At 45.1% G+C, this 71,910-nt stretch overlaps 4 protein-coding genes and 1 pseudogene across 4 annotated transcripts in view; 3 read left to right on the top strand and 2 right to left on the bottom strand.

The window, feature by feature from the left end:
- The first annotated feature begins 17,116 nt into the window (after positions 1–17,116).
- On the top strand, positions 17,117–21,084 carry LOC125515115 (DEAD-box ATP-dependent RNA helicase 1-like). The gene is made up of 9 exons (XM_048680542.1): positions 17,117–17,448; positions 17,775–18,009; positions 18,220–18,474; positions 18,981–19,132; positions 19,233–19,410; positions 19,528–19,715; positions 19,984–20,188; positions 20,559–20,664; positions 20,787–21,084. Exons 1-9 carry the CDS (start codon positions 17,309–17,311, stop codon positions 20,912–20,914), a joined length of 1,587 nt encoding a protein of 528 aa, XP_048536499.1. The 5' UTR covers positions 17,117–17,308; the 3' UTR covers positions 20,915–21,084.
- A 718-nt stretch (positions 21,085–21,802) lies between these two features.
- Positions 21,803–25,597, bottom strand: LOC125515117 (transcription factor LRL3-like). The gene is made up of 6 exons (XM_048680544.1): positions 25,038–25,597; positions 24,828–24,938; positions 24,458–24,523; positions 23,424–23,489; positions 23,226–23,294; positions 21,803–22,380 (listed from the first exon to the last, which is right to left on the bottom strand). The coding sequence occupies exons 1-6, from the start codon at positions 25,452–25,454 to the stop codon at positions 22,036–22,038; spliced, it is 1,074 nt and encodes a 357-aa protein (XP_048536501.1). The 5' UTR covers positions 25,455–25,597; the 3' UTR covers positions 21,803–22,035.
- A 3,378-nt stretch (positions 25,598–28,975) lies between these two features.
- On the top strand, positions 28,976–52,805 carry LOC125516964 (annotated as a pseudogene).
- A 15,686-nt stretch (positions 52,806–68,491) lies between these two features.
- LOC125515116 lies at positions 68,492–70,818 on the top strand. The gene is made up of 3 exons (XM_048680543.1): positions 68,492–69,070; positions 69,153–70,019; positions 70,114–70,818. Exons 1-3 carry the CDS (start codon positions 69,038–69,040, stop codon positions 70,585–70,587), a joined length of 1,374 nt encoding a protein of 457 aa, XP_048536500.1. The 5' UTR covers positions 68,492–69,037; the 3' UTR covers positions 70,588–70,818.
- Positions 70,819–71,662: 844 nt separating this feature from the next.
- LOC125516963 (elongation factor 1-alpha) overlaps positions 71,663–71,910 on the bottom strand; it is a gene marked incomplete at its 5' end in the record, with an annotated part of 7,686 nt that continues 7,438 nt past the window's right edge. The window contains 1 exon segment of the mRNA XM_048682217.1: positions 71,663–71,891. Coding sequence (XP_048538174.1) covers positions 71,663–71,891 — 229 coding nt within the window.

The raw sequence follows: 71,910 nt of genomic DNA, 5'->3' as shown, positions 1-71,910 counted from the left end.
TGCATCGACGTAACCTTTTACAATGAACCTTTTGTCACCTCCATTATCGATAAACATATCCTTATTCCACTAAGGATAATTTTGACCGATGTCCAGTGATCTACTCCTAGATCACTATTGTACTTCCTTGCCAAAAACTGTGTAGGGTATACAATAGAGTTGGTACATAGCATGTCATATTTTATAGAACCTATGGCCAAGGCATAGGGAATGACTTTCATTCTCTTTCTATCTTCTGTTGTGGTCGGGCTTTGAGTCTTACTCAATTTCACACCTTGTAACACAGGTAAGAACTCTTTCTTTGATTATTCCATTTTGAACTACTTCAAAATCTTGTCAAGGTATGTACTCATTGAAAAACTTATCAAGCGTCTTGATCTATCTCTATAGATCTTGATGCTCAATATGTAAGCAGCTTCACAGAGGTCTTTCTTTGAAAAAATCCTTTCAAACATTCCTTTATGCTTTGCAGAATAATTCTACATTATCTCCGATCAACAATATGTCATTCACATATACTTATCAGAAATGTTGTAGTGCTCCCACTCACTTTCTTGTAAATACAGGCTTCACCGCAAGTCTGTATAAAACTATATGCTTTGATCAACTTATCAAAGCGTATATTCCAACTCCGAGATGCTTGCACCAGTCCATAGATGGATCGCTCGAGCTTGCATATTTTCTTAGCACCTTTAGGATTGACAAAACCTTCTGGTTGCATCATATACAACTCTTCTTTAATAAATCCATTAAGGAATGCAGTTTTGTTTATCCATTTGCCAGATTTCATAAAATGCGGCAATTGTAACATGATTCAGACAGACTTAAGCATAGATACGAGTGAGAAACTCTCATCGTAGTCAACACCTTGAACTTGTCAAAAAAACCTTTTTGCGACAATTCTAGCTTTGTAGATAGTAACACTACTATCAGCGTCCGTCTTCCTCTTGAAGATCCATTTAATCTCAATGGCTCGCCGATCATTGGGCAAGTCAATCAAAGTCCATACTTTTTTCTCATACATGGATCTCATCTCAGATTTCATGGCCTCAAGCCATTTTCTGGAATCTGGGCTCATCATCGCTTCCTCATAGTTCGTAGGTTCATCATGGTCAAGTAACATGACCTCCAGAACAGGATTACCGTACCACTTTGGTGCGGATCTCACTCTGGTTTACCTATGAGGTTCGGTAGTAACTTGATCTGAAATTACATGATCATCATCATTAGCTTCCTCATTAATTGGTGTTGTAGTCACAGGAACAGATTTCTATGATGAACTACTTTCCAATGAGGGAGTAGGTACAGTTACCTCATCAAGTTCTACTTTCCTCCCACTCACTTCTTTCGAGAGAAACTCCTTCTCTAGAAAGGATCCATTCTCAGCAATGGATATCTTGCCTTCGGGTCTGTGATAGAAGGTGTACCCAACATTTTCTTTTGGGTATACTATGAAGACGCACTTCTCCGATTTGGGTCTGAGCTTATCAGGTTGAAATTTTTTCACATAAGCATTGCAACCTCAAACTTTAAGAAATGACAGCTTAGGTTTCTTGCCAAACCATAGTTCATACGGTGTCGTCTCAACGGATTTAGATGGTGCCCTATTTAACGTGAATGTAGCTGTCTCTAATGCATAACCCCAAAACGATAGTGGAAATCGGTAAGAGACATCATAGATCGCACCATATCTAATAAAGTACGGTTACGACGTTCGGACACACCATTACACTGTGGTGTTCCAGGTGGCATGAGTAGTGAAACTATTTCACATTGTTTTAACTGAAGGCCAAACTCGTAACTCAAATATTTTACTTCTGCGATCATATCGTAGAAACTTTTATTTTTGTTATGATGATTCTCCACTTCACTCTGAAATTCTTTGAACTTTTCAAATGTTTCAGATTTGTGTTTCATCAAGTAGATATACTCATATCTACTCAAATCATCTGTGAAGATCAGAAAATAATGATACCTTCCGCGAGCCTCAATATTCATCGAACCACATACATCATTATGTATGATTTCCAACAAATCTGTTGCTCGCTCCATTGTTACAGAGAACGGAGTCTTAGTCATCTTGCCCATGAGGCATGGTTCACAAGCATCAACTGATTCATAATCAAGTGATTCCAAAAGCCCATCAGCATGAATTTTCTTCATGCGCTTTACACCAATATGACCTAAACGGCAGTGCCACAAATAAGTTGCACTAACATTATTAACTTTGCATCTTTTGGCTTCAATATTATGAAAATGTGTATCACCACGATCGAGATCCAACAAACCATTTTCATTGGGTGTATGACCATAGAAGGTTTTATTCATGTAGACAGAACAACAATTATTCTGTAACTTACATGAATAACCGTATTGCAATAAACATGATCCAATCATATTCATGCTCAACGCAAACACTAAATAATTTATTTTAGGTTTAACACTAATCCCGAAAGTATAGGGAGTGTGCGATAATGATCGTATCAATCTTGGAACCATTTCCAATACACATCATCACTTCACCCTTAACTAGTCTCTGTTCATTCTGCAACTCCTGTTTCGAGTTACTATTCTTAGTAACTGAACTAGTATCAAATACTGAGGGGTTGCTATAAACACTAGTAAAGTACACATCAATAACATGTATATCAAATATACCTATGTTCACTTTGCCATCCTTCTTATCCGCCAATTACTTGGGGTAGTTCCGCTTCTAGTGACCAGTCCCTTTGCAGTAGAAGCACTCAGTTTCAGGCTTAGGTCCAGACTTGGTTTTTTTTCACTTGAGCAGCAACTTGCTTGCCGTTCTTCTTGAAGTTCCCCTTTCTTCCCTTTGTCCCTTTACTTGAAACTAGTGGTTTTGTTTACCATCAACACTTGATGCTTTTCTTGATTTCTACCTTTGTCTATTTCAGCATCACGAAGAGCTTGGGAATCATTTCCGTTATCCCTTGCATATTATAGTTCATCACGAAGTTCTACTAACTTGGTGATGGTGACTAGAGAATTCTGTCAATCACTATTTTATTTGGAAGATTAACCCCCACTTGATTCAAGCAATTGTAGTACCCAGACAATCTGAACACATGCTCACTACTTGAGCTATTCTCCTCCATCTTTTAGCTATAGAACTTGTTGGAGACTTCATATCTCTCAACTCGGGTATTTTCTTGAAATATTAACTTCAACTCCTGGAACATCTCATATGATCCATGATGTTCAAAACGTCTTTGAAGTCCCGATTCTAAGCTGTTAAGCATGGTGCACTAAACTATCAAGTAGTCATCATATTGAGCTAGCCAAACGTTCATAACGTCTGCATCTGCTCCTGCAATAGGTCTGTCACCTAACGGTGCATCAAGGACATAATTCTTCTGTGCAGTAATGAGGATAATCCTCAGATCACGGATCCAATCCACATCATTGCTACTAACATCTTTCAACTTAGTTTTCTCTAGGAACATATCAAAAATAAAACATGAGAGCTAAACGCGAGCTATTGATCTACAACATAGATATGCTAATACTACCAGGACTAAGTTCATGATAAATTAAAGTTCATTTAATCATATTACTTAAGAACTCCCACTTAGATAGACATCCCTCTAATCTTCTAAGTGATCACGTGATCCATATCAACTAAACCATGTCTGATCATCACGTGAGATGGTAGTTTCAATGATGAACATCACTGTGTTGATCATATCTACTATATGATTCACGCTCGACCTTTTAGTCTCAGTGTTTCGAGGCCATATCTGTTATATGCTAGGCTCGTCAAGTTTAACCTGAGTATTCCGCGTGTGCAACTATTTTGCACCCGTTGTATTTGAACGTAGAGCCTATCACACCCGATCATCACGTGGTGTCTCAGCATGAAGAACTTTCGCAACGGTGCATACTCAGGGAGAACACTTGTACCTTGATAATTAGTGAGAGATCATCTTATAGTGCTACCGTCGAACTAAGCAAAATAAGATGTATAAAAGATAAACATCACATGCAATCAAAATAAGTGATATGATATGGCCATCATCATCTTGTGCTTGTGATCTCCATCTCCGAAGCACCATCATGATCACCATCGTCACCGGCGCGACACCTTGATCTCCATGCTACCTTCAAACAAAGCAGAATAAGATGCATAAAGGATAAACATCACATGCAATCAATATAAGTGATATGATATGGCCATCATCATCTTGTGCCTTTGATTTCCTTCTCTAAAGCACCTTCATGATCACCACCGGTGCGACACCTTGATCTCCATCGTAGCATCGTTGTCGTCTCGCCAACTTATGCTTCTACGACTATCGCTACCGCTTAGTGATAAAGTAAAGCATTTACAGGGCGATTGCATTGCATACAATAAAGCGACAACCATATGGCTCCTGCCAGTTGCCGATAACTCGGTTACAAAACATGATGATCTCATACAATACAATATATCATCATGTCTTGACCATATCACATCACAACATGCCCTGCAAAAACAAGTTAGACGTCCTCTACTTTGTTGTTGCAAGTTTTACGTGGCTGCTACAGGCTGAGACAAGAACCGTTCTTACCTACGCATCAAAACCACAACGATAGTTCGTCAAGTTAGTGATGTTTAACCTTCTCAAGGACCGGGCATAGCCACACTCGGTTCAACTAAAGTTGGAGAAACTGACACCCGCCAGCCACCTATGCGCAAAGCACGTCGGTAGAACCAATCTCGTGTAAGCGTACGCGTAATGTCGGTCCAGGCAGCTTCATCCAACAATACCGCCGAACCAAAGTATGACATGCTGGTAAGCAGTATGACTTGTATCGCCCACAACTCACTTGTGTTCTACTCGTGCATATAACATCTACGCATAAAACCATGCTCTGATACCATTGTTGGGGAACGTAGTAATTTCAAAAAAATTCCTACACACACGCAGAATCATGGTGATGCATAGCAACAAGAGGGGAGAGTGTTGTCTACGTACCCTCGTAGACCGTTCGTGGAAACGTTATATCAACGCGGTTGATGTAGTCGTACGTCTTCACGATCCGACCGATCCAAGTACCGAAAGCACGGCACCTCCGAGTTCTGCACACGTTCGGCTCGGTGACGTCGTCGCCTTCTCGATCCAGCAAGAGGGGCGAAGTAGTAGATGAGTTCCGGCAGCACGACGGCGTGGTGACGGTGTTGGTGAAGAACAATCTCCGCAGGGCTTCGCCTAAGCACTACGAAAACTATGACGGAGGATAAACTAGAGGGGACGGGGTAGCCGGCACACGGCTTGGTGTTTCTTGATGTGTCTTGGGTGCTAGCCCTACCCCTCTATTTATATGTTGAGCCTTGGGGTCGAAACTTGGAGTAAAAGCCTCCACAAAGTCGGTTTCACCCGAAAGGCAAGAGTCCTTCTCGGACTCCAGGGCCAGACGCCAGGGTTCCCGGCGTTTGGACCCAGACGCTAGGGACCCTGGCGTCTGGCCCCTGGACCCCGCAAAACTTCCTTTTGCGCTTTCCAAGAACCTCGTGGGCTTTCCCCTTTGGCCCAAATAAAGTGTTCTCGTACCCAAACATTTCGGGAAACACCCGGAACCCCTTCCGGTGAATTGCGGAACCCTTCCGGAGTCCAAACACTATTATCCCATATATCAATCTTTATCTTCGGACCATTTCGGAGTTCCTCGTCATGTCCGTGATCTTATCCGGAACTCCTAACAACATTCGGTCACCAACATACATAACTCATAGTACTATATCGTCAACGAACGTTAAGCGTGCGAACCCTACGGGTTCGAGAACTATGTAGACATGACCGAGACACCTCTCTGGTCAATAACCAATAGCGGAACCTGGATGCCCATATTGACTCCTACATATTCTACGAAGATCTTTATCGGTCAGACCGCATAACAACATACGTTGTTCCCTTTGTCATCAGTATGTTACTTGCCCGAGATTCGATCGTCGGTATCTCAATACCTAGTTCAATCTCGTTACTGGCAAGTCTCTTTACTCGTTCTGTAATACATCGTCCCGCGTGGGCCCAGAGATACCTCTCCAACAATCGGAGTGACAAATCCTAATCTCGAAATACGCCAACCCAACAAGTACCTTTGGAGACACCTGTAGAGCACCTTTATAATCACCCAATTACGTTGTGATATTTGGTAGCACACAAAGTGTTCCTTCGGTAAACGGGAGTTGCATAATCTCATAGTCATAGGAACATGTATAAGTCATGAAGAAAGCAATAGCAGAATACTAAACGATCGAGTGCTAAGCTAACGGAATGGGTCAAGTCAATCACATCATTCTCCTAATGATGTGATCCCATTAATCAAATGACAACTCATGTCAATGGCTAGGAAACATAACCATCTTTGATCAACGAGCTAGTCAAGTAGAGACATACTAGTGACACTCTATTTGTCTATGTATTCACACAAGCATTATGTTTCTGGTTAATACAATTCTAGCATGAATAATAAACATTTATCATGAATTAAGGAAATAAATAATAACTTTATTATTGCCTCTAGGGCATATTTCCTTCATATACAAGATCTTAAGAATTAAGATTGATTACTCATTTACATATTTACTGATAAGCTATACAAATTACTTACGTAGAAGACAAAAATCGTATGTTTATGAAATGGCGTAAGATTATTAACTAATTATCCCTTTTTATCATTGATTTTAGTTGCAATGACAAAGAGATCATGAGACTTTGACACTATTCATGTTATCTTCGTTTTTATTCTACTTCTTTAATTAAAAGACGTTGTACTCAGCACGATGTGCCTGCTATTTTAAAAATAATCTATATATCATGTCTCCTTTGCCCCCCCCCCCCCCATGTCAAATCTTGGCTAGGCTTTGGTGCGATTCTCCTATCATTGGGTTATAGATAGTTGCTAGAACAAAGATAGTTGCTTGAATGTATCTTTATGGGTAAATCTCAGACCATTTATGACTTATGGCTTTTGCATAACTAACAAGGTTATTGAGGGGGGGCAATTTTCCCATGTTGTTGCTTGTGTTTGGCCAAACGAATATTATCTTTTTGATTCTATGTTTATGCCCTTCCACCTGATTCATCTACACGTTCTACCGAATGGTCCTGCCAAAGACTCGGCTTAGCTCGGATCATTTTGCATTCACGATTTAGATACCAAGATTAGACCCTCTTTCCTGATTTGCTTCAACTTATTATATTCATAGTTTGTTTAAGTTTTTTGGGTTTGCCCTTTGTTTGTTGTCTATCACGTCATTCTCGAAGCTAATGCAATCATGGTGTTCTACTCGTGTGTCGATGTGTGCATGATTTCACTTGAAAAGTATGTAAACCAAAGTGAATCAACCATTCATGAACTCTATAGTTTGACTAGTTCAACAGGACCAACAATGCACGGACTCTTTGACAGTTGCAAAGCCAATCGCAACAATGAGCTAGGTTTTCAACTATGTAATGCTTGTGCAGTTGTAAGATGTGGAGCGTGGATGCTATGGATGACATTTATGTGACCAATATTTGTGGGGCATAAGTACTCACTATGTTTTATATAATATTTGATTATAAATTTCTATTCGACAAACTTCAGCATACCACAATTGCCAGAACCATCTACTACCATAAATTGGGTTGGATGCATAAAAGCCATTGCTAAGTGTTGATTACTGGATTAATCAGTAATTTTGGTGAATAATCAATAATCCATGGTGTCTTCTATGCCTATGCCTATCAAAATCTTACCCCATGTAGAGACATAAGAAATAATGCAAAGAGTTGGATTAGACAATTCCAAGGCATATAAGTACAATGGGAAATAAGTTGTTGATCCTTTGGGTGGAGAAGCCCAGCACCTTATATAAGACTTTGGTGGTAGACACTTATATAAGAATTTGGTGGTAGACACTGGCATGAAATCATTGGTTGTTTGGTAGGTGAATAGCTAATAACACTGTATCTATGAGGTTGGTCCTTGGGCGGGTCAACTGCTAAGAGAGATTTATCAATCCTTCAAATAAACCATGTATATCTTAGGCTTTTAAAAAGGAGTTGTATTGCCCCTTTGAACTTTGTACCGAGATCAACATGATGCACCTAGCCAACGTTGTTCATCATTACATAGTTTATGAAACAAAGTACAATAGTTGTCATTTCATCCTCGGATAGAATAAGCGCACTAACTAGAAACAACAATGCCAAGTTGTTGACCTCAAAGATACCGAAGCATAATAACAAGCTTACGTTTTGACTTCAAAGAGAGAAAATATATTACACATAAATACATACACTGAGCACCCCTATGAAGCTATAAGAACCATCCCATCTAGATCTTCCAAAAGTATGAAGCCCTCCGAACTTCTCAAACTCGTCTCCTTGCCGGCAACACCAAAGATCTGCATGAATATATGCGCATAACCATCATCTCTACTGAGAAAACAACCACTTCTCATAAAAAAGGCAATATTTCACTTCACTCAAAATCTTGTCTACTAAGTAATGAATCAAATGGGAAGCCTAACATGCATTTTTTTAGCCATGTCAGCTGAAATGTTTTTTATCATATGACTGGGCTACTAGTATTTATAGTTACACATTTTATGTGTCGGCTTTAACATATGCTGAAAGCACAAACTTGTACAAGGCACACCTACCAAAGTAAAAAAAATTGACAACTTTTTCTTCCACCTCTTCCTCGTATCATAATCTAAGCAACCAACAATATAATCCCCAACATGTAGCCCCACGTGGAGCGGTGCCGATGTCCACCCCTCATAGTGTTGTCTTGCACGTGTTGGCTGCCTCCGCATGCTACCACGAGAACCATCCACTAGGGGATCCAAGCCGAGATGTCGCAAGCTATCACGAGACAAAGGCGGACACATGGGTTCTCCACTCTTCTAGGAGTTCGATGGAACGTGAGAGAGTTAAACACACCACGAGAGTCTCAACTTGTTCGGTGTGGTCACTTTGGTACCTAGACTTATAAGATACACAAAATCGAGCAATCAAATACGGTGCCTTCGTCCTTATGCACTGCCTATGTGGCGCGCCAACATGGCATAGGCGCATATGTCAGCAGCTGTGAGTAGAGAGTGAGCCGTGCGTGAATTTTTTTAAATCCTTATGATTTATTTAATCACATAGGAAAGCCCCTCTAATTAGAAACATGGTCCCACATGTCAGTGCGGCAGAGAGAAATAACCGTAAAATAAATTGCATGTGAGGGATTTCAAACCTTGGACCTCCTGGTTCACTACCACATGAGTTGGCCACTCGGCTGAATTAAGCCCTATGGCCAATTATTATCTAGAAATCTATATGGATCTACTCCATGTATCACTTTGCAACTCCCTACTACGTATTTCACCTTTTTTTTCAGGTTCCTGTTTAGTTTTCATGATACATAAAATTCCTGATATAAAAAATGTAATAATTATCAAAATGCAATCATTGTATATTTTAGATCTTTATTCTATTTTTATTATTGTGTACTTTGAAGAGGTAAACATGAAGTTTTTTTTAACTTTATGTGAATTTAAACAGTTCAATGCATATTAAAAATTATTTTCTAAATTTATTTATCTTCATTCAGGACCAAAAGCACGCATAATTATTGTGTATCTTTAATGCATTTCCTAACTTCACAATTACTGAAAAAATATATACCATTTTATTTTGAACACTATTGAACTTGTATTTAATTACTGTAGTATTGTGTGACAATAATAAAAATAGAATTGTATTCCGGCAAAAAAATCTACAAATGTATTAAAACATTTTACACAATAACTTTGTAATGCACATTGAACATTTTGACCATTATTTGAAATACATGTTGTCAATTTTTTTAGTGCATGACTAACATTTTCCAAAAACACATTTACAATTTTTGTAATACCCATGAAACCTTTTCCAAAATAAATGTTTACCTGTTTTTTAATTGCACTGACACTTTATTTAAGTTTTATGATAGTTGTTTTTTTTCTTGCATTTCATTTTCAAATGGGAAAAATCAAAAAGAAAAATAAACATGGACATGAAGTTGGAAAAAATAAAAAATAAAACTTGTGTGGTCCCATAGGAGCACCATATATAAAAATATCGCTTGAGCAGGTACATAGGACGTGATATATAAAGTTCTAGCCATGATTTACTACTAAGTACCGGAGCGAACAACACAAGCAATCCTTCCGTTAACTATGAACTATGTAAGGCCGTGAGGGCAACGAGAAAGGCACCAATCACGGCAAAACTAAACAAGTGGGTTGTCGCCCTAGCAGATCAGCAAGTGCTCAATGTAGACGCCTCTTTTTCGGATGGTGATAACTTGCGATCATGTGGCGTGATCATCCGAGATTATAGGAGAAGTTTTATAAGAGCATCCACAACAAGTATTGAACACGTTGCGGACGTAGTCTCGGCTGAGGCTGATGCTCTTTATGAAGGGTTGAAACTTGCCCTGAGTATTGGTGTCATAACATCTTGGTGAGATTGGATAATAGCATGGTGGGTGACGCCCTGAAGCACAATGAAGGTCATTCCATGGTGGCTGCTCCTATTATTGATGCTTGTTTTTTTTACTGAGTTCGAAAAAGTTATTATTGAGTATTTCAATAGGGAGTCTGATGTAGTTGCTCATGAGCTAGCAAATTAGGGGCGTGTTAATCCTCTTCTGTATGGGAGGATGAGCCCCCCAGCTTCATCGTTAAACTTTTAGCCGACAACGTATCTATTATTTGAGTTTTAATAAAGCTAGCCTGAAAGCCCTCCCGTAAAAAAAGTAAGTTTGGCCTGGTGGACAGCTTGTGTTCTTTTTTTTAGCCATGGACATCCTATTGAGACACGTGTTTCTAAATAGAGGGGCTTTCCTATGTAATTAAATAATTCGTGGGGGTTTTCTACGTAATTAATAAGCTTGGGGGTTTTCAACAAAAAGTCATCACGCGTGAGCCACCATAGTGTCTTTTTTTGCAGGATTTAATTAAAGTTCAGGGAGTTTTCTAAAAAACATCACATACAGCAGACGTCCGTCATTTGAGTTCTAATAAAGCTACTAGAAGAACGCCCGTGCGTTGCAACGGGGCCACTTAACTTAAAGAGTTTAATATTACGACATTGGCGACCTTTTTTACCATCAAATCCTCACACACACACACTCCCTTCCTCTTCCTCACTCTCTCTCCCCCTCTCCCTCTCTCTAACACACACACATATCCATCTTATTGGGTACGGGACCATAATCCATCTATTTCACACACACACACACGCTAGTGCATAACAATATGGATTATGTGTATTATATTTGCCACCAGAACTGAGGGAATTAATTTCATATAAATCGGCCAGCCACAGCTCCAAGAATACGTGGAGGAGGTGACCCGGGTCAGCGTCGGCGCCGTCCGGCGCGGGCCACGGGCCCACTTCCAAGTGCACGTGCAATGCACGTCTTCACAAATATTACAACCAGATGTGAGAAATCACATACTAACACGATGTTGCAATCAATTTGTAATTAAAGAAGCCAAAAGTCTTTTTTCTTAAACAAGAATTCCTTATGCTGGAGTTTAAACAAACCCCACAATAGCCCTACTTATCACCTAATTAAGCAGATGCATGACTTATGAAGCGGATAAGAAATCATGTTAACTTGGAACTAAAATTCCAACAAAAGAGTGAGGAATAAACCTTTTTATCATTGCTCTGAAGTCTGAACCTCCCCCTATTTGTTAGTGAAATGTGAGTATGCTTGGAAGATAATAATTTCTTATGCAACATATGCTTTTACATCCGAAAGAGCTACAAAATATGTTGACCTACCTATGTGCACTTCCTAAATCAAGCGGATAAAATTATTTCTATCGGCAATATAAAATATTAAACATTAGAAAGAAAGGGACAATGTCCACTAACCATGCAAATATTCTGACCATGGGATATTTAGGCTGGCGTATATGAGAAATCAAAGCTAAAAATGACTCGATGAGTTAGGGATACATCAATAAATATTGTAAAAAGTGATAAAAACAAATCTGCAGCAACTCGCGACCCCACGAACTCGTATTCGCAATGAGCAAGTTAGTGAGGCCACCACGGTAGGCTAGCACCAAGGGACAAGGGCAACAACCGCCTTCCCATCCAACCTACTGATTCTGCTGGCGCTACTTTCATCCTAAGCCCATGAGTACCGTTAGTGTGTTGCCACGTATGGAGAAACTATGAACTGAAATTTTCATCCAAATCATGAAAAATGTTAATGTTCCTCTCCTCTCCCATCCCTCGTGTGAACATACCCAATTCGTGGTTGGCTCGCTACATTCAGCGTAGCTCTGATGTGCACTGCCCTCGCTCTTGATTAGTTGCCGCAGTGCCACGCATCTACGCCAACAAGTTGGGGAAACAAATGCAAATGTTACACCGAGTCAAAATCAACCATCCCACAATCGTAACAATAGAAAAGATAATAACCAAAATTTAACAGAAGAACTATTGCTTGGCTCCCAGATCCATCTCGATAGCCCTTGATCTGGCTGCTGAGCTTCTCCTAGCCGCCTCAACATCACGTCATTACCAAACATGTAGTGGATGCCTAGTGGGACAAGGATTAAGAAATTACATGAGGTGAAAAATGCGATGGCTGTCAATTCCATAAGACGATCCAAGTAATTTGACAAAACAGATCGGGAGCATCTTGTATAATCTCAAAAAAGCAACTAAAAATATGAGAAATGAAGTGATGAAAATCAGCCCCTGCTCTCATTTATGCTCGCTTTTGTAATGGGAGGCAAGGAATGGGGATACCGGGAGAAGAAAGGATCACATGGACGGCAAGCCTCCACCACCGGCAAGTGGGGTTGCTTCACATCCAATCTCCACGGCCGCCGCCTCCATGGGGACGAACTCCCATGTTCACAACCGGGCTCCCAATCGGTCGCTGCCTCGCCGACCTTGACAACGAAGTAGTCCCTTCCTTCGATCCCATTCGCAACGGAGGCAACACCCATCCCAGCGGACGGGTCCGCGGTGAGATCCCTACTGGATTGTGGTCGCGCCTCCCCAAACCTCACCGCGGGACACATGAGAGGGCGCCGTTGCCATGGTCAGGCTTGGATGGGGAAAGGAGGCGACATAGCAGCAACGGCGCCTTCGCCGGGATTGGTGGCGACGGCGACGGCGAGCGAGCGGGAGGACGGCGGCGGCGAGAGAGTAGGAGGGTGGTGGCGGCAGTCCATCGGCCGCCGTGACGTGAGAGGAGGATGGGGATGGGGCCGCGATCTGGACGTATGGAGCGGTCGAGAGGAGGGGAAGCAGGCGGCTGGGTTTTTCCATCATGCGGGGTTTAGGGGAGGTCAAACGAGAGGGTTTTTTTCGTGCGGGAGGCAGAGCAACGAGGGCGGATGTAGGGAGACGGGACGCGGTCGGTTGGCAGGAAAAGGAAAGCTACGCAAAATCACATCAATATAAGAAAATATCCCATCAATACTTGATTGATTGCGATTTATTTTTTATATGGTAACTAATCTGATCATCAATACTTGATTGATTGTGATTTATTTTTTATATGGTAACTAATCTGATGGGTTTATGTGGGTGGTGAAGCGAAAAGGAAAGCTACGCATTTTTTAGTCAGTAGAGATGATTGATGATAAGAAAGGGAAAATCACATCAATATAAGGAAATATCCCATCAATACTTGATTGATTGCGATTTATTTTTTATACGGTAACTAATCCGATCATCAATACTTGATTGATTGCGATTTATTTTTTATATGGTAACTAATCTGATGGGTTTATGTGGGTGGTGAAGCGAAAAGGAAAGCTACGCATTTTTTAGGCAGTAGAGACGATTGATGATAAAAAAGGGGAAATCACATCAATATAAGGAAATATCCCATCAATACTTAATTGATTGCGATTTATTTTTTATATGGTAACTAATCTGATCATCAATACTTGATTGATTGCGATTTTTTTATGGTAACTAATCTGATGGGTTTATGTGGGTGGTGAAGCGAAAAGACAGGTGGGAGGGAGACGAAATAAAACCAGCGAAATAAAACCAACGAAAGTGGTGAGGCGAAATAAAAACCAGCGAAAAATAACCGGCGGACTATTCGTAAATTTTTTTGGTTCGTCTGTCTTGGTGCGACGGGATGTTAGGGCCTGGAGTGCGTGGGGGCGGGCGGGGGACTCGGCTTGAGATTTTTTTTTGGTTCTATGCGGCTTAGCGTGAGACGGGAGGTTGGGCGTGTGCGGGACTCGATCGCGGGGTTTTCCTTGATTTTTCGCGGCTGAGAGGGAGGTGGGAGGAAGTACCAAAGAAGTACCAAAAAAGACCGGGTGAGGTGGGACGAAAATAAAACTCGGAACGCGACCTACCAACTGAGACATTAGGAGTAGAGATAAGAGATGTGAACAGATTGTTTTCATAATTAACCTCTAAGAAATGTTCATAATAATAACAATTTCTCTTTCTATATAACTATTTATTTGTGAGAAAAATGTTCACATCTGGCCACAATATTGTTCGACTACTGAAACAATGTCTCATTGCTCAAAATAAATGTTCACATTATTTATTTGCATATTTCGATAATAAATACCTTTTATCAAGAAAAATTTCACTATAAAAAACTAGAAAATCTTCACACAATTATTTTCTGTGGAAATAAATTGCCAATTGTTGTTTTTGTCAATTAAAAAAGGCACACATACATCTAAATTAACAAAGACAAATGACTCATGATACACACGTTGAGTGATTAATTCCGTTATGACACAACTCTTCTCTGGGCCACTCTCCGCCTTTGCCCCACCCCCGCCATGGCCCTGCACTACCTCCCCCCCCGGCCCTCACATGCTTGGCCTCCTCTGGTATTCGAGCAACCTCCCATCTAGCTCGTCGCCTTCGGAAGTCCCTGTCATCCTCTCTTTCGTCGCATCAATTCTCTAATTCGTCCCGGGGGAGGTTTCGTACCGCCCCCTCCCTATAGCCCGAAAGAAAATAACATGGTACAGCCATCATCGCTGACCAGGCCGGTCACCACTGATGGGTCTCACTTCTATCCCGGCAACAACGACTTCACCGTTTTGTAACCATCACTATTGACAGGTGCCCTACGGAGCGCCGATGGGTGGTGAACTACATCACTGACCGACAACCCTAGGTCTGTAAGTGCTGACCTATAGTTTTTTGTACTAGTGTTGGTCGGCGACCGACTCTGACGATGGTGACGCTTGCATGTCCTAATTCTCCTTGGAGATGTCGTTGATGTCTTCTTCCCACCTTGAACGAGGGCTAAAACCCATTGTCTGATTCATCGGTCTGGATGGTGGGACATCGTACGTCATTTATTTTACACAACCCTGCTAGTGTTTTGTCGCATGGCTAGCAGACTGGTAGTAGGTGTTGTTTTTGGGGATGACATTGAACGCAACTTGCCAGCTTGAAATTCTCCAACATAGGCTCATCTTGTACAGGATTTGATAGTTGCAGCCTACGGATTTTGTTCATGATACATATAACCTGTGGCTTTTCTTGGTGTATTTGGAGCGATTTTTATTTTATCTTTTTGGTTGGATGCATCCACATAGGACTTGCATTATTTTATCTTTTTGGTTGGGTGCATTCGCAGGGAACTGAGGTGCGATAGAGCTTCCATTTTCTTAAAAAAATTCTACTAATGTCAATCATGGGTGGATGCATACAAGCCATTGTTAAGTGTAGATATCTTCATCATGCAAGTTGGGGTAAAAGTAAGCATGTCATCTCTGCCCGTACTCATCTAGCCAAGATGGCTCTTTCTTCAGATATGAAGTGAGATATTGGCTCATAGACTCTCCTGAACTAGGCAACACATTAGCGAAGGTTCCCTGAAATATTATGCCTTGCCATTTAGCATCTTGGTGTCTTGGAGCTCAGCGTCTATGTTGCTCCTTGAGAACGACATTGTGATCACCTGCTTGCTTTCTATCGCCCTTATTTACGAATCATACTCGTGAGAATCAATCTCTTTGAATCCCCATTCCATCCTAGTCAAGGAAGTAACTAGCACACCATGCATCCTCAAGAGGGCACGAGAAGTGTGGTGCATGAGACTGCCAGAGCATGAAGGCATTATGCTCCATGAAGAGAGTATGCTGAGGGAAATTAGCTGATGCAGCGGCGTAGGAGGTAGATGCATGGAGCTGATTTCAACTAGTTCGTGCAAGTTGCAATTGTCGCGACCCATTCATAATTCCCGATGTCTCCTATACCTATGCAACTATGCCATCAAAATCATAACCCTAGTGTGCGGACTGCAGAGACATAACACAATGGGATTGGACAGTTTAAAGACATAGACGTATAAATTATTGATCATTTGCTTAGATAAGTCTTGCTCCTTATACAAGACATGGGTGATAGGCATTGCCACATTGACATGAATTCATTCGTCCTTTAGTAGGTGAATAGCTAAGAGCACCTTGGCTATGAGCTTGGTCCATGAAGTCATGAGAATCGATCCTGTTAAGGGAATACCCAAGGAATTGACTGAAATGAAAAAAATACCGTTGACTTCTTCTAAACCATTGAATTGCCTCTGGCAAGATTTCTCGTAGTCCTTTTCTTGAACTCGGGCACTTTCCAATCTCAGACTCGCCTAGTGCTAATATTTGTTTCTCTTTGCTCAAATAAATGTTTATGATTTTTTTCATGGTGACTATGTTTGGTAAAAATTGCTGGCTGCTGGTTACAAAATTGTCCGACTACTACAGAAATGTTCCATTAATTTGTTTCAAACAAATTGTTTGCTCCTGTTTTTCTCAAAGGCGCACGCGCACGTGCAAAATCCGCATAAAAAAGAAGAGCAACGTGCACGTTGAGCTATTTCTATTTTTCACGCTGCTGCTCCCCGTCGCCCTCCTTCGGTCCGTCGCCTGTCGCCAAGATCCGCAATCACTCGCGGCCCCGACGCTCTGGCACGTCCTCGCGGCGTGGTTCCATCCTCCCACGCCGGTCGCCGGTCGCCTCTCTCCTGCCATCGCCTTCTCCCCTTGGTCTTTCCCCTTTTCACCGGCTCTTCAACCTCCACCTTTTTTTAGGGATCTTCAACCTCCACCTGAAAGAAAAGGACAGAAGTTTCTGTACAGCTTTGGGCTGGACGGCCCATCTCCCGGCCCGTCAGAGGCAGAGCCCGTCATCATCAGCACTCTGTTCTGCACTTCTGCTCCGCGCCCTAACTCGCCGCCTCTCCCTTCCCTCCTCCCCTATCGCCGCTCCTGCTCGCCGGCGGCGACTCCTCCCCCGTCTCCCTGGTTCGGCGGCCGATGGTGGCCATGAAGACGAAGGAGCAGGAGGACGAGGCGCCCGAGGAGCGCGTGCCGCACCTGCCGTGGATGCGGCACCCCGTCGACATCGACTCCTTCTCCGGCTGCCCCGTCACGAGCCTCCCGCGCCTCGACCCCAGGTACTACCATGCCACACCCCATGTCCGTGCTGTGCAGTATTTCTGCTCAGCAATGGCCTGCTGAATTTGTAGTGCCTGAGTCTTCAATTTGACAACGATGGCGCTGTTGCGCTTCACTGGATAGCTTCTTGTGCTGCTACTAGAAGTTCTATTAGCATTGGCTGCACTACTTTTGTTCAATGTCATGTGCACTAGTTGTTTCACTTACTTTACATGTTCGATTTCGTCTACTTTGTTTAGCCGCATATTAATTTTGTGTCCTTTAACTCTGCACAAACGTCTTCGAAAATAGCATGTAACAGAGGGCTATGTTTACTGTTACACAGATTGGCGGAAGCGTTGCAGCGGATGGGAATCGAATCTTTTTTCCCGGTTCAGGTTTCGACATGGCTGGAAACCATTGGTCCTGGTGCTTTTCAGAGGGATATCTGTATTAACTCCCCGACTGGATCCGGCAAAACCCTTGCTTATGCCTTGCCTATTGTGCAAATGCTTTCTACCCGGAAAGTAAGGTGCTTGCGTGCTTTGGTTGTGCTGCCTACACGGGATTTAGCATTGCAGGTTTGTGACATTTATTTTACCTTCTACTTCTAGAAACTTGTGTACACTAGTCTATACTGTCAATATCTTATTCCAGCAATTTATCCATAGAAAAACTGATGCATGCTGTTCTACATCGTCAATAGCTATTCCAGCAATTTATTCCATTTAATATTATTCAGTTCATCATGACAAAATGGAAGTGTCTTCTGTTTGTTTGTTCCACTTCAGGTTAAAGAGGTTTTTGATGCTATTGCTCCTGTGGTGGGCTTGACAGTAGCATCAGCAGTTGGTCAATCGTCCATCGCGGATGAAATCTCAGATCTGATCAAGAAGTCCAAACAAGAACTTTACCCATCTCTTGATGATGAATATGTCGAAATGGAACCACAGACTAAAGTTGATATATTGGTGGCAACTCCTGGAAGATTGATGGATCATATCAACATGACAAAAGGTTTCAGTCTGGAGCATCTTCAATACCTGGTAGGCTTGTCGGCAACCATTTCTGTCTCCTCACACTATTCTCTACAATGGATGACTGAGTTCATATATGATGTGTTGATATGTCCTGTTATACATAGTTGAGGCAGTATTGTTTGTGTGCCGCAGTACCATGTAATGTCGAACAGTATGCTGGCAATTGGTTTGGACCAAAGTGCATATGATTTACTTTACCTGGCCTGTATCCAGATAGCAGCATATTTTGGCCCATTTTGGGATGACTAGAACAATTTTCCAGATTCACCACTTCATTTAGACACTTGCTATGGATGTCATTCAGAACCATGTGAGTGTTGCCTCTAGTTGCAACAAGTTTGGCATGCCCTGCTTGTGTTCTTTTTAAAGAATTATTCAGTCAACAGGCCCCCCTGTTTGTGCAATTTTTATAGCATATGATGATATAAAACTTAGTCATAGCACTATACTTGTGCATATTAGTATTAGTGTTGCTTACTTGCTTTTGATTTATTTCAAACTTGCGGTTTCAGGTTGTTGATGAGACAGATAGGATGTTAAGAGAGGCATATCAGTCCTGGTTGCCAACAGTTATCCAGTTTACTCGCCCAACAAATCAAAATCATTTCCGGCATGACACTCCTGGACGAACTCTACTGCATCCATTGACCACCATTAGAAGATCGTAAGCCTTGCTCTACGATATCAATTCCTCATGTTATTCTTGTCCTCTTTTATCACTTTATGTTTCAATTGAGGACTTAATTCTACGCTATGGCATCTAGGGGTGTCGAGCGAGGGTTTAAAGGTAAATGCTATCCAAGACTGGCAAAGATAGTCTGCTCTGCTACACTGACCCAAGATCCCAGCAAACTTTCTCAACTTGAGCTGCATCATCCTTTGCTGTTGAATAGTGGGAAGAAGCGTTACAGAATTCCTACAAAGCTGGAGTCCTACAAGCTGGTTTGTCAGCTTTACTGATTGTTGCTTTTATCAATGCTTATGCCTGAAACACGAAGGGGTGTAAAAGGCTATTGTGAACTGTCCCATGCGTTCTTATTGTCCTTGCTGTTATTTCAGATCTGTACATCAAACATAAAACCGCTGTGTCTCATTGTTCTTCTCCAAGAGCTGCGTGGGGAGAAGTGCTTGGTTTTTACTAAATCTGTAGATGATAGTCACAGACTAAGCACTTTACTGGGATTTTTCGAAGACTTACCCTTTAAGTTTAGTGAATTCTCAAGTTTGCAGCGTGAATCTACTCGAAGGTAATTACTCATGTTTGTTTCCTGTTGTAAATCAGAGTTCATTTTCTTGCGCTGGTTGCAGACAGCCACAAAAATAAGTAACTACAAATAACCATCTCTGACTGAATATGCCTTATACAAGCTCCATGGATCATATTTGTTAGAGCATGTGTGTGCAAACATAAGAAAGCGGCATTACTCGTTAAGTTTGGTTATGTTGATGGTGGAATTATATTCTGACATGTCGAACTTAATCTCACCTTGTGATGTTAATAAAACTCTGCTGCAGGAAGACGTTGGCAGCCTTCAAGGAAGGGAAAATAGATGTTCTCATTGGCTCGGATATAATGGCTCGAGGAATACATATTGATGGTTTGAGATATGTTATCAACTATGAGATGCCGCAGTATGTGAAAACATACATCCACCGAGCAGGCCGAACTGCCAGGGCAGGCGAATCTGGTTCTTGCTTCACGTTTTTAAGGAAAAATGAGGTAATGCGCTGTTTAACAATAATGATAATTAGTATTTGGTACAATGCTTGCTGTGGTTGATTGATTCCATGATAGTGTACATGATATGTCTATATGTGTAAATAATATGCTGATCTCATCCCTGTATTGCTGGCTAATTTGATTGCTGGGGAACAAACAAATTGAGTGTTTTGATGATATAGAATTTGGTGTAGATAACTGTTACTATCAGGTCTTCCTGATTTGGATCAGGACTTACGAACGAACTAATGATGAATCACCTTGATATTTGTTTTGGAATTAAAACAGACGTGTCTGCTACGAGATGTATAAATTAATCTCAGCATATTCTTCTCTAGTTACATAGGTTGCTGAGTCAAATGTCATGTAGGTTAAAAGATTTGACAAGATGCTGAAGAAGGCAGATGGTTCTAGCTGCATCCTTCGCTCGCTACCCGAGGAATCAATAGATAGCCTTCGCCCAGTTTTTGAGACTGGTGAGATAGCAGTCCTGTTTTAATCAGATTACTATGTTGATTTGCCATCACCCACGCCTTTGATGTTCTTCATTGATTCTAATATTGTCTCTGTTTTTTTTTCCTTGCTGGGCTGTTAAAAGCTCTGGAGAAACTGAAAGATAAATTGAAAGGGTCCACGGAACCAGAAGCATCGAAGAAATCCAACAAGTCGGGAGATAAAGTGCCGGGAGCTTTGAAAAGAAGAGAGGCAAGCAAACATGAAGTGTGATAGATCACTCGGTGTTCTGAATTGTTTTCTGTAAACGTCTTAAATCCCCGGCTGGTACATATATTTGGGGAACTATACTATCCGAAGACGCAGTGCATTTCCCCCCTGTTTGCTTTTCTATATGTAGAACCTCTGTTACCCCTACTGATCAACACGGCGCGATTTGATGATGGACCGTGTAGTTTAGTGGGTTTGGCTGATTTAGTCTGAACATCTGTTGGTAAACCTGAAAATTCTAGGTGCACGTCACAGTAATTTTTCGTGTCTGTCCAACTGACCCCCACCTGCATTTCTGCAGAATTTTTTTTTGTTCCCCTTGTTCAAATGCTACAAGTCGAAGTTGCTTCTCCTTGTTCATCAGAGTTGTCAGTGGCATTTTTTTTTTGGTTAACAAGCACGGTTGAAGATGCCCTAATATCTTCACCGGATCACGTAATTCACGCATCAAACATCATGGCTTAATATCTTGAGTTCTTGATGCTCCGAGGATGTTCTAATTAACCTTGTTACCACCTGCATCCCAGCCATTGGCACGTAAGCATTTCGCGCATGGCTTGACAGTAAACGCACTATAACTTAAGGTTATCTGACTGGCTGGCTGTCCGGGAAGAACAAAGCGCCTGAAACAGCATATGCTCCCCTGGCTCCCACACGATAGGTTATCTTCCAATTTGTTGACCAGCTTTGCATTTGTACCTTCTATGAAAAACAACTTTGCATTTGTACCGTTTGTTGTCTACTCAAAACTTTGGTATTTTTAGGTTCAGAAAAGAAACTTTGATATTTTGGACTCGCGATAAATTTGATTCCTCTTCAGCTTTGTGCAACAAGAGGAACGACAGCTCAGCAATAATCTTTGATATAAACAAGACTAGAGACTAGAGCAGCTCGATCATATCCCAAAAGGGAGAAAGAGATATTAGAAGAAAAGCTATTGCACATATAAATAATAAGAGCAAGAAAAAGGTAGGGCTAAAGTTTGCATGATTGCACATCATTTCTTCTTCTTATGAACAGACATAAAGGCCAAGAGAAAAAGGGTGTAGAGCTGGCTGGCAATTCTAGCCCCAGAATTCAACCTTCTGAAGAACTGTCCCTGGCTGAAAGAACAGCCGACCACTTCACTGTCCACTGCCGTCCCTGATGGTCCGGGAGCCATCGGCGCCCATGCCGTTCACCAACCGAGGCGACGCAGGGCTACCGCCTTCGTGCAGGGGTCCTCCGGCATTACCAGCAGGGCGGGTGGCGGAGTGGAGCGACGATGAGGTTGCGGAGGAGATGACCGAGGCAAGGGAGATCGGCATCAGGCAGAGCCCCTTGCCCTGCAGGTACTGCATGGCAGTGCCCATGTCCTCCTCCATCAGCCTCGCCACCTGTTGCTCTGTCGCCCGCAAGGTGCTGCCACCATTGTCATCGTCGCCATTGCCGTCGCCGCTGCTGCTGGTCCCGTTTCCATTTCCGCTGCTCTGCAAGGTGGACTCAGGTTTTAGTACAGTGGCAATTGAGCGGATGACTCTTATAGAAAAGCCAATGCTTTCTTCAAAAAACAAGGAGAGTTAATCGGGTAGTTCATCGAGTTCGAGATGGTGGTTGACCTTGTAGTAGCTGGGGTATGTTAAGGAGCTGCCAATTGTCCTTAGTGGACAGTAGCTCCTACAGCCTAACTGCTTGATTGGTAGTTTGGTACATGGTGGTCACTTTTCAGGCGTGTTTTCCTTTTTCCCTCCAGTTCTTAAACCAGAAAGATTCTTCTGAACCTTTTTTTGTTGTGCTGGCATCCACTAATGCTTGATCTGTTCCTTAAGCAACAATCCTTTTGATTTGAATAATGTGGTGCAATTTTTATAGGCGTACTATATTAGTTTAGTTGCAGTAGCTCTTTACTGTGACTTTCAGTCCTCTGAATGCTGAATTTAGATTTTTTATAGGATTTTATATACCTAAATTCTACCTCGTGGACTTGAAGAGGGATCCACCCTAGACAAAAATAATCATCTTTTTCATATACAACCAAAAGCTAAGTGAGTCAGAATCAGCACACCAACTTGAAAATGACAGGATTATGAGTATCTATTCGTACCGGACCGATGGTCAAAAGGCTAACATTCCATATATATACACTTTGTGATCTAACAAACGTAATTAGCGGATTTTAGGGATCAGAACAAGTTGGCCCATGCAAGCAAGCTAGTGTTTGGCTCTAGGCTAACACTTACTAACTATGTACAAGTCGTTGTCAGTGATGTAGGATTCCTCCAAAAAACAATCACATATAAGCTTGTCAAAATGGAAGATCATGTCACACAGGTACCTCTGATGACAAGCCAGCAACCAGAGGGCCAACTGCAGCAGCTCCGCCTAATCGGCTCATGCTCAGAACCTGCAAAAATGGGGCATCTGATCAGGGACCATGAGTTCCATCAAGGAGCAAGCTGACTAGCAACATTCAGAAACTTAGCGACTAGCTAGTAGTAACCCAGGCTAGGTGCAGAAAAGCCAAATTATGTACCTTGACTTGAAGCTGGAGGAACTTGACATAATCAATGATCTCGTCGAGCATCGATGCCTTGTCGGTCTGCAACAAAATTCCATCTTGTTATTCCAGTTACAGCGACCTATGTCCGGTCTAGTTCGCATTGTGGCAGCTGCGTCATCTAAGACATGACAACTGATATAAGGTTTTATTCGAAAAAGCCAAGCAATCGACATTCGTTATCGCTCTAGATACCGTGAACAGTGAATAAAAGTTGTGCAAAAAAAGATATCACATGTGCCATTGGAAGCTCCGGGAGTATCAACCGTGGCAAGAAGCTGGAGCACTAGACAACACCCCTGTTCTGTAACCATCACAGAGTCCACGAAAGCGGGTTGTCTCAAAGTCTAAACATGTTTATGTTATATGGAACCCCCCATACATGATACATCTGTCATTCTCCTCATGATGCTCAATATTATAGTTCTAGGAACCTAGTGTTTAGTGAAATTTATCCTGAAGCCCCTAATTTAGTTTTCATTTCCCCTCAATTTGGTGTCGCTGTTTATCTACAATTGCACTAATTGGTACTAGCTGTGGCCTTGGCCCAGACTGATGATGGCAATAACAATTGTCAATCCCCTTGGCACCATGTCTGATCTCTCTTTTCCCTGCTGCTGCCTGCCTTACTAGCCTACTACCACCAATCAGAAGTCACTAAATTACTAAGCCAGATCCTCCAACCAAGGACCGACATGTCAACCCTATCCTCTGGATTACTTAAGTGTAAATAACCATACAACTCCAACTACCATGCTTTCCAATTCCATCACGCACTTGCCATTTTACAATCACTTATACTACTGCAAAGATAGCATGGCATCACACGTTATACTAGTATGATACACCAGCTTTACTCTGTCTGCAGCAACCAATAATGCAGGAAACATGGATGCATTTTTCACCAGAATTCAGGGAAGGAAAGCTTCCTTGCTGCTTTGCTTTGCTCAAAGCAGAGAGCGTAAGGAAAAGGCAAAAGCGGAGGAGGAAAGGTGGGACGTTTCGCTCACCTTGTTGGCGTTCGGGACCAGCTCCTGCAACGCCTTCATCCTCTCCGCTATCCTCTCCCTTCTGAGCTGCAGAGCAACACATGGAAAGAAAATGAGGAAAACCACACGGTTTCATTTCAGGTTCTTCTTGCTGCTGGTGCCAACATTTTGAGCAAAAATGCCAGTAATTGATGTGAAAATTGTGAAGATTGTTGCTGGAACAGTGAGAAATGCAAAATTTGTGCAGTGGGATTGCGAGAATGTGACAGGTCGGAGTGAAGTAAATGGTCCAGTGAATGTGGAGCTCGAGCAGCAGGAAGTCAAGAACAGTAGAAGGTGTAAGACATAATGATTGGGGGAGAAGGGGAAGGTGGTGGCGAGGGTCGCGTACACGCTCGGCGATGCTGTGGGGGTCGGTGGCCTGCCCCCTCCTCGCCCGCTGCCGCTGCCGCGGCGGTGCCGCCGCCCCGCCCTGCGCTGCTGGCGGCGGCATTGAGCCGGCCTTGGATGTACGGGGGGAAAGAAGGCAGAGTTTTGTTAGTGCGACTGATGAAACACGGAACAAAGCCAAAGCTGGACGCGGCGGCGGTTCTTGGCTCACCTGCCCGAACGGTGGCTGAGCGGCGGCGGCGGCGTGCATTCCGGCGGCCCCGAACCCGTCGAACAGCGCCTGGTTGGCCCCCTGCAGGTCCTCCCGCGACCGGTCAGTGAACAGCGGCAGCGGCAGGAACCCCCCGCCATCGAGGCCGTGGCGGGGGAGCATGGCCGGCGGCGGCTTGTCGTCCCCTCCGCCGCCGCTGATCTGGTTGTGGCGGAGGCGGGAGGCGAGGAGGGCGGACTCGTCGAACGCGGGGTCGCCGTCGGGCGGGGGCGCGCCGGCCGCCTGGAGCTCCCAGGGGGGCCTGACGGAGCCGAGCTCGGCCCAGGCCGTCGGCAGCGCGGACAGCATCTGCTCGAAGAAGTCGTCCTGCCCCTGCCCCTGCCCGCCGCCGTGCATTTCGCGGCCGGCGGGCTGCATGTGCTGGCTGCTTGGTTCTCGGCTTGCGCGGAGGGAGGGGAGAGGGGAGGAGGAGGAGGAGGGCGCGACGGTAAAGCCGGCGAGGAAAGGTGGTGGTGGTGGTGGCCTGGGCTGGGCTGGGTTGACGATTGCAGAGAGCGAGGCGACAAAGTTTATAAGCTCGCAGAGAGAGGGACGGCTCCGACGAGTGTCGTCACTGTTATGGCTACATGATATTTCTTTTTACTGTGAAACCACGTAATGCTTTTTGTTGTAAACTCTGTAAGGCTGTAACGCGAGTACTTCAGTCAGATTCCAGTCGGTTTCCGAAGGAGTCTATGTATGTATGTATGTATGTATGTATGTATGTATGTATGTATGAGAGGTTCAACGGTATGCTTCCAAATGTATGAATTTCCACGATTTTATCAGATATAATTCGGAATGCACCAGTTCTACTAGCTATGGGCTCATGGCATTATCCACGGTTCCCTGCTTCTTTGATTCGCAGGATAGGAAAAACACGTGATTGCAGTGACAAGTTCACTCAAGATTTTGTTTCCACCCAGGATTCCTTTGATTCTAAAGATTTTCATAGGAACTTTGGAGGATTAGAATACTTAAGAATTTTTTACATGTTGATTGTTTGATTTATAGGATTGAATTCTATAGGTCTTTTTTTTCTTCTAAGGATCCCTTTGTATCACATTCCATTGGAATTTTAGCATCCACTCAAACCTTTTTGGAAGAATTCTTTGTTTTTCCTATAATGCAATCAAACAAATCAAACATCATGTAGGATTGAGATGAGGATGCCATTCTAATCTTGTAGTTTTCCTATTCTCGCAGTTTAAGGATCGTGCGGTGCGAATCAAAGGCTAATTTTTTTAAAATAATACATTTTTTTATTAATTTGCACAAATATTACGCTAAAAAATAATTTTCAAAAATAATACACCGTCGACCCACAGCAGGCCGACTGGGCCTAGTCAGCCCGCAGCAAGCCGAGTAGGCGCAGTGGGCCAGTAGCCGGCCGACAGCTGGCCCGCCTGACACGTGTCGGCCTCGGATTGGGCTGGCCACGTCGCGAGGGGGAGGGAGGGAGCTGTCGGCGCGGACGCGCCCCTGTCAGCCTACCGCGGGCCGATCGGCCTGCTGCTGGCCGACAGGGTGCAGCCCCACGGCTGGCCCGGCTCCCCTGCGGCCTTATCCTCCCTTTCCTCCACGCTCCTCCGTTCTTCTTCTGTTCTTGCTTTCTCCTCTCTCTATACGAAAATGCCTCCAATTTCTACACCTAAATGACTCAGTTTTTTCCGGTTTTGGCACCGTGAATGGATTCAACTTAGTTAGGGCAGCCAAAAGAGGTCTCGATCTACTGATGGGGTAGCTCGTGGTGGTCTTGGTGAGCATTTTGGTGAAGGTGGCGGTGGTGAAGTTGAGGCAGTGTGGTGGAGGTGAAGCTCCGGCAGTTTGGTGGCTACCGTTCGTCGTTCGTCGTTCTTCGTTCACACGCACGTTTCAAGGGTATATTTCAACAAACATTTTATTTTCCGTAGGTATTTGTTAATATGTTTCGATATGGAATAAATTATGTGTGCGATTATTGTTATTTGCTCCGGTAGTATACGTAAATATATTTAGATGTCAACTAATTAGTTGTGTAAAAATGTGTAGTTGCTCCGGTAATATTCCGTACTATATGTGGATGTCAAGTATTTAGGAGTGTCAGTATTTGTAGTAGCTCCAAAAAAAAGGTCCGTAATATAGGCAGTCTAGTCAAATATATTAATCTGTCAATATTTGTAGTTGCTCCGGCAAATATTCGTAATATACTTGTAGGTGTGTGAATTGTATTAGTTGCTCCGTTAATATTCTGTAATATATAGCTAGCTAATATATAGACATGTCTAATATTTGTTAGTGGGGGTATTTTAAGTTGTTGCTTAATACTTGTATTTCGTTGTTGGAAAAAAAATAGGTGAGCCGAGATGTCCGATGTAGTGAAGTTCAGATTTTGCTATGGTCCTGGTACTGTCCAAACAACTGAGATGGGAGCAGATCTGAGTAAATTTACTCACATAGATGTGCCAATGAGCGCACCTCAAACATGGTCTGTCAGTCAGTTGAAAGAATGGACTGCGGCAAGTTTAGGTCTTGATACTGAAACACACACCGTCGATGTTCATGCATTGTGGACATGGTCAAGTTCAATAATTTATTTGTATTTGAGGCCAATAGACCGAGACTCCGATTGGGTACGGTGGTTACAAGGTTGTGAACGAAGGGGATGCAATCCTATTGCTTTAGTGCTTCCCGTCGTGAAGGAGGTCACTGCACATGAAGGCGAGGGTGGCTACGATCCTGGTCATAGCAGTGTAGGGAGGCAGTTATCTATGTCAAATGCTGGAGTGATGGTTACGAACAAGGACAGAGCAGTCAGGTAGAAGGAGGAAATGCTTATGGTTATCAAACAGGGCAGAGTAGTCAGGCTGAAGGAGGAAATGCCGATGGTGATTACAATGGCGAGGTGGATGCTGACGAGGTAGATGGGCACATGCAGGACCAGATGGAATAAGAAGACACCGATGTTGAAAGGGGTCTTGCCGATGATTCTGAAGAGTCAGATGAAGAAGAAAATGCAGAGGAGGTCCCGAATCCTGCATCGTGGAATCATGACTTCTCATCTGCAATGACCGTGAATGATGGACATGATTCAACCTGGCAATATCACCAGAACAATATTTCGACGGGTGCTATGTATCCGAACAAGCAAGCCCTGAAGGACGCAATAATTAATTGGGCAATGTCCACGCAAAGGGTTTTCACAGCTCAGGTATCCAGTCAGAAATTCCTGACAATGGTATGCAAGAACGCAGATTGTCCCGCCAGGGTGCACGGCTTTCTCCCTAAGTATGGCACAAGTTGGGTGATAAGTGACTTAGTTAATCACAGTTGTCTTATTCCTTGCATCCCTCAGGATCATGCCAACCTTTCATCGACGCTTATTGCTCGGTTGTTTTACGATGAGATAGTGCAGGGCAAAGCTATGGAAGTGAAGGTAGTCTAGACAAAAGTCTTCGCCAGGATCAAGTACATAATTTCTTATGGCAAGGCTTGGAGGGCTAAGCATGCGATGCTTGAGAGGATATTTGGTTCTTATTTTGATGCATATGACTCTGTTGTCCAGCTCCTCCACACCCTGCAGTAGCGGAATTTAGGCACCTATATCGATATCCAAGACATGTTCATGCCAGAGTTCCCAACTGTGAGGGTGCTGCATCGTCTCTTCTTCTCTTCCGGTGTATGCATCGAAGCTTTCAGGCATTGCCGACCGGTGATATGTTTTGACGGTACTTTTCTCACAGGCAAGTACAAGGGTCAGATCCTGACAGCCATAGGTCAATACGGCCAAAATCAAGTCGTCCCACTCGCATTTGCTTTTGTGGAGAGTGGGAACATTGAAAGTTGGACATGGTTCTTCAGGCAGTTGAAAATATCAGTTGTGAAGGAGAAGCCCAATGTGTGCATCCTTCATGACAGGCATGCAGGTATACTCAGTGCGATAAGGACACTGACAAACCCAGGCCCTGAGGAACAAGTTCCATGGCAGGACTTGCAGAGCCGTTGGTGCATGCGCCATCTGGGGGCTAATTTTTTCTCGCAGTTTAGAAATAAGAACCCGATGAATCTGTTCAAAAAACTCTGCAAGCAGAACCAGTTATGGAAGTACAATTTGATACGCGACAGACTTAATGTGTGCACGCAGAGACACGTGAGGGACAGGAAAGCTGCAAGAGATGCAGCAGTGAGGGCACATGTTGAAGCAGTAGCTGCACAGTTGGCAACAGGAACAACGGCTGTGGAGGAGGAGCCTGTTGGGCTATGTGACCTGCCAGGATTTGACCCACCTGGTACTAGGAGAAGGCTTGGGAGGTCGATTAAAACCTTTGAGCAGTGGATAGAGCATGAGCCTCTGGGGAGGTGGTCTTTGCTACATGACACACATGGAGCAAGGTACGGTGTCATGACAACGAACCTCGCGGAAACATACAACTTTGTCCTCAGAGGAAACCGGGCATTGCCACTTACAACCATCGTTGAGGGTATTTTCTATGGCACCGTGAAGTATTTCAGAGATAGACGTCAAAAAGCAGAGCAGCATATCTTCAAAAACCCGAATACACGGTACTGTGAAAGAGTCACGAAGTACATGGACAACAAGATGCAAAAAGCTAGGTCACACACTGTAGTCGCCATCGGTAATCAAGAAAGAAGGTTTGAGGTCCGCTTAGCCAACAACAAATTCGGATGTGCAAATGAGTTGAGGACGCATGAGGTGAAAATTGGTAATGAAGCCTGGCCAACGTGTGAGTGCACATGCAACAAACCGAAATTGCTTCACCTACCTTGCTCACATGTACTTGCTGCTTGCGGGCAGCTTGAAATGGACGCAATATCGTTTGTGTCTCCATTTTTTCTAAAAGAGTCTGTCCTCGATACACTACTAGGGAAAAGCCTATACACAGGATCTTACCAGCAGCACGCTTTAAAATCAGGCGCTGCTACTAAGTAGCAGTAGCGCGGGTTTTTAACCCTCGCTACTACTAAGTTGATAGCAGTAGCGCTGGTTTTTTACCCTCGCTACTACTAAGCGGTCTCTACCGTGCCCCCTGGGACACGCCATAGTAGTAGCGCGGGTTTTTAACCCTCGCTACTACTAAGTTGATAGCAGTAGCGCTGGTTTTTACCCCTCGCTACTACTAAGCGGTCTCTACCGTGCCCCTGGGCCATGCCATAGTAGTAGCGAGGGTTATAAACCCGCGCTACTACTAAGTTTTTACCCCTTGCTACTACTAAGAGGTCTCAACCATGCCCCTCCGGGACATGCCATAGTAGTAGCGAGGGGTAAAATCCCTCGCTACTACTAAAGGTCCCATTTTGAAACTCTACCCCCCCTCGTGGATCGCCTTTTCAGTTTTGTAAAAAGCAAAAGAAAATGATAAAAACTTCAAAAATTAAAATCCTTCGAGATGTAGTTATGTTACTACATCTACTAGTTAGGAAAATTTAAAAACTTAAATTTGGACATGTTTTGCAAAAGGTGTAGGGAAAATGTAAAACAGCTATAACTTTTGCATACGATGTTAAAAAAACGTATAATATATCAAAATGTTTCAAAAATTAAAATCCTTCGAGATGTAGTTATGTTACTACATCTACTAGTTAGGAAAATTTAAAAACTTAAATTTGGACATGTTTTGTAAAAAGTGTAGGGAAAATGTAAAATGGCTATAACTTTTGCATACGATGTCAGAAAAAAACGTATAATATATCAAAATGTTCAGCACGAAAATCCGCATACGATGTAAATTGCCTATGACCTGTTTGCAAATTTTTAGAATCCTCAAATTCTAAAAGGAAAAAAAGTTATGCTCAAATTTCAGTTTTTTTTAATTTTGGTCAAATCTGGTCAAACTGTGGTCAAACTACTTATTCAAGAAGCATTAGTGTTACTAAATAATTATTCAAGAATATTAGTGTTACTAAATAATTATTTCAGTTTTTTGGAATTTTGGTCAAATCTGGTCAAACTGTGGTCAAACTTTGGTCAAAATGTGGTCAAACTCCTTATTCAAGAAATATTAGTGTTACTAAATAATTATTGTTTTTTAGAACAATAGTTTTAAACTCAAACAGTGAAATGTGTGACTTCATGCTCAAGCTAAACTCCCGAGGGTTAATAGGATTGACATCTTACTATTGTCAGGAAAACAACAAGTGCAGACTTGGAATCGAGGGAGAATAGAACCCGGAAGTTAAGCGTGCTCAGGCTGGAGTAGTGAGAGGATGGGTGACCGTCCGGGAAGTTAGATGATTTGGAATGATGAGGAGTGATTAGAGATTAAATTGAGCAGCGATGAGGGTGATTAGAGATTAGAGATTAAAATAATTCAGAAATTTGAAAATTCACGCAAAAAATTCGAAAAAAAAATCCGCGGGTTAGTAGTAGCGCGGGTTTTTACCCACGCTACTACTAACGGACGTAGTAGTAGCGCGGGTGGTACCCGCGCTGCTGCTATACGTTAGCTGTAGCGCCTTATTAGTAGCGCCGGCCCCCGCGCTGCTAATAGGCCCAAAACCGGCGCTGCTGCTAGGCTTTTCCCTAGTAGTGATACCTGGACAAGTGAGCTGATGGGTTTTCGATCAATGGGTAATTTCAACAGCGTCAACCCCGCTGAAAGGCGTTACATTCCAAACCCAGAGCATATGCGTACAAGTAGAGGCAGATGGTAGTGTCAGCGCATCCGGAATGATATGGATGAATCTGAAGCAGGAGGTTCGACTAGGCAATGCATTCTATGCAGTGAATTTGGCCATAGGGACACTAATTGTCCCACTTTCATCATTGGGCGTGGACGAGGTAACCGGGGAAGAAGAGGAGGTAGAGGCAGTAGAGGAGTAAGGGCGAGAGGAAGAAGCTAAGCTAGCAGTAGTATGTTCTGAATTTGTATTAAGTGTGGCACTATGTTCTGAATTTTTATTAAGTGTGCCACTATGTTCTGAATTTGTATTAAGTGTGACACTATGTTCTGAATTTGTATTAAGTGTGACACTATGTTATGAATTTGTATTAAGTGTGGCACTATGTTCTGAATTTTTATTAAGTGTGACACTATGCTATGAATTTTTATTAAGTGTGGCACTATGTTCTGAATTTTTATTAAGTGTGACACTATGTTATGAATTTGTATTTAGTGTGGCGCTATGTTCTGGATTTTTTATGTGCAGGAATGTCGGGAATGTGGTTGCTGAATGGGGACATTGATAGGGGTCATCATGGTGCGATATGGTATGAGCGCAAGTTTGAGCCTCTGGTCACTCGCACTCCTAAGGAAAACTGGATGATACACCCAGGATGGCTTCAGCGGCACGTGCTTTATTAATTTGCACACCGACATGCATATTAATGGGAGACACTAACTAAAATGTTCTCTGATGAAGGTTGAAATGGGCCGGCCTTTTACCTTTCGCACGTCTGGTTGAGTCTATCCCGGGTGAGAAACGCATCGCCATCGACGGGTCCTTGCTTAGCTGCTTAGTGGACCGTTGGATGCCAGAGACCCACATGTTTCACTTCCGATGGGGAGAGATGGCTCCTACACTGGAGGATGTGTCATTTTTGCTCAGACTACCGTTGGCAGGTCATGCCATAGGACCATTGGATGCACCGGCTGGTTGGGAGCGAGCTCTTACACAACGTTTTCATGGTGTTTTTTCGGATGCTCCGGATCCGGTATGGGAGCATCACAGACCTAAGTATGAGTGGTTGCTCAATTTCCGGGTAATTTCCCCTACCTCTTATCTTCAAGTTATCGTGCATACAATTTTACAGAAAATAGCTGCGGCTTACTAAAACTTTCTCTTTGCTTAATGCAGATCCAGAACTTCCGGGCGCCGTTGACTACAGAGCAGATCACTCGAAGCCTGGAGGCCTACTCAATGTGGCTTTTCGGCAAGGTGATGTTCACAGAGAACCATGTCACCACTATTAGCGTGCTCTACATCCCTATGGCACTCGAGATAGCGAGCGCTCAGACGGCGGATTAGATCATACAGAGGAGTTGGGGTTCGGCGGTCTTAGCGGCTACATACCAAGGTATGTGCAACGGTTGCCAGCTTACATCGAGAAAGCCAGCCCTTCTTGGATGCCCTCTATTCCTACAGCTATGGTCGTGGGAGAGGTTCTCTATAGGGCGACCGGATGTATGTGTTCGTGAGCCTATAGATGCCATGTTTGATGTTGACGGCATCGACATGCCTACTTTCGGTCTGTGTTGGATACGTCGCGAGGTATGCACCGTGTTAAGTTTAATGCAACTTTTTTCCGCACAAGAGATAGTTCGATGCTAGCGGCTACTAACTTTTGTTTTCTACAGAGACACTTTGCTAGTGATCAGACCAGGAAGGCATACACAACATTGAACGAGCAGTTCGATGCGTACACTGGGGTCATCTGGCAGCCCTACACAGAAGCAGCCATACAAGCGAGATACCCTGGTGGCATGTCTGTGCTATGCACAAGGGACCGAGATTACTGGATGACAAAATCAAAGATCATCTTCGATGTCTTCGTCGAGGAGATGGCACAACAGAGGGTTATGAGGCATTTTGGTCTTCTGCAGTTGGAGCTGCCTCCCCCTATAGAGAACCTAGTGCCAGCACACATCCACAGGTATTAACCAGTTTTTCAATGTTGCATTATCTTTCATAGTACTCCATTCGAAGCTTTAGGTAATTGTTGAACACACACCACAATTTTAGGACGACAAGGAAGGGCATGACCAGGACAACTGCTGACTGGCTAGTTAGACTAGAGCCGTATGTTATAGAATGGGAGACAGCAAACACACATCTATGGCATGAGAATCACAATTTTAGTCTCAATGAATTCAATCTCTATTTGCGATGCTACATGACCGGAACACGGTTACGCATCGTTGAGCACTCCCACCCAGAGGAGATACCAGATCCTACTCCATCGGATATGTACCCGAGCTATGACACTTCGGGCTCTAGGCAGTACGCGGTAAGATATATTTTCTTTAAGTAACGTTGTCACATACTTTGACGTGCAAGAGACAGACATTATTAATCGTCATGGAAATTTACAGGCTACCTTGACACACGAACTCTACGAGGACGTGACCACCTTTGGACGATCACTGTCGTCTGGACCTCTTCTTCAACACCGTCCAGTGCTACAGCCCTTCTTGGAATGAATTCAGAACAAGATACGGACTGTGTACGAGGCTATCACGTGCACCCGGAGAGCCGACGTTGTTCAGCACCGCCAGCAGCAGCCGCGTCACTCCATGCACCGACATCAACCACGTCCATGTCTAGCACATCAGACGACAACCAGGCCACCCCGTCCTCACCAACCTGGCAGTTCAACGTGGCAGCAACCACAGCACTATGGTCCCACGTCGAGCTTCGTGTTTTCTCCACAGCCACAACGGCACGGTCCCTCGTCGAGCTTCATGTTTTCTTCACAGCCACAACAGCACGGTCCCTCGTCGAGCTTCGTGTTTGAGCCAGAGCAACCGTCACAACCAGCAGGTAAGTGTCTTCATATTTATTGTTTTCAATATTAATTGAGGCGACCTCATTCTTCATGACTAAACGTTCCATCGTGCAGGAGCCTACGGATATCATGCATCTATGTCGGCATCACATGATACGTGGGGGAGTGATCAACATCCCGAGGAGAACATACATACTCAGATGTCGCAACACACAGTGGATGAACATGTATTCAACTCCTCCACCAGGCCCCACACAGGATACACATCATGACCAGGGAGAGTATGAAATTCCTCCTCGTAACATTAGGCCACCAAACATGTTGGGATGGACGCCGCTTCCAGATCCGCCTCCCCGCCATGCCAGACATCGTCACTGACGCTTCCATCTATCAGTAGAGACATGACCATCTACTTCTGTATGAGACTTATGTCTATTCTATGTATGAAACAAATGACTATGTACTTATGTATGAGACATATGCCTACTCTATTTTAGTACTCTGTTATCCGAACTACAACATCGTATTTAGATAGAACATAATGCTCGTACAACAAGACAGTATAAACAACTAGATATAACTACATCTAAATTAACGGTACGTGCGACTAAACTTACAACATACATCATAAAAACTACATGAAGTCATCATCATCATCATCCGTCGATGCAGAACTCTTGCCCTTCGAGGATGCAAAACTCTTACCCTTGGACGATGCAGAACTCTTGCCCTTCGAGGATGCAGTACTCTTGCCCTTGGACGATGCAAAACTCTTGCTCTTTGACGATGCAGAACCCGGAAGCGGCGGCATGAAGATATCATCTCCGTCCTCGCTCTCCTCACTCCATAAAAATGGATGCTTTTCTGCAGTCCTTCTGAAAGTTTCACTCTTCGGCTCGACTACCTTCTTCCACCTTGCATGCAACCTAAGAAGTTCTATATGTACCTCCTCATAGGTCCTTTCAGGCCACCCAGACATACATAATTCGTGAGCCAACTCATTCATTATGGTGTCACTACCGGTGAGTTCGTCCCATGGAACTATCCTATTGTCCATCCTGAAATCGGTAGCTAGCCTCAGCAGAGTCCTGCTCATCTCAGGGTGAAAACTACGATCGAAAGGATAATGGGACATCTCAACTACACTACACTGGAATGCTTATCCTCCTCTGTCTGAAGGTGGTTTTATAGGTAGGGATGAGAAAATGGCGGGAAAGAACGACTGCGGTATGGCGGGAAAGGGTTGGCGGGAAACGGGTGGCAGGAAAGAGTTAGCGCAAACATATGGCGGGAAAGAGCTGGCAGGAACATATGGTGGGAAACGGGTGGCCGGAAAATATTGCGGGGAAAGGGTTGCGCGAAATACGTCATAGTTTATAAAAAATCTGGGGATCCTTCGGGACAAAAATGGTGGCATGCACTAGTCGGCCCACAGCAGGCCAATTAGTCCCTGTCGGCCAACTGTAGACCAATTAGTCCTTGTCGGCCCACTGCTGGCCGACTGGACCTGAACTGGTGGCCGACAGGCCAATCGGCCAGCAGCAAACCGATAGGACCTCAGTCGGCCTAATGTGGGCTGACTAGGTCCACTCGACCTGCTGCGGGCCGACAGTGTATTATTTTTGAAAATTATTTTTTGGGCGTAATATTCATGCAAATTAATAAAAAATGTATTATTTAAAAAATTTAGCGAATCAAAGAGGCTCGAAAGTGTGTTTGATTGCATCATAGGAAAACCGAATTTATTCACATGAGGTTGGAGTGGATGCATTTTCCTTTGAAAGTAGTACAATAGTTTCCTTAGGAAAAAAGTTATATCTAGGGCGCACCTAGATGTGCCCTTCTTATTTCACAACTGAGTGATTCAATCAAACGTAAAAGAGAAAAAGAAAAAGAAAATACCCGCAAGAATCTTAACATAAAAGCAATAACATATGACTTAGATGTGCAATACTTAAGGCACATCTGGATGTGCTTTAGCAAAATTGTAGGAAAAAGATCTTATATGATTCAATCGTATGAGTCAACCAAAGTAAGAAAATCTTAAGAATTCTAACCCTCCGCTATTCTTTCCTACTTATATGGGATTCTTTGATTCACATGATTCTCAAAACACAGTAATAGGAAAATATGATTGTAATGTCATGTCCTCTTGAATCCTATAGGATTAGACAACTACAAGTTTTCAGATGAAAAAGTGTTTGATACATAGGAAAAACAAAGCTACTCTACCCAGAGGTTTGGGTGAATGAAATATTTCCTCCAAAACATAGTACAATTGAATCCCAAGTAGAACTTCCTAAGGATTTTAATGATGTGAGTCAAACAACCAGCATAGGAAAAACTCATAAGGATCCAAATCCTCCAAAATTCCTATGAAATTCCTTTGAATAAATGGAGCCGGTGCCCCCATGTTTGGTTTTGGTAATTGATGACAATCTCTATGGACTAATGGTTGCCTTGAGTTATATTTGAAGGTTTTGTCCATAGGCTTTTCTTGGAGTACATGTGTTGGTTTCAAGGAGAGTTTGTGTCGACCAAGGTGCTATTCAAGGAATTACCTAAAGATTGGTCTTGTGAGAGGTCGATCAAGACTAAGTCAAAGAGTGAATCAAGTTGATCAACCCACAAAGCGTATAAGATGTACCTAGAGGGGTAAAGTGATCCCATGGTATGGTAAGCATTGCCAATTACGCTTTGTGTACTAACCCATGGTCTTTGTGAGAGTTCTTGGTGGGGTTAGGTTGCGGTGTGCAAGTTCAAGTGGAGCATCACGAAGAGATCAAATGCTTGAAGCTTGCCGTCCTTTGTGATGACAATGGACTTGTGAAGATGTGCGGAAGAGTGGCTCACCCATAGTGGAGTATGGGGGAGCAATCAACTAGTCTTCATCGAGTCAAACACAATCAAGAAAGGTGGTCCAACTTGAGGGAGTCAAGATCGTCATCATCTAGCTCAAGTGGACCATGTGCAAGGCAAAGGTTTGCCCTCGATAGGTTTTCTATTTTACCGGTCTCATGATGGTAGTTGGGAGACCGAGTTATAGGATCAATTGCCGTACTATCAAGGGGGGCTCTCGATGAGTAGCTTGATCGTATCGTTCATAGAGAGCTCAAACCATTGCATCCTTGCATCATCTTTCTTGGTTCTTGTTTGGTTCTCTTTGTGAGTCTTAGATCTTTTGGTCATCTTGATGACAAGCTCGAGTTCATCGAAAATGGAGTTCACATGCATCTTCTATGATGTTTTCGATGTTGGAGGTTTTGCCGGTTCTTCTCGGTTGGAGGTTTCACTCCTCTATTTGTTAGGCATACCTCCCCTGCCTCATCTTACTGTGAATCTCGATATTATTTTCTATAAACTTAGTCAAAGTTAATAAAATTTGACTTTGACCAAACTTTATATGCAAACTAAAAAGAAACGGAGGGAGTATGAAATAGCAACGAGCATGTCCACTATGCCCCACCTCACCCCAATTAAATACTGACATCCCGCCAACGTTCACTTCTGCAGCCGTTTAGCCTGCCAAGCCGGTCCCGCAAATGTTCACTTCCGCAGCCGTTTAGCCTGCTAAGTCGGTCCATCACTACAAGCCTGTACATGATTCCGTGGCCGTGGACTCCCAAACGGCCGTCCAGTTGAGATGTAATTCTGTCGTGGAATTGACACGGCAGATGTCCTAGAGCAAGGACTTAGCCGTAGGGCCATCGCACTAGGAATCTTAAAGGGGTTAATCGGGACAAAGGACACACGGGAGAGTTTTTATACTAGTTCGGCCCCTTACGATGAAGGTAAAAGCCTACGTCTAGTTGGGATTGGTATTGCTGAGGTTTCGATCTCCAAGAGGCTCAACTCGCCGGCTTGGTTATCGACTTGGTTGTTTCTTGTTGCTAAACCGCCACCGGGTCATCCCCTTATATACACGGGTTGACGCCTGGTGGCCTACAGAGTCCCGGCCGGCTCATAATCGTGTCCGGCTCGGTGACTTCCTTTACATGCCTTTCTTTACAAGTCTTTCCTTACATACGGCGGTTTACAGTATCAGGCCTTAAGCCGGCCCCAGGCCTTTGGGCCTTCTATACGTTTAGTAAACTATCATCTTGAATGTTTATCGGGCTTCTTATGTAACCCGCCATTAGGGCTGACCCGGCCCCTCCTGGGTGGGTCATACTGGTAGTAATATCCCCAACATTAGGCCCTAGGTTGACTTTGAACTTTGTTCTTTGTCAATCTTCAATACTTAGATGGAATTCATCCTCTGTCTGAAAACTTCTGTAACCCGCCGTGACGTCATCTTCTGAAAACACAAAAAACTTTCATGATGTCATCTTCCAACGGATCTTTTATTTTTTAATGCCTTCCGAGAATCGAGGCGTCCGTTTAGTTGGATAATCATTATTCGGGTCTTCTTGATTTTCGCGCCCGCCTGTTCGCGTACTCCCTTATAAATAGGCACGACCTAGGTCCTTTTCATTCTCCCCCTTCGGTTGTCTTCCTCCTCTCGCTGTTTCGCTGCCGCTCGAGCTCTGCCACCGCCGCCGCCGCAGATCCCCTCGTCTTCTTCACCTCAGGCCGCTGCATCAACCTGATTTGACCAGAGAAAACGCGACGAACCTCCGCAGTAGCCCTGCATCTGTAAGTCCCTTTCCTTCTCTGCCTTAGATCTGTATTTCGGCTTCTCAAGTTCGTCGGTGTTCGTCGGTGTTCATCACAGACTCTTGGTAGATTTCACCTCCGATGCCCTTTCCTGGTCATCTGATAGTGTAGAACTGTTGCGGTAGCTGTTTGGCATTCATTTTTGATAGCAGTAGATCTCTTTCTCCTGTATAGATGCTTTGTTAGCTGATAAACTCATCTGTACTGGATTTTTAGGTCTAGAATATTTTCTTTTTGGGACAGCCATTTGATCCAAAATAGTAATGATAGCTTGGTGAAACTTGTTTATGCCAACACTTAGCTGAATCTACTTTCTGAGAAAATCTGTAGTCGTGGCGGCTTACCACTCCGGCTTTCTTTTCCTTATATGTCATTAGCCCTTAGTTTAAGCCGCCGTTACTTGTTTTACAACTTCAACCTTTTGCCGTAAATTGAAATGGCATGTTGTTGTTCCTTTTCCAGTCCCTTGCACATCATGCCGTCAAAGACACCCACCATCTGCAATTGGGTCCCCTCAACCATAACTGAGGAGCGTATAAAAGATTTCTTCCTCATTGGATTTCTGCCCTCAAGAAACATCATGTCTTATCGTGCTCCTGACCCGGAAGAAGAACGACCCAATCCAAAAGACGGCGAAGTGATCGTCTTTACTGATCACATGAACCGGGGCTTCTCACCGCCCGGCTCAAAAATTTTCAGAGAAGTTCTTGACTTTTTCAAACTCCATCCTCAGGATATTGGGCCCAATTCCATATCCAATATTTGTAACTTCTAAGTGCTCTGTGAGGTATATCTTCAGCAAGAGCCGACTATGGAACTATTTAGAGAGTACTTCTATCTGAACTAGCAGAACGAGTGCACCAATGGCCTTAGCTTAGAACTTGGAGGCATCTCAATTCAGCACCGATAGGGTGTGGTTTTCCCTCTCATAGTTTTACCAAGTCACCCAAAGGACTGGAACCAAACTTGGTTTTATTGTCAGGACATCTCACCCGCCAACGAGAAGCCACTGCCGGGTTACCGCCCCGATCGTCTTGACACCAAGTTCGCCCTGCCAGATAAACTTACCATTGCTGAACGCAAGAAGCTGCTTCCATCTATCAGAAGAATCAATGGTTTGTTGGGGAATGGCTTAACCAGAGTCGATCTAACCTGCAGCTGGATCTCATGGCGGATTATTCCATTAAGCCGTCGTTCAAAGTTGATGTATGAATATGGTGGAGACCCGGACGACTCTCTCCGTCATACCCCGGTTCAACTAACTGAGGAGGACGTTGTCGCAATGTCAAATGTTCTGGTGAATGCGAAGTATGAAGATTGCAGTGTTGTTGGGTTAAATCCCTTCTGTAAATTTAACCCGGTACCAGAAGTAAGGATATTCTGATCTTTTTTCCTTTGTATTTTGTCCAGCCGTATTGTTTATCACTGATCCTTCCTCTTGTCTTTGTAGGCCAACTCTGACTTTTGGAAAGTGAAATATGATCACGAAGCTGCCAGGAAGGCAAAACTTGCCGCCATGAACACCAAGAAATCGACCCGGAGAACAAAGAAGAAGAAGAAAACCACTGTTGAAGATTTAATGAAACTTGATGACACGTCTGACCCGGAGGTAGGCCTTGATTCCCTTGGCCAACTTTTTAACAATCTTATTGACACTGATCCTTACCAGGATGACACTGGGGCCAGTCAGGCCGGGGAAGCAGAGGTAACTATCATTTCCTCCGACTCAGAGCCCTTACCAAGACACAAAGTTCGACGAGTGATCCGTAAAGTAAGGTTTTCTAAACCCTTAGCTCACTTGGATCCCAACTTTCATTTGAAAAAGCAGCAACATGAAAGCCGCCGTGAAGTTGAGATTGAAGATGAACCGGCTGTCGTCCTTCAACAGACCCCTCAAAAATGCCCGACCGAGGTTTACTTATTACTGTCCTTAACTTGTTTTAATGAATCCTGCTCCTTGTATTTCTTTTAACTCCTTTCTTTTACCTTTTCAGGAGGTGTCTCGTTCCTTAGGCGACTCATCACAAACACAATTTCCGGCTTTCAAGACTGCTCCTGGGTAATCAGAAATCCTCTTTTCTTCCGGGTTGATCAATTGTATCTTGATGCTGATTATCCTGCAATATTTTTTCCTTAGCGGCCAGGCTAAATCCAAGAAGGCGAAGGCAGCAAAACCGGCGGAAGACCCGCCAATACTAGCATCTGACCCGGCTAAGCCGCCTTCTCCATTAACTGACGCCCCAGAAGACCCGCCTATTGTCAATGAAGCAAATCCTCCGGAGCTGTCCCTTGACAAAGCCACTATGAATCCTTCTACAGCTGGACCGTCAAGCTTAACCGACCCGCCGTCTCCACCTGTTCAAGATGTTCAAATTACTGGGAGCCGCTTTGTTGAGCCGGGGAACCCAACGGTGTTGGCTCGGTGCACAGCAAAGCAAGAAGCATTGGAGAGGCAGAAGGTTCAATTTGATGTTGCCAATTATGACCGTCTCAATGCCAGTGATATCTTATCCGGCTATCTCAGTCATGTACACTCCAGTCATGAGTCTGAGATCGAGATGGTCAAGCAGCTTTAGTTGAAGTATGAGGTATGTTGTTTCCGGTTTACTAATATTCCTTCAGCCCCCAAGTCTTCAGATTATGAGAGAAACAGAATAACATGTAGGCTTAAAGTATAGTCCAAGACTTTTACCTCTGAATCTTTGCCTGATATTGATAGAAACAAAAACTTCACCTATAGTCCCCAAGGACCGGTTTATTTTGACCATCAATGAATCAGTACTTTAGAATTTAAAATCGTCTTCAAAATACTTAATCCTCCGGTTTAACCTTGATAAATTTGCTGAACTGCGTACATTAGCCCCAAGTGCCAAGTGCTATTACTTTGTAAGGGACTTGGGACTTTAAATATGTTTGTAGAGTCGTAAAAATTTGATTTGGCATACATTAGCCCCCAAGTGTCAAGTGGTTTACTCGTAAAGTACTTTGAGACTTGAATCTTGAATTTGGATATTTGAATTTGAAACCAAGTCTTGACTTATCCGGACGTTTCACAGAATGCCTTGTCGGAATTGAACTCTCAATTGTCGGACGCAAAGACCCGGCTAGCAAGTCAAGAGTCCGAAATCAAATCTTCCACTTCCAAACTGCAAATGAGCCTTTCTGCAACAGAAAATTTGAAGACCAGCTTTGCTACCAAGGAGAAGGCTTGGGAAAATGAGAAAACACTCCTGACCCGACGAGCTGAGACAGCCGAAAGAGCTCTGAAAGAAATTTCAACAAAGCTGAATAGTTTGAAGGGCCGGGTGTCTCAGATGGTCGCTGCTATCTTTGGTAAGCTGCCTGATTTGACCTTTCGTATAATTTTTGCCAAACCGGAATATGATCCGCCAACTTACTCTGTTAAAAATATATGCAGGTCCGCGAAGTAAAAATCTAAGCCAAGACCCGTTGATTAAACTGAAGGCAGTATACACCTTGGTTGAACAATTGTATATTGGTGCACAACGGGATCTGGCCGCTATCTCTCCTGCAAATCAAGGACCCAACCGACTTAGCGATTTCCTGAAGAAGCTGTCCATCCTTCCTGCTAGATTCCAAGAAGTAAAACGCTCCTGCGCGTGAGCCGGAGCTTTGACTGCCCTAAGTCGCTCCAAGGCTTGGGTGCCAGACCTAGACCCGGCGGACATAGCAAGAGGTTACCTTACTGTGAAGGAGGACGGGTCTCCGTTTGATCAGGATGATTTCATAGCGTTTGTACGTGAAGTCCGGCCTCAGGCGACTAGTCTTGGAGATGACACCAATGTTGACAAGTACCAGCCGGGTTTTGATAGTGAAAATAAGAAGATGGCCACTCCTTCATACAAAGTAGCAGATCTGATCCCACTAGTGAGATAAGATACCTTTGCCTCAGAAATTGACCCGGCCGGCTTGATTGATGACGAAGCCGAATTTGTCGCCATGAATGGCTTTGATTGGTCAAAATCCAACTTCCAGCAAACAGAAGGTGGTGAACCGGCGAGGGAGGGACGATGATCATCTTCATAGGCTTATAAAGCCTTGTAATAACTTAGTTGCTAAAACACCGCATGTTTGCTTATGCCGTCGTGCATAAAATACTTCTATGTGAATCTGCTTCCAGATGTCAATGTATGCATCGTTTAATGTTTGTCTCTGCGATATTTGAACTCTATTCCTGTGAATACAAGAGAAAGACTGGCAAGGCGGTTTAGAACCAAACGGGCTTAAACACCCTAATTTATAGCCAATATATTTATCTCAATAAAAAAGACAAATATAAAGAAAGGATAAGGGTTAATACAAATTCTTGAGTTAACGCAGTGGGTAAGCGCGTATAAGTAAGAATCATACCTTGTCCTTGTTGATCCTTAGATCACCGGTTTAATAATCCGGGTGGTGAACTTGATAATTCAATATGTATGAAAAGTTAATACTTCTTGAATACTCAATGATCATCATATCTTAGTAGCTCGTACCTTTGGATACTTGAGCCACCGGCTTGAATAACCCGGGCGGTTATGTTGTCCAATAATTGAGCCGGTGAAGAAAACCAAGCTAGCTTATTTGTAATATTGAAACAATAAAAGCTAAAAGGCAAACAACAGATAATAAAAATAATTTTAAATCTGTATTCAAGAGGCTGAGGGTTTCTAATTCGAATACGATCAGTAAACCGGACCAAAGGGGTTAAGCTAAGGTTCGAATACGACCATATAGCCCCCAGTGGCTTTGGCGTTGCGCCGATCAAGAGGGTACCGACAACTATGTTCTCTTTGGTTCGAATACGACCTATGTTTGAACAGGAAGCCCCCAAATGACCTCGAGAGGTTTTTAACGACCCTGATTCGAATACGATCCAAGTCAGACTCAAAAGGGGTTAAGCTATGATTCAGATATGATCAAGAAGCCCCCAAGTGAGTTTGGCCTTGAGTCGATCAAGAGGGTTACGACAGCTATGTTCTCTTTGGTTCGCATACGACCTATGTTTGAACAGGAAGCCCCCAAATGACCATGAGATTTGCAGCTAGATTCGGATACGATCATAAGCTGGACCAAAAAGGTTAAACTTGATTCAAATATGATCAGCTCCTTAATAGTCATTTGTAAGTAATAAATAATAAAGATGTATAGTCTGTGAAAAGAAAAGAGACCGATGGTCTTACTTTATTGCTTATCATAGTATATACAACGTGAATGTATGTACATGTTGAGAGCCGGTGGCTCAGGTGTAATACGGCTGAAGTTGAGCAATATTCCATGGCCGGCGGGTCTCCTCTTCCGACTTACGTGAGTCTGCATGCTCTTGAACGTCAATAAGGTAGTATGACCCATTGTGTAAATTTTTACTGACCACAAAGGGTCCTTCCCAAGGCGGGGATAACTTGTGTGCATCTGAAAGATCCTGGACGAGCCGGAGCACCAAGTCGCCTTCCTGAAAAGTCCTGGACTTAACCCGGCGGCTATGATAACGACGCAGGTCCTGTTGATAAATTGCTGACCGCGCCGCTGCTAAGTCTCTTTCTTCATCCAACAAGTCAAGCGCATCCTATCTGGCTTTTTCATTGTTAGCTTCAACATAAGCTGCCACATGGGGCGAGTCATGACGGATGTCACTAGGCAACACTGCCTCTGCTCCATAAACCATGAAGAAGGGTGTGTAACCCGTAGACCTGTTGGGCGTAGTATTGATGCTCCATAACACTGAGGGTAACTCCTCTACCCAACAACTCGACGTTTGCTATAAAGGAACCATAAGCCGGGGTTTTAGCCCTTTCAGAATTTCCTGATTGGCTCTCTCAGCTTGACCATTGGATTGAGGATGAGCTACAGAAGAAACATCAAGCCGGATGTGCTCTCGCTGACAAAACTCTTCCATAGCCCCTTGAGACAGATTAGTGCCATTGTCTGTGATAATACTGTGTGGAAAACCGAAACGGAAGATTACTTTTTTCATGAAATGAACCGCCGTGGCTGCATCACACTTACTCACAGGCTCTGCCTCAACCCACTTAGTAAACTTATCAACTGCCACCAAGAGATGTGTCTTTTTATCCTTAGACCTTTTGAAAGGTCCCACCATGTCAAGCCCCCAGGCCGCAAACGGCCAAGTGATTGGAATCATCCGGAGCTCTTGAGCCGGCACATGCGCTTGTCGTGCAAATTTTGACATCCATCACATCTACTGACCAGATCTTCTACATCAGCGTGAGCCGTCAACCAGTAAAAACCGTGACGAAACGCCTTGGCCACTAAAGATTTTGACCCGGCGTGATGACCGCAATCGCCTTCATGGATCTCATGAAGGATTTCTTGACCTTCTTCAGGGGAAACACACCTTTGAAACGCTCCGGAAACACTACGATGAAATAACTCTCCATCCGAAATCATCATGGACTTAGATCGCCGGGTTATCTGCCGAGCCAGGGTCTCATCTGCTGGCAACTCTCCCCGGGTCATGTAAGCCAAGAACGACACTGTCCAATCTGGGATGACATGAAGAGCCGCTACCAACTGCGCCTCCGGGTCAGGAATAACTAAATCTTCTTCTGTGGGCAACTTGACAGAGGGGTTATGCAAAACATCCAAAAAGGTGTTGGGTGGCACCGGCTTACGCTGAGACCCTAGTCGGCTTAAAGCATCAGCCGCTTCGTTCTTTCGATGGTCAATATGTTCCACCTGATAACCTTTAAAATATCCTGCAATAGCATCGACCTCTCGGCGATAAGCCGCCATGAGAGGGTCTTTGGAATCCCACTTGCCAGATACCTGTTGAGCCACTAGATCTGAGTCACCAAGACATCTGACCCGGCTCAAGCTCATCTCCTTTGCCACTCGAAGACCATGGAGCAAGGCTTCATACTCTGCTGCGTTGTTAGTGCATGGAAACATCAACCGCAACAGATAACAAAATTTATCACCTCGTGGCGAAGTTAACACGACTCTAGCCCCCGAGCCTTCCAATTGCCTGGATCCATCAAAATGAATAGTCCAATATGTGTTGTCCGGCTTCTCTTCCGGCATCTGCATCTCTGTCCAGTCATTGATGAAGTCAACCAGGGCTTGAGACTTAATGGCAGTACGTGGAACATACTTCAACCCATGAGACCCAAGATCAATTACCCACTTGGCGACTCGCCCCGTGGCTTCTCTGTTTTGAATAATGTCTCCCAAAGGAGCAGAGCTAACCACAGTGATTGGATGTCCCTGAAAGTAATGTTTAAGCTTCCGGCTCGCCATGAACACCCCATCAACAAGCTTGCATGCCAATGTGGATATCGTTGTTTAGACTCAATTAGCACTTCACTGACATAATAAACCGGCCGCTGAACCGGATGCTCTTTGCCAGCCTCCTGGCACTCTACCACAATAGCCACACCAACAGCCCGTGAGTTGGCAGCTACGTATAACAATAGCAGCTCTTTCTTAATTGGAGCAGCCAGGACTGGCGGCTCAGCCAGTTGTGCCTTCAGATCCTCAAAAGCAGCGTTCGCAGCATCGCTCCAAACAAAAACATCTGTTTTCTTCATCAACTGATACAGAGGCATAGCCTTTTCCCCTAACCGGCTTATGAACCAGCTCAAGGCAGCCACACGACCCGCCAGTCGCTGAACATCATTAACACAGGTTGGTTTGGCTAGAGATGTGATTGCCTTGATTTTCTCTGGGTTAGCTTCAATACCTTGGTTAGACACCAAAAAAACCAAGAGCTTGCCGGCCGGCACTCCAAAAACACACTTGGTCGGGTTAAGCATCATCTTGTAAACCCGAAGATTATCAAAAGTCTCTTTCAGGTCTGTGACCAAGGTTTCCTCTTCCTTGGATTTCACCACTATACCATCCACATAAGCATGAACATTGCGCCCAATTTGATCGTGAAGACAATTCTGCACGCACTGCTGGTAAGTCGCCTGGGCACTCTTAAGCCCAAAAGGCATAGACACATAGCAGAAAGCTCCAAAAGGAGTTATAAAAGCTATCTTCTCTTGATCCTTGACTGCCATCTTAATCTGATGATAACCGGAATAAGCATCTAAGGAACTCAACTGTGCGCAACCCGCCGTAGCATCAATGATCTGATCAATACGGGGGAGAGCAAAAGGATCAGCTGGACAAGCCTTGTTCAAATCTGTGTAATCCACACACATGCGCCAGGTGTCATTCTTTTTGAGTACAAGCACCGGGTTAGCTAACCATTCGGGGTGAAAGACCTCCACAATGAACCCGGCTGCCAAGATCTGGGACACCTCTTCTCCGATGGCCTTGCGCCTTTCTTCATTGAACCGTCGGAGAAACTGTCTGACAGGTTTGAACTTTGGATCGATATTAAGAGTGTGCTCAGCGAGTTCCCTCGGGACACCCGGCATGTCTGACGGTTTCCATGCAAAGATGTCCCGGTCCTCACGGATGAACTCGATGAGCGCGCTTTCCTATTTCGGATCCAAGTTTGCGCTGATGATGAACTGTTTGGATGAGTCGCCAGGTACAAAGTCAACCATCTTAGTGTCATCAGCTGATTTGAATTTCAACTCCGGCTCATGCTCTGTTGTTGGTTTCTTTAATGACATCATGTCTGCCGGGTCAACATGATCCTTGTAGAATTTTAACTCCTCTGTTGCACAAACAAATTCAGCATAGGCGGCATCACCTTCTTCACATTCCAAGGCTATCTTCCGGCTCCCATGTACCGTAATGGTGCCTTTATGACCCGGCATCTTGAGCTGCAAATATACGTAACACGGCTGAGCCAGGAACTTGGCATAAGCCGGCCGCCCAAATAGAGCATGATACGGGCTTTTGATCTTAACCACTTCAAAGGTTAATTTTTCTGCTCTGGAGTCATACTCATCCCCAAAGGCTACCTCCAGCTCAATCTTCCCAACTGGGTATGCCGATTTACCAGGTACCACACCGTGAAAAACAGTGTTGGATTGTTTAAGATTTTTATCCGTCAATCCCATCCGGCGGAACGTCTCATAGTAGAGGATGTTGATGCTGTTGCCTCCGTCCATGAGTACCTTAGTAAACTTGTACCCACCAACCTGAGGTGCCACTACCAAAGCCAAGTGACCTGGATTATCAACCCGGGGCGGGTGATCCTCTCTGCTCCACACAATAGGCTGCTCCGACCAATGTAGATAACGTGGAATTGCCGGCTCAACAGCATTGACGACCCTCTTGTGGAGTTTTTGGTCCCTCTTACATAAACTGGTAGTAAAGACATGACACTGTCCGCTACTCAACTGCTTCGAGTTGCTCTGATAGCCGGATTGCTGCTGCTGCTGATTCCCTTGGCCGTGTTGCTCATTATATCCTCCTTGGTGACCAGGATAACCCTGACCGTGAAAACCTCCTCCGCTTGAACCGGCGCTCGGGCCCTGAAAGCCGCCTCCACCTAAGCCGCCACCTGGGCCGTGACCCCCATCAAATGCATTTGAATTTTTAAATGCCTTCATGATCGTGCAATCCTTCCATAAGTGGGTGGCTGGTTTCTCCCAGGTGCTGTGTTTTGGACAAGGTTCATTGAACAACTGCTCAAGGGTGGGGCCTGACCCGCCCGATCGAGGGGGTTTTCTGCCCTTGCACCGCTGATTACCACCCTGCGCATTAGTATTAGCAACAAACTCATCAGCCTTACGTTTATTACCTCCCTGATTCGCCGGGTTATGCTGGTGGCCCTTGCCATTGCCATTCTTCTTTCCCTTTGTTGCCTTTTCTTCGTCAGACACCGGGTCCTTGGTGGTATCAGAGTTGGCATACTTGGCAAGAGCTGCCATCAATGTTCCCATGTCATTACAGTCACGTTTAATCCGCCCCAACTTCTGCTTCAGAGGTTCAAAGCGGCAATTTTTCTCCAACATCAAAACTGCTGAGCCGGCATCCATCTTATCAGATGAATGTATTATCTCCTTGACCCGGCGCACCCAATGGGTTGTAGATTCACCATACTCTTGCTTGCAATTGGTCAGGTCCACAATCGACATTGGCTGCTTACACGTGTCCTTGAAGTTCTGGATGAACCGTGCTTTCAACTCCGTCCATGATCCGATAGAATTGGGTGGCAATCCCTTCAACCAGGTCCGAGCCGTTCCATCCAACATCATGGTAAAATACTTGGGCATTGCAGCATCGCTAACCTCCAACAGCTCCATAGCCATCTCATAACTCTCAATCCAAGCCCCCGGCTGTAGATCAGTCGTGTAATTAGGCACCTTACGAGGCCCCTTGAAATCCTTAGGCAACCGCTCATTGCGTATGACTGGGACCAGGCAAGGTACGCCTCTGGTTCTTGTGGACACTCCTGCCTCAACCGAGGTTGCTGGATAAGCCGGAAAGGCTTGGTGAGCCGCCTGCTCTGCCGCTATCTGAGCTGCCCATTCCGCTTCTTGACGAATCCTCTCCTGATCCGCCAAGTTAAGGGCTCCAGCCCGCACCGGCTCATGCCTATATGGCCGGTTGTGGCGTTGAGCACTAGTTGACATCTCTGCGGACTCCATGTGCCTACTGTAACTCGGGCTCCGGCTTGGGCGAGGAGTTGAATGAATCCTGTCTCGACTATAGGAGTATGCATCCTGCTGGGCCAAAGCTGTCTGAAGCAGTTCTCTTACCCTCCGGGTTTCAATTGCTGCTGGCGAGTCGCCTTCCATTGGTAGAGCTGCCAAACGAGCCAACGCTGCGATGAGATTTTCCATAGGGTTGGAGAAGTGACCCGGAGGTGTTGATACATAACGAGGAGGAGATGTATTCATGCGAGGCGGCTCCATGGTGCGTGGCTGAACTGGTGCACCGGGTGTCGTGACCCGGTTTGCCTCTGGCGGGTTGCTCCCCCCATCCCCGGGTGTATGGAACATGTTCCTTGGATCCAGCGTTAGAGGCAGACGTGACTGAGTTTTTTGATGCCTCCTCCTCATGACCTCGTTTGACGCATTAAGATCCACCGAGAGCCGGAAAGTTTCTGCTTGAAGCTGCTGAGCACGAGCATCCAGAGCTGCTCGTTCTGCTGCCATCTGGGTTTCCTCCGCAGCTAGATTTTCTTTAGCTTGCACCATCTCCTCCCGCACGTGTGCCACTTCTACGTCGTGCTGGGCTTTATCCGCTGGTTCTACCATAGCGGTTAACAGAGTCGTCGGCTTATCCATGAGGTCCATTAGAACCTGAGCCGGGGGGCGCTCGGGGTCTCCTGACCCGGCTGCTGCCGACCCGGTAGCTGCGGCTGCCGCTGCTGTGGAGTTCTGCCCGGGCTGCGTCCCTGCCATGAAGACTCCGGCCCAATTCGGCGGCTCAAGGGGGTCCGGAATACTGCTGCCATCGGAACAACCCCCGAGCATGTCGTCTTGCAGTTGGTACAATGAGTCCGTCTCACCTGTTGATGATGCAGTATCAGAGCAGATGGCCATCTCCCGGCCTTCCATCGATCCTTCGGAGTATTCACCGCCATGGATGCAGCCTACAAAGGCATGATTCACGACAGATTGAACACGGGCGGACCTGGCGCGCTGAGCCATTTCGATGAGGTTGATGTGGACATCCGGCTCAGGGCCTGACTCGTCGATCCGGCCGATGAAGACGTGAATTCTGCCGAAGGGGACTCGGTACCCGTACTCGATCGAGATGGCCTTGGGGCCCCAGCCTTCGTCGTCGATGTAGAGTTTTCCGTGACGACTCTTGGTCATCCGGCCCACAGCGTATCCCTTGAGTCCTTCGAAGTTGCCCTTCAAGAACTCAAAGCCACCGTGCGCTGGCCCCATGGTGGGCGCCAACCTCGTGGAATTGACACGGCAGATGTCCTAGAGCAAGGACTTAGTCGTAGGGCCATCACACTAGGAAGCTTAAAGGGGTTAATCGAGACAAAGGACACACGGGGGAGTTTTTATACTAGTTCGGCCCCTTACGATGAAGGTAAAATCCTACGTCTAGTTGGGATTGGTATTGCTGAGGTTTCGATCTCCAAGAGGCTCAACTCGCTGGCTTGGTTATCGACTTGGTTGTTTCTTGTTGCTAAACTGCCACCGGGTCGTCCCCTTATATACACGGGTTGACGCCTGGTGGCCTACAGAGTCCCGGCCGGCTCATAATCGTGTCCAACTCGGTGACTTCCTTTACATGCCTTTCTTTACAAGTCTTTCCTTACATACGGTGGTTTACAGTATCAGGCCTTAAGCCGGCCCCAGGCCTTTGGGCCTTCTATACGTGTAGTAAACTATCATCTTGAATGTTTATCGGGCTTCTTATGTAACCCGCCATTAGGGCTGACCCGGCCCCTCCCGGGCGGGTCATACTGGTAGTAATATCCCCAACAAATTCCGTGGCCGTGGACTCCCAAACGGCCGCCCAGTTGATTCCGTGGCCAGGGGAGGGGGTTGCCGAAGGGGTGTCGCCTGTGGCCGAGGGGATAGATCCGCACGATCTTCTTTTTTTCCGGCAATGCTTCCTTGTATGCTACTCAGGGATCCATTCTGTGCTGCAAGTAGAACACACTCAACTTGTTGAGCTCGAGATTGACCAGGGGAAATTTCAGAGAGTTGAGCTGATATGTCTACCAAAACTCCAACGGTTGACCTATAATAATTGGTTCCCTTCTGAGGATACGATGTATTTTGGTTTTGTACCACAACTTTCAAAGCTGAGCCTTATTAAAACTGCCACCCATTCGGACAAGACTCTCAAGTTAAGTCAACTGCTTGCTAATGTTCCTTCCATAGGCGATCTGCGTCTGGATTTTGGAAGTGAAAGGGTACTCCCTCCGTTTCTTTTTAGTCCGCATATAAGGTTTGGTCAAAGTCAAGCTTTATAGAGTTTGACTAACTTTATATTAAAAAATATAAACATTCACAATATGAAATCAATATTATCCGATGCACCATGAAACATATGTTCATACTATATAGTTTTAGTATTGTAGATGTTCATATTTTTTATATAAATTTGGTTAAACTTTGTGCAGTTTGACTTTGACCAAATCTTATATGCGGAGTAAAAAGAAATGGAAGGAGTACTTATTAGTCATTTGAATCATATGTGTCCATTCTCACTCTATGATGGTTATATGTGACAATAGTAATACTATTAATTTTCTTCTATCCTAGATTTGGATCCTGGCAGAATGCCCAAAACTACTCACGCAAGTGCTCAACAATCTACAGGATGTGAATCTGGAGCATCTTCCTCAAGGATGTGATTTAGCTTGGACAATGTTTATTCTTGAAGCTGCACCTTCTCTAAAAGAGCTCTGCATCACAGTATGGGATCATTGGTGCGTAATGATAAGAAACAAAGAGTTGCGGAAGAAATATTGTTTCTGCGAAAAGGCAGACGTCAAGTGGAAGCCATATGCCCCTGATTTCAAGCACAAGAATCTGGCCAAGCTCACCATTTACGGCTTCCAGCCCGGCGATGATTTTATGCGATACATCAGGTGTGTCGTGGAACATGGGATTAATATAACAGAGATATCTTTGTATGACAGGAAGGTGTGTGGGCGCTGTGGTGACTTGGATCCTGAGATCAAGAACAGGATTTGTCCATCAAGATATCCACAAACAGCCGAGGAGAGGAAGTAGATAACCGAGGGGCTGGGTTTGGCTTTGCGTGCTGTGCTTCACTTCCGGTCCTAATTGAAAAATGATTTGCATGATATTCTTGTATGTAGTTGGAAAAATCACCTGTCCTCTCATGTAGTCGGAAGGAGTTCCTGAACTCCATGATTCTATAGTTACCAAGTGTGTACTCTTGGTTTCCCATGAATCAAAGCTTGTACTATTGAGGAAATATTTATTAAGTAGAAAAGTATATCTGTGGCACCTTTTTGAGGTTAAAACGAAATGCTTGATACATTGGAATAAGTTGATGTACTCACCTCATCTTGATGCAGTAAAAAATGATAGATGCATTGCAATCGTTTGTGCCCTGTGGCACCTTTCTGAGGACAAAACCAAAATTTGATTAGATATTTGTGATTATACATCAGTTTTTTTTGTTATGGCATTGCAATTTAAGAGAATTTTCTCCAACTTCCAATACAATAAGGCTTCTATGGTGACAATGACACAATTCTGCAGATAGTACGCTTCTACAAACACAACCATTGCATACATCACGCTAAGTTGTTCTTTGTGATGTTTGATGTGGTCCAGGGAGTGGGGTTTCGCAGGGAACAAGTCATGGATGTCGCTGGGTCTGCTGGTGGCGGCAATGGTGAATTGCGCCGAAAACACTGGCGTGAATAACCTCTACATCATCTCCGTGAGGGGCATCAAGGGTCACCTCAACCGTTTCCCTTCCATCTGCATTGCCGACATGGTCATGGCCACCGTCAAGAAGGGGAAGTACGATCTGCGTAAGAAGATTGTGCCCGCCATCATCATCCGCCAGCGCAAGCTGTGCCACTAAAAGGATGGTGTCTTCATGTACTTTGAAGGTAATTGCCAGATTGCCTCCCTCCTCTTCGATCCTTCACCCGATCTCTTTGCAACTTTGATGGTAGTACACGATGAATCTTGATTGGAATACTTGGTTCAGTACCATCATTGCCTCAAACCTACTACTACTACTCTACATGAACGTAAAATCGTAATGCCATCTATGCCCCCTGGGTTTACTACTGCGATGCCTTCAAGTGTGCTCCATAGAATTCTGAATTGTTGTAATGTGCCCTTGTTGGAGGACATTAGTTCTCCGCACTGTCATCCAAATTGTTTATGCTTGTATGGCTAGATAATTCCCTTACTTGTGTTGCCTGCTATTTTAAAAATTGCTCAGATGCAACCATATCGTGCTTTGGAATCATCTGAACAGTTGTGTATTTTATTTCGGTCGGTTTTGCTTGGCATCAGACTTTAGGTTGTTGAAATTGCCTAGGTATGTATATTTTGCCCTTTTCATTGTATTTTACTTTGTTGCAATCAAATTCAACATGGAAGACAAGCATCCTCAAGTCAACAAATGGCCCCACCTTTATCCTAAAAAAATGGGCCCACCTTACAACATAAAGAGTTGGCATGAAGAGAGAGCTTTCAGTGTGCCTCAAAAGTGTTTTGGCATTATTCGTGGCCCTACCGAGTAGTGGAAGCCACATGTACTATGAAAAATCATGACATGTTGCATCATCTTGCACAACATGATCATTGACGATGAGAGTGTGACGCCCCCGGTTTGAACGTACACTAATCATACACGCAAACATTTACGATCAATATCAGGGACTCACGGGAAGATATCCCAACACAACTCTACAAATAAAATAAGTCATACAAGCATCATATTATAAGCCAGGGGCCTCGAGGGCTCGAATACAAGAGCTCGATCATAGACGAGTCAGCGGAAGCAACAATATCTGAGTATAGACATAAGTTAAACAAGTTGTTATAAGATGGCTAGCACAAACTGGGATACAGATCGAAAGAGGCGCATGCCTCCTTCTTGGGATTCTCCTAAACTACTCCTTGTCGTCGTCAGCGGCCTGCACGTAGTAGCAGGCACCTCCCGAGTAGTAGCAGTCATCATCGACGGTGGCGTCTGGCTCCTGGACTCCATCGTCTGGTCGCAGCAATTGGGTATAGAAGGGAGGAAAAGGGGGAACAAAGCAACCGTGAGTACTCATCCAAAGTACTTGCAAGCAAGGAGCTACACTACATATGCATGCATTGGTATCAAATGGAAAAGGGATAGCATATGTGGACTGAACTGCAGAATGCTGGAATAAGAGGGGGATAGCTAGTCCTATCGAAGACTATGCTTCTCGTAACCTCCATCTTGCAGCAGAAGGAGAGAGTAGATGGTAAGTTAACCAAGTATCATCGCATAGCATAATCCCGGTGATCCTCCCCTCGTTGCCCTGTGAGAGAGCGATCACCGGTTGTATATGGCACTTGGAAGGGTGTGCTTTATTAAGTATCCGGTTCTAGTTGTCATAAGGTCAAGTTACAACTCTGGGTGGTCCTTTTACCGAGGGACACGGCTATTCGAATAGATCAACTTCCCTGCAGGGGTGCACCACATTTCCCAACACGCTCGATCCCCTTTGTCCGGACACACTTATCTGGGTCATGCCCGACCTCGGAAGATCAACATGTCACAGCTACCTAGGCACAACAGAGAGGTCAGCACGCCGGTCTAAATCCTATGGCGCAGGGGTCTGGGCCCATCGCCCATTGCACACCTGCACGTTGCGTACGCGGCCGGCGAGTAGACCTAGCCTCCCTTATACAAGAGCAGGCGTTCCAGTACAACCCGGCGCGCGCCGCTCAGTCGCTGACGTCACGAAGGCTTCGGCTGATACCACGACGTCGAGTGCCCATAACTGTTCCCGTGTAGTTGGTTAGTGCGTATAGGCCAGTAGCTAGACTCAGATCAAATACGCAGATCTCGTTAAGCGTGTTATTTTGAAATAACCGTGGACGCCGACCAGGGCCAGGCCCACCTCTCTCCTAGGTGGTCTCAACCTACCCTGTCGCTCTGCCACAAAGATCCACTCAGAGGGCCGTCGGGACAAACGTCCTTTCGGACCCAATCCGTGAATCACTCGCGGGTACTCTACAAGCCGACCCGACTTTAGTCATCACAGGTATCATATAATATGTATAGTATATACCCGCAATCAACACCCGACGTGATCACGGCCCGATAGTATAGCATGGCAGACGGACAAGAATGTAGGGCCACTGATGATAAACTAGCAACCTATACTAAGCATTTAGGATTGCAAGTAAGGTATCAATAACTGTAACAACAATGACAGGCTATGCATCAGGATAGGATTAACGGAAAGCAGTAACATGCTACACTACTCTAATGCAAGCAGTAGAGAGAAGAATATGCGATATCTGGTGATCAAGGGGGGGGCTTGCCTGGTTGCTCTGGCAAGAAAGAGGGGTCGTCAACAGTGTAGTCGATCGGGGCACCAGCAGCGGCGTCAGTCTCGTAATCTATCGGAGATAAGAGGGGGAAGAAACAATGAATATAATGCAAACAGATGCATAGCGATGCATGACATGACAAGTATCGGTGCTAGGGGTGCCCTAACGCGGTATGAGGTGATACCGGTGAAGGGGGGAAACATTCAGGAAAATATCCCCGGTGTTTCGCGTTTTCGGACAGATGAATTGGGGGGGGGGGGGAAGTTGCATGGTCGCTATGCTAGGGATATGTGGCGGACGAATGGGCTGCATATCCGGATTCGTCTCATCGTTCTGAGCAACTTTCATGTACAACGTTTTTCCATCCGAGCTACGATTTATTTTATATTGATTTTAAAAGATTTAAATCATTGTTAGCATTTATTTAATTATTTTAATTTAACATTATCCAGAATAGTGCATGCTGATATCAGCAGTCAACAGAGGTGTTGACCGGTCTACCTGACCAGTGGGTCCCACTAGTCAGTGACACATTTTAATTAACCAGTTTTAATTAATCTAACCAGGATTTATTAGGGGTGGGCCCCACTCTCATTGATTGATTAATTAACTAATAGTGTTAGTTTAATTAGTTATTAGACTAATCTAATTATGATTAATTAGTTTAATTAATTATCTAGTTTAATTAGTTGATTGATTATTTTTATTATTTATTATTTTAATTCTTAAAAAAACGTTCTGGGGGGTGTGGGGCCCCCATGTCATAGGCCCCTGGGTCATAGTGGGTTTGGCGCTGGGCGCTGCGGGCGCCCGACACAGGAGAGGGCCGAGCGGGCGCAACTGGGCACCGGAGCCGGGCGCGTGGTTGGCGGCACGGCGCGGGCGTTCGCCGGAGCGGGACGCCAGCGGGAGAACAGCGGAGGGCGCGGGCCGACGCGCAGTGGCAAGCGACGACGGGAGGCAAGCGGGGGAGGGCGTGAAGCCGAGCGCGAGGTCACCAAGGCGCGGTGGCGTTTGGCCGGCGTGAGCAACGGCCAGCGGGAGCGCGCGCGAGCAGCGTCGAGGGCGCGTGCGTGCGAAGGGCTGCAGCCGTGTGCGGGAACGACAGGCGCAACCTGGGCAGGAATGGGGCGAGCGACAATGGCAAGCGGCGAGCACGAGCGGAGGCGGCTGCGAGCGTGCGGGCCAGCGAGGCCGCAACAGCGGGTGCCAGGCGGCGGAGGAGCTGCAGGGTGCTGCGGTGAGCGCGCGGTGGCGGGATTGGCGTGACCAGCAGCAGTAGGCAAAGGGAGCGAGCGGGGCATGCGCGGGCTCGACGCGGCGGGGAGTGCGCGGGGGCGTGGCAGATGCAGTGGTGAGCGCGGCCGAGCGCGCGCGTGGCGCTCGGGTGCGGGACGACGAAGGGCGGCGGCGGCCACGAGCGGGCACTGGAGCGCGACGGAGATGGGGGAAGGGCGAGGCGCGAGGCGCGGCTCCGAGCAAAGCGATGAGCAGAGGGCCGCGACGGGCGTGGCGCGTGCGTGCGGGCGGTAGAGGAGGCCGGGGCGTTGTGAACGGCGCCGGCGACAGAGGGAAATGGGGAGAGGAGGGGGTCCTCATGGCGGGTTGTACGGGACAAGGCAGTGGTGCTCGAGGTGGGAGGACAGGGACGACGCATGCAGGGGAGGCAGTCCGGCGAGGGAGGCATGGTCGAGGCGGCGTTCCAGGCGACGGCGACCTGGTCCAGCGGCGTGTTGCCAGACGGCGGCATCGGGGTTGATCCCCCCGATCCAATCGGGGGAGGCAGAGGAGAGGGAGGTGGATCGTGGTGGGGGAAGAAGTGGGGGGAGTGGGAGTTGTTGCGGGAGGTGGGCTAGGGTTACGGGGGAATAAGGGGAAGCGGGGGTGGGCTGGCTGGCCTGCGAGCTGGGCCGACGGCTGAGGCCGAGGTGGGCAGGGGGGTGTGGCCCTTTTTCTTTTGTTTTTGGGATTTTGTTTTTCTTTCTAAATTTTTATCTTTTCTAATTTCTTTTCAGATAGTTTTAGTTTTATAAAATACAATCCTTGCATCTAAATTAGTGTCACAAGTTAGGCTTCTGTCACATTTAAGTTTGGCACTTAAATAAGTTAGTTAGTATTTTTTTAAAGGTATTTAATTAGTTGCTTAGGCCACTGTTTTAATTATTCTAGGACATTTAAAACACTTTATAAAAATGTTGGTCCACCACCAATATAAACAACTGATTATTTGGCACATTTTGAACAATTTAGTTTTTGATATTTGAAAACTTTAAATTTTAACTTTATTTTAAATTTAAATTTTTAACCAATTTTGAACTATCGCGAGATTATCAACAGTAACCGAGGTGACGTGTCATCATTAGCAAAGTTTTACTGTAGCTTAATTATCCGGACGTCACAATTCTCCTCCACTACAAGAAATCTCGTCCCGAGATTTAAGAGGGGAGCAAGGGGGAAGACCAGGTTACGAAATTCTAACGAGTCTTCCCGGTCTTAGTTGCTCTTCTCGAAGAGGTAGATCCATAATGCTGATGTCTTCATACTTCAGCTTGAGGTCATCATGATGACGCCGGCATCCTTTCTTCGGGAACTCCATCGTACAACGATAGAATGTTATAAGGGAAAATCATCTGGGGGGTATCCCAAGAATGAACACAGGAGTATCTCTCGAGTTGAACAAATGAAACACATCAAGAGCAAAGTAAGAAGGTACCATAAAAAGTTTTAAGCGGATAGACAATCGTCGAACAACGCGTGAAAGGGGTTCAGAGCAACGAGAATTAGTTTTGTGTCTGATACCAGAATTGACGATTTCTCGGAAGGTGGCTCATGAATTACCTACGAGGACACGCGCGAGGAGTATCTTTGGGAACAGGGGGTGTACAGGAGAGTCAGGTATCGATCATGTGGAGCTGTGGGTTATGGGCCCACCATGTGAGTTAAAAGTAGAAAGAGCAGTGACATCTTGCACGGTTATGATAGCAAGGCACGTCAGAGAATAACATGTCAGTTATGTCGGCAACAACATCGGTACCAAGGGCGAGGGATGAAGAGAACGATTTTCCTGCTCGTTGAAATGAGGCGGACCAATAGGCAAAGTTCTCATCCATCGATGGTTACCGGAATGCCGTCAACAAAAGCAACAGGGTCTTACCGACACGGTTGTACACCAAGGTGTTTACAAAGGCATGAGAATATTACTGCTTAGATCATATTGATCACCAGTAAGGCTAAACAAAACAATGGAAAGGAAAAGGTGATCATCAGATTAAACAGAACTATGGAAAGGAAAATGTGTTTTAAACACATAATTCAAGGATATATCCTTCCCAAGGACAAGCAGAGCATGGTATCTGTGGCAGGATATCATGTAGAAAACCCTTTAGGTAAGGGGAGAGAAATTTCATGACACTACCCATACAACGGTGTTTGGATAATTTAGCAAGAAACATTTAGCATTGGCTTCAAATGTTCTTGTTGAAATTCGGAGTACCACAGACATGCTTCGAGATAGCATTGCCATGGTCATCAGGTAAAGATCAGGCTATGGATACACAAAGGATCCATCAGGAACAACTTATAGAATAAGTCTTACAACTTCCTCATGGAAGAATGGATAACCTTACTAAAATGGAAACTATAACAATAGTTCCTCCGTCCGGGTGTGCTAGGCATGACATCACCTTATCAGGTCAAGGACTAATGTTATAACTCTTGGGAATATGTTCCAACCATCATATTTGACCGAGATTCAGATCTGATAGGTGTCAGGATACCTCAGACTCAGGATGCCTGAGAAGAAAAGGTGCGGCACAAATTGATGAGATGACATTGTAATATTCTCAGGAAATGAACTATGGGAGCAAGTTCCGAATCATGAGTTCATCAATAACCCAAGGAGAGGATGAGGAGGTGGCTGATGAACTCAGCGACAATGAATCGAGATTTCCAAAAGATGGATTCCTACCAGTATTCGATCAAGGAGATAACATTTATTAGATCAAAAGATATAATGAGGTATGCTCGAGGAAAACATACACAGTTAATCATTGATTGAAAGGTGCATCCGACATATGGGCTTAGGTAGCATGATCAATGTTAGAATGGTGATTCGATAACCAATGGTCTAAGAATGACATATCGACCATTAACTTCAAAGCAATAGGGTTGCTAAAAGTTTTGAAGTCGCACATCATAGTTCAATTGTCGGTTTTCTGGTTAGAAACAACACGGGGACCAAGGAATGAACGGATATGGTAAGAAGTATCACTTGTATCAAGATCTCTTAAGAGGTGGTGAAATTCTCACAAATTTCTTGACATAAAAGATGGTAATACTTCTAGGGTAAAGAAGAACAACTGCTGGGTAGCAAGGATCTCAAGGTATAACACAAAACACGAACAAGTTTGTATTGAACGGAAGACAATAAAGGGGTCGATGATAACACGAGTCATCGAGGGGCAAGGATGGTAATACCCATCAAGAATTCGATATATATCTTGGAAGAGCTTAGGATGTTGATGATGATCATGACACAGTTGTCAAGAGATGTCATGAAGATGTAATCGGTCGGCGATGCCATCAAGTCAAATGATGATGAAGCGAAAGGTTATGGGAACCAAGGGTACAACATAAACTCGAAATAAAGTTTGATGTTCAAGGAGAAATGATATGACAAGGAAGTTTGACGTAATATTAGCTCATCATCGAAAATTTGCTCCAAGAAGAAGGGCCAGGTAGCATAGTTTACAATTTTGCACGATAATGATATGGCCAACCAGGCTAGGAATGACTTGAAGGGTTATTAAACTCATAAGCAACAAAAATTACTTAGAGTTAATGAATCGAATTACGAACTTGATTCACTATTTGGTGTCCCTGAGTGTCTAACAACTCAGAACCCGGGGAAAAATTGGAATCGGTGAGATATAATACTTGAAGAAGAACTCATAAGAAGTAATATGGTTCTGTGACTTTATCGAGATACCATGGGGTAATACTCGAAGGTAGAACATAACAGAGGTTGCAGAGGTGTATTGATCTGCAGAAGACAAGTGCTTTAACTAGTCTGAGAAATGGGAACAAAGAGAAAATATGGTCAGAACCACGATTGCATAGGATCAATTCACAGATACCAGATGATATTATATCAATGAAATAGTTATAATTACAAGAAGCTTCTATGGTAGGATCTACATCGTGTCTGTGGGCATGAACACAAAGTTCAAGGTCAACTCCCACTTCTTCAATGTATAACCTTCCATTCACCTCTCATTTTCGAAGAAGTTGCAGTGTTGAAATTTTATCTAGCAAAATACCAGAAGAGCGTGACTCGTGAAAACTTTCGAGTTCACACATATTAAGGAAGGCATAGGTTCAACCTGTCAGGGTATCATGGAAACATATACCACAAGCTTCAATAGTAAATACCACCAGCTCGAAAACAGAGCATGGTTGAGAAAACAGAGGATACAATTTACCAAAGGCTTTATATATCCGTGGAAAGGCTCAGAAGGTTATTTGAATATGAAGGACACTGTCGGATAATAATCCAACAAGAGGTTTGGTGGTCTACAACGGAGCTGATGTGAGTATCGGTACTCTATCAAAGGGAGAATGAATGCAAGTGCATCGGATTATAGAAACAACTGACTAACTCAAAGCTCAAATGCAAAGGAATTATGAATTCCAAGACAAGGGATCAGAGGCAATGCTCTGATTAGGGATGGATAAGTTGAGTAGTCTTAGGGGTACAACCGATGGCAATTTGATTGGTCGAGATCCGGCTCATGTTTAAAATGTCGTCTGAGCCGGGAGGATGAATCAAGGGACTCAAAATGATAATGACAAGGGATACTATGAATATTGCTAGCCATATGGAACGCAACCATAATGCAAGCAGACAAGTATTTGTGGGCAGAGGATTACCGAAAGATCAGATAGTATTACAATGTATCTTGTGATGAACAACGGGGGAAGAACGGATACTCGGTAAGTGAGAGAAATTATCTGTAGAGGGTATTCATGCGGTAAAGAACTACAAGGCAGTATATCAAAGGATTCTCAGAACAATAGAGAGAATTTTGAGGTATATTTTAATAACAAGATCAACGGGAAATGATTGTATGAAGGGCAAGTGTACGTGATTATCTGTAGGGGGTTTATCTACGGAAGGGATTTGCAAAAGCGACAGCACAAAGTCTCGAGAGAACATCACAGAGTATCTTCGGGATCCTTCGGTGCACCAAGCAATCATCTGGAGTGAGGGCTCTCCGGGAGGAGGTAGTTACGAGAACCTAGTGTTAGAGATAGCAAAATCATTTAACCTGAGTAGAAGAGATATCAGAGTCCCAGATTATAAACGAGGAGTAAAAGATGCTAATACCACCAAATGGCGACGTGGGCCCGTAAGCCACACAGCCATGTTAGTAAAAGTTTTGCAATGTCTAGACTCAACTTCGGCCAAGGAGTGCGGAAGGGGGATTCCTACAGGCAGTCGGCTCTGATACCAACTTGTGACGCCCCCGGTTTGAACATACACTAATCATACACACAAAAGTGTACGATCAAGATCAGGGACTCACGGGAAGATATCACAACACAACTCTACAAATAAAATAAGTCATACAACCATCATATTACAAGCCAGGGGCCTCGAGGGCTCGAATACAAGAGCTCGATCATAGACGAGTCAGCGGAAGCAACAATATCTGAGTACAGACATAAGTTAAACAAGTTGCCATAAGATGGCTAGCACAAACTGGGATACATATCGAAAGAGGCGCATGCCTCCTGCCTGGGATCCTCCTAAACTACTCTGGTCGTCGTCAGCGGCATGCACGTAGTAGTAGGCACCTCCCGAGTAGTAGTAGTAGTCATCATCGATGGTGGCGTCTGGCTCCTAGACTCCATCGTCTGGTCGCAGCAATCGGGTATAGAAAGGGGGAAAAGGGGGAGCAAAGCAATCGTGAGTACCCATCCAAAGTACTCGCAAGCAAGGAGCTACACTACATATGCATGCATTGGTATCAAATGTAAAAGGGATAGCATATGTGGACTGAACTGCAGAATGCTGGAATAAGAGGGGGATAGCTAGTCCTATCGAAGACTACGCTTCTCGTAACCTCCATCTTGCAGCAGAAGGAGAGAGTAGATGGTAAGTTAACCAAGTATCATCGCATAGCATAATCCTACCCGGTGATCCTCCCCTCGTCGGCCTGTGAGAGAGCGATCACCGGTTGTATCTAGCACTTGGAAGGGTGTGTTTTATTAAGTATCCGGTTCTAGTTGTCATAAGGTCAAGGTACAACTCTGGGTCGTCCTTTTATCGAGGGACACAGCTATTCGAATAGATCAACTTCCCTGCAGGGGTGTACCATATTTCCCAACACGCTCGATCCCCTTTGTCCGGACACACTTTTCTGGGTCATGCCCGACCTCGGAAGATCAACATGTCGCAACCCTACCTAGGCACAACAGAGAGGTCAGCACGCCAGTCTAAATCCTATGGCGCATGGGTCTGGGCCCATCACCCATTGCACACCTGCACGTTGCGTACACGACCGGCGAGCAGACCTAGCCTCCCTTATACAAGAGTAGGCGTTCCAGTCCAACCCGGCGCGCGCCGCTCAGTCACTGACATCACGAAGGCTTCGGCTGATACCACGACGTCGAGTGCCCATAACTGTTCTCGTGTAGTTGGTTAGTGCGTATAGGCCAGTGGCCAGACTCAGATCAAATACCCAGATCTCGTTAAGCGTGTTATTTTGAAATAACCGCGGACGCCGACCAGGGCCAGGCCCACCTCTCTCCTAGGTGGTCTCAACTTACCCTGTCGCTCCGCCACAAATATCCACTCAGAGGGCCGTCGGGACAAACGTCCTTTCGGACCCAATCCATGAATCACTCGCGGGTACTCCACGAGCCGACCCGACTTTAGTCATCATAGGTATCATATAATATGTATAGTATATACCCGTGATCAACACCCAACGTGATCACGACCCGATAGTATATCATGGCAGACAGACAAGAATGTAGGGCCATTGATGATAAACTAGTATCATATACTAAGCATTTAGGATTGCAGGTAAGGTATCAATAACTGTAACAACAATGACATGCTATGCATCAGGATAGGATTAACGAAAAGCAGTAACATGCTACACTACTCTAATGCAAGCAGTAGAGAGAAGAATAGGCGATATCTGGTGATCAAGGGGGGGGGGGGCTTGCGTGGTTGCTCTGGCAAGAAAGAGGGGTCGTCAACAGCGTAGTCGATCGGGGCACCAGCAGCGGCGTCAGTCTCATAGTCTATCAGAGAGAAGAGGGGGAAGAAACAATGAATATAATGCAAACAGATGCATAGCGATGCATGACATGACAAGTAGCGATGCTAGGGGTGCCCTAACATGGTATGAGGTAATACTGGTGAAGGGGGGAAACATTCGGGAAAATATCCCCGGTGTTTCACGTTTTCGGACAAATGAATCGGAGGGGGAAAGTTGCGTGTTCGCTATGCTAGGGATGTGTGGCGGACGAACGGGCTGCGTATCCAGATTCGTCTCGTCGTTCTGAGCAACTTTCATGTACAAAAATTTTCCATCTGAGCTACGGTTTAATTAGTTATTAGAGTAATCTAATTATGATTAATTAGTTTAATTAATTGTCTAGTTTAATTAATCAAATTTAATTAAGTCAATTAATTCTTTATTTATTATTATTATTATTATTTATTTATTTATTTTAATTCTTTTTTATAAAAAACATTCTGGGGGGTGTGGGGCCCCCATGTCATAGGCCCCTGGGGCCATAGTGGGTTCAGCGCTGGGCGCTGGGCGCTGCGGGTGCCCGACCCAAGAGAGGGCCGAGCGGGCACAGCTGGGCACTGGAGCCGGACGCGTGGTCGGCGGCGCGGCGCGGGCGTTTGCCGGAGGGGGGCGCCAGCGGGAGAGCAGCGGAGGGCGCGGGCCGACGCGAAGCAGCAGGCGACGATGGGAGGCAAGCGGGGGAGGGCGTGAAGCCGAGCGCGAGGCCACCAAGGCGCGGTGGCGTTTGGCCGGAGTGAGCGACGATCGGCGGGAGCGCGCGCGAGCAGCGCCGAGGGCGCGTGCGCGCCAGGGGCTGCGGCCGCGTGCGGAAACGGCAGGCGCGACCTGGGCAGGAACGGGGCGAGCGACAATGGCGAGCGGCGAGCACGAGCGGAGGCGGCTGCGAGCGTGCGGGCCAGCGAGGCCGCAGCGAGGCCGCAGCAGCGGGCGCTGCGGTGAGCGCGCGGTGGCGGGGTTGGTGTGAGCAGCAGCAGTAGGCAAAGGGAGCGAGCAGGGCATGCGCGGGCTCGACGCGGCGGGGAGTGCGCGGGGGCATCGCGGATGCAGTGGTGAGCGCGGCCGAGCGCACGCGGGACGCTCGGGTGCGGGACGGCGAAGGGCGGCGGCGGCCATGAGCGGGCGCTAGAGCGTGACGGAGATGGGGGAAGGGCGAGGCGTGAGGCGCGGCTATGAGCGGAGCGACGAGCAGAGGGCCGCGACGGGCGTGGCACGTGTGTGCGCGCGGTAGAGGAGGCCAGGGCGTTGACAGAGGGAAAGGGGGAGAGGAGGGGGTCCTCACGACGGGTCGTAGGGGACAAGGCAGTGGTGATCGAGGTGGGGGACGGGGACGACGCACGCAAGGGAGGCAGTCCGATGAGGGAGGCGTGGTCGAGGCGGCGTTCCGGGCGACGGCAACCTGGTCCAGCGGCGTGTTGCCGAACGGCGGCATCGAGGTTGATCCTCCCGATCCAATCAGGGGAGGCAGATGAGAGGGAGGTGGATCATGGTGGGGGAAGAAGTGTGGGAAGTGGGAGTTCTTGCGGGAGGTGGGCTAGGGTTACGGGGGAATAAGGGGAAGCGGGGGTGGGTTGGCCGGCCTGCAAGCTGGGCCGAAGGCTGAGGCCGAGATGGGCAGGGGGTGTGGCTCCTTTTCTTTTGTTCTTCTTTCTAAATTTTTATCTTTTCTAATTTCTTTTCATATAGTTTTAGTTTTATAAAATACAACCTGCATCTAAATTTGTGTCACAAGTTAGGCTTCTGTCACATTTAAGTTTGGCACTTAAATAAGTTAGTTAGTATTTTTTTAAAGGTATTTAATTAGTTGCTTAGGCCACTGTTTTAATTATTCTAGGACATTTAAAACACTTTATAAAAATGGTGGTCCACCACCAATATAAACAACTGATTATTTGGCACATTTTGAACAATTTATTTTTTTGATATTTGAAAACTTTAAATTTTGACTTTATTTTAAATTTAAATTTTTAACCGATTTTGAACTATCGCGAGATTATCAACAGTAACCGAGGTGACGTGGCATCATTAGCAGAGTTTTACTGTAGGTTAATTATTCGAGCGTCATAGAGAGAAGGATACCAGAGAACGTTTGAAACATGTTCAATGGGGATCCTATCGATCCGGAACACAATGCAAACATGATACAAAGGTTCCTCGCTGTATCGAGAACCGACAAGTTCATATCCAACTCCTAGATGATTTTGTTGAGCACTTGTGGGCACTTCATAACACTTGATTGCTGTGCCTCTATAATGCTATGGATTATTACTTCACATTTGGACCCTTTTGTGCGTTTGAATTTGAATAATTAAATTAGCCTTTTTTAATTTGTAATGGTCGTGAATTGTGTGAACTTTAATTATCAAGTTTGGATTAGGCATGTGTGTAAATATGTAGTTGAAGTGAAGTATGTAAATCAAAAGTTAGAGAAACAGTCTCACTAAGTCTCAGAGTCTTAGTCGGTGCTATATCCGTGATATCTTCAATTGAGATTCGTGTAGAAAATTTCTTTTCAGTTTTTTATTTCTCTCTCTCTCGCTCTCTTGCATTTTAAGTCATTTGATTAAGATTTGGTTAAATCGCAATCGATTGAGACCTAGCCACACCCTTAGAAAAATTTGCAAAGAAATTTCTTTAGGGAGTGAAGATTTAGGTGCTTGTTTAGAAGCTGTTTTATCTGAAGAGTTAAGTTTTGTGGGCTAAAATTTAGGGTTTCAGCTATAGGAACTTATCTCAGATCCAACCAAACCAAGTGTGAAAAACGGATCGCTCCTGCGACACGCCTGGCGAGCGCGTCACGGGAGGTTATCCAATCGCGGCCGGAGTAGCATCCCCCTCCTCCATCCTCTACCCTCGCCACCGTCGGGCAAAGCCTGGTTGGTGTTGGCGGCGGCGGGGACCTCTCTCCTCTCCGCATCTAGGGGCGCGGCGCGGGCCGACGATCGGGGGCGCGGCGGCGCTGGGCAGAGCTTGGAGGTGACCGGTCTTCGGTTCTTCGTCCCGGTCATGGAGGGCTGGTCGAGGCGGCAGTTCTCGTCTGGGTTAGCGGCAGCCAGTGGCGGCACTGCCCAGATCCGACCCGTCGGGATCCAGGGGAGTCCTGCAGTGGTTGGCCTTCCTATTCTTTATGCTCCAAAATTTCGATCTACTTCATGCCAGCCTCCTCGATCTGGACACCAACAGGTTCCTGTCTTTCACTCAGATATCTCAGCTTTTGGAGCATGGCGCCACTGGATACCAAGATTAGAATTGATCCGGTCGGGCGTGCCCTCATCTTTGGCTAGAGAGGCTTCAGGAGGGCATGGCGCGAAGCTTCGCTACCTTGTTAGTGCCATGGGACATGTCTAAGTATAGATTTCCACGGTGTTGACAGTGGTGAAGAAAGTCATGGTGGCTGTGATTAGAGACTTGTAACGGCAGAGAGGAGTTTTGGTTGCATTGAAGAATGGCGGCATAGTTTTTTTTCCTGTGTGTCCGGTGTTGAAGACTTGCAGCGGCGACCTTGTTAGGAGGGGGTGGCAACACATGTGTACAACATTTTTGGGGGTGCTTCTCGACCACCGAGCCATGATCTCCAGGGTGAAAGCCCAAGGTCTGGCCTTCATTGGTTGTACCTGACAATGGTCTTGCAAAGGCATTGTTTTTGGGATCTCAGACTCTCTCCAGGGTGAAAACTCAAGATCATTGATCGGGCGACAACAACGCGTGTGCATTATTTCCTTCCTGGAGGCGTCGCTTTTGGAGAACCTCTTATGTAATCCGGGTGTCGTTTTTGGTGGTGGTTAGAGTGTTGTTGTTGTGAGTGTTTCATCACTGCGACGAGGTCTTTGTTTTTATATTTCTATCTTTTTTATTTTTGTTTTTGGGTGTGTTCATCCCTGATGTCTTTCGATGCCTTATTGATGCAGAGTGTAATTGGTATATTCACGATATTAATGTATTTTTCTATAAAAAGGAACTTATCTAAATAAATTTACTGCCCTAGAGAGGCGAACCATGTTGCCCAAAAACTTGGCCATGTTACGGTTTTTGATTGTAAAAAAAATTGTTTTTTTTTGAGAAAAAATCTCTCTGTAAAAAAATGCTAGCATACGAGGAAGCATAACCGAAAAAGAAAACTCGTGCGGATCTATCCACTCGGCCGCAGGCGCCGCCCCTTCGGCAACCCCTCCCGCTCCACCGCCGTCCACCACCACTCTACCCCGCCGCCATCCCCTGCGTCGCCCGCCGCCATCCCCTGCGTCGCCCGCCGCCCGCCGCCACCACTCTCCTCCGCGGCCATCCCTGTGACAACGCAGACCCCGCCCCTACCGTCCGCAGTCGGCCGCCACCACTCCCCTCCGCCGTCGGCCACCAACTGTGTTATTACGCCTGGCTGCGTTTAGGGGAAGCAATCTGGCGGGAGACGGGGGCGGGAGAAGAGTTGATTTCCTTGTGCAATCGGGGAAGAGAGGACTAATTTCGAATTCAGAGTCTGTTTGCTCAAAACTTTTAATCACGATCCTCCTCCCTTTCGAAGGAGATTAGTCTGCTTTGTGGCGTCGGCCTAAATAAACACAACAGGAGGAGAAGGAGGGCGATTTCAGGCCAGCTCGGGCGTCCGCCATTGTCACAGATCCAACAAAGTACATACGGCAAAGACATTTGTTGATCCGATCATCAGCCATGAAGAACAAAAGCAGTCGTCGCAGACGCAATGTAAGTGCTGCTTCTTTTGTGCCTGGTGTTTTGTACACAACCTAAGGTTCATCCTCAAAATGCTGATTATTTGTTGTTCCAGCTAAATGCAACGCAAAAAGCAACTCGCGACGAAGCCGCTGCAAGCAATGTAATCGAAAACAGGCTTAGCAATCTGCCCAATGACCTTCTGCTCAACATTCTGGAGAGGTTGGACACGCTCGATGCTATAAGGACTTGCATCCTCTCCAAGCAATTGCTGAAGCTCCCTACCATGCTCTTGCGCTTCTACCTAACTTTCAGCCTCAAGCAAGTGCTCAGAACCAACCGTGTTGTGGCTCATGTAACGGATATCATCTTGAGCACAAGGAGCCCGGAAGTTACCATCAGCGAACTCAAAATTAGATTTGTCTTGTTGCCTGATAACTCTCTCACCATTGGAAGATCTGTCGCCCGTGCCATGGCAACCCAGAAGGTTGGCACAGCTGAGTTTGAGATTGTAACGAAGAAGCATCATGGCCTCTGCTCTTCTGCTGACCTCCTCCAGTTTGCGAAACAGTTCAATGATTTATTTGGTGCTTGTCCGCGTGCATTTGCTGGCCTTACGAGCCTGTTGCTGGAAAATATGAGGTTTGGTGAACTGGACATTCCCAAGATCCTCAGCACTTCCAAGCGCTTGGAGTATTTGCGTTTAACCCGTTGTGACTCAGGGTTCCATTCTGTGGTGCAAGTAGAACATGATCAACTTGTTGAGATTGAGGTCGAGATATGTCTACCAAAACTCCAACGGTTGACCTATGATAATTGGTTCTCTTCTGAGTATCCGTTGTATTTTGGTTTTCTACCACAGCTTTCAAAGCTGAGCCTTATTAAAACTGGCATTCGTTCGGACAAGACTCTCGAGTTAAGTCAGCTCCTTGCTAATGTTCCTTCCCTAGGCGATCTGCATCTGGATTTTGGAAGTGAAAAGGTACCCATTAGTCATTTGTATCATACCTGTCCATTCTCACTTTATGATGGGTATATGTATCAACAGTAATTTTGTTAAACGTTTTTTATCCCAGATTTGGATTCTACCAGAATGCCCAAAACTAGTCACGCCTGTGCTCAACAAATTACAACATGTGAATCTGGACCATCTTCCTGAAGGATGTGATTTAGCTTGGACAATGTTTATTCTTAAAGTTGCACCCTCCCTAAAAGAGTTGTGCATCACAGTGTGGGATCATTGGTGCATAATGATAACAAACAAAGAGTTGCGGAAGAAATATTGTTTCTGCGAAAAGGCAGACGTGAAGTGGAAGCCATATGCCCCTGATTTCAAGAACAAGAATCTGGCTAAGCTCACCATCTATGGGTTCCAACCCGATGACAATTTTATGAGATGCATAGGATGTGTTGTGGAACATGCGGTTAATATAACAGAGATATCTTTGTACGGCAGAAAGGTGTGTGGGCGCTATGGTGACTTGGATCCTGAGATCCATGACAATGTTTGTCCATCAAGATATCCACCGACAACCGAGGAGCGGAAGTAGATAACTGAGGGGTTGGGTTTGGCTTCGGGTGCTGTGGTTCACTTACAGTCCTAATTGGAAAAATGAGATGCATAACATTACTATGGTACTCCCTCTGTAAACAAATGTAGGACGTTTAGATCACTACTTTAGTGACCTAAAACGTCTGCATTTCTTTACAGAGTTAGTAGTATGTTGCAGTTTTTAAGTCATATGTACTATCGTCTTCATAAATGGAAGGAGTTGATGAAAGTTATTGTGCTTGTACGCTTTCATTTCAATTGAAGCTTTTTAATTATTGGGAAGTATTATGGTGTTTGTGATGCATCCTGTGGAAATAATAATTGTGAACTATGGTGAAGTTTAGAAACAAGTTGACATCACTTCATCATTATGCACACCAGTGTTGAAATAATAATTAGACAATTTATTGCAATGGTACGTGCTTTGATGTTCCTTTTGAAGGAAAATTGTGCATGACCAGATATTTGCGTTTACACTCATCTATGTTTGAATTAACTTTCTGAACATCACACAGAAGCACCATATGCTGAAACAAACACTTGGGTATTTTTCTGACAAACCAGAGAGCAACACAGAGAATTACCCAAGGAAAGTTTTTACACTAAAATTATGCAAGACCAGCAGTTCATTCGCTCTTGCGAGCACTTTTTACAACGGACACTAAAAATTATCCAAAGAAAGCTTTTACACTACAACTTATGCTAGATAACTCGATGCCAGAGTGGGTTTGTGCCCTGGATGTTTTGATTTCGCTTGTGCTAGATAAATCGATGGCAGACATCTTAATAGCAGCTTGCTTTCTCTTGGTATAAGATAGCAAAGTAGTAGTATTACTATTTAACCTGGACAATGAGTCATTCTGACCCTTCACATCAAGTACACATGAATATTTTCTGGCAAAAAAGAAGAAGAGAACCTAATATCCATTTCTTACAAAGGACACTATGTAAGACAGACTGCAATTTGTTAGTTCTGAAGCACTTCTTACAGTGGACACTAAAAATTCTCCAAAAAAGGACTTTACACTACAAGTTCTGCTAGATAACTTGATGGCAAATACTGAAGCACTCATTTATTCTTGATGGCGCGGAGCCTTGGTAACTTTGGCACCGGTAGGATCCTTCTTCTCCACGCCCTTGATGACACCAACAGCAACAGTTTGTCTCATGTCATGCACAGTGATACGGCCAAAGGGAGGGTAGGTGGCGAAGGTCTCCACAACCATGGGCTTGGTGGGAATCATGTTCACAATGGCAGAATCACCTTTCTTGATGAACTTCGGGTACACCTCTAGCTCCTTACTAATGTCTACTACACAAC

Source organism: Triticum urartu, chromosome 6 (genome assembly GCF_003073215.2).
Source record: "Triticum urartu cultivar G1812 chromosome 6, Tu2.1, whole genome shotgun sequence".
Lineage (NCBI taxonomy): Eukaryota > Viridiplantae > Streptophyta > Magnoliopsida > Poales > Poaceae > Triticum > Triticum urartu.
Note: the sequence above shows the minus strand (reverse complement) of the source record. Positions and strands in the feature narration are given on the sequence as shown.

Coding starts and splice junctions, on each gene's coding strand:
- LOC125515115 (XM_048680542.1), top strand. CDS start 17,309: ATGGTGGCCATGAAGACGAAGGAGCAGGAGGACGAGGCGCCCGAGGAG. Junction 20,189..20,558: donor CGTTTTTAAGGAAAAATGAG/GTAATGCGCTGT, acceptor AATGTCATGTAG/GTTAAAAGATTTGACAAGAT. Junction 20,665..20,786: donor TCGCCCAGTTTTTGAGACTG/GTGAGATAGCAG, acceptor GGCTGTTAAAAG/CTCTGGAGAAACTGAAAGAT.
- LOC125515117 (XM_048680544.1), bottom strand. CDS start 25,454: ATGCAGCCCGCCGGCCGCGAAATGCACGGCGGCGGGCAGGGGCAGGGG. Junction 24,939..25,037: donor CTCAGCCACCGTTCGGGCAG/GTGAGCCAAGAA, acceptor CGTACATCCAAG/GCCGGCTCAATGCCGCCGCC. Junction 24,524..24,827: donor CCCACAGCATCGCCGAGCGT/GTACGCGACCCT, acceptor GTTGCTCTGCAG/CTCAGAAGGGAGAGGATAGC.
- LOC125515116 (XM_048680543.1), top strand. CDS start 69,038: ATGAAGAACAAAAGCAGTCGTCGCAGACGCAAT. Junction 69,071..69,152: donor GCAGTCGTCGCAGACGCAAT/GTAAGTGCTGCT, acceptor TTGTTGTTCCAG/CTAAATGCAACGCAAAAAGC. Junction 70,020..70,113: donor TGGATTTTGGAAGTGAAAAG/GTACCCATTAGT, acceptor TTTTTATCCCAG/ATTTGGATTCTACCAGAATG.